Consider the following 60,948-nt stretch of genomic DNA (forward strand, 5'->3'; position numbering starts at 1 on the left):
CTAGAATATTGTGCATGTAAAGCAGATGTTATTGAAGTGCCAATACAAGACTTTCAAATCTTGCTATTGGAGGTGGATTGGTTAAATCTGAGTTTTTGTTGTGGATTCACTGCTCTTCAGTATCACCCGTATAATCACTGTTACAAATGTGATTTCTTAAGCATCTAATTAGCAAAGTCTGTTGTTATATTTAAATTGGACTTCAATGACGTTAATTATTTGACATTGAATATGGTAGATGGAACTACTTTTAATTTAAATTTAATGTAATTTTTAAAAAATTATCAGCACCTCTTGAATTCATCTTAGTTGCTGACACCAACATACTTTCTTTACAAAAATGTCATTTGGCTTCTCTAGATAACAGATTAAACTACTGAGAATTCCAGATGCTGCTGCAGCATAAATTGAAGCTTTGTAATCATTTTTCAAAGAGGCATCTTATGTATAACACAGCATAATAATACGTCCTAGTCTGTCTAGTTCACTTCTGCACAATTAGGCACAGGCTCTAATTGTGCAAATGTTTACCACCAGATTGTAAAATAGTAATTTAACATAAAATTATCACTAGCAAACCTTACATATCCAGTACTAGACAATCACAGTAACAGGTACATGGCTGGATTTAGACTTGGTGAGACCCTCAAATATGAGAAGTGGTAGAGACTCCATTTGTTAAAGGCTAATGTGGAATAGGAGACCTTACTTTATGGAGACATTCATATATGACATTATAATAACACTATAACAAGTTTTTTAAAAACTATAAAATGTTGAAAGCCTTCTTCAAATTGGAAGGCTCTAAACTGAAGTTATTTAGTTTATGTCTAACTGTGGCTCTAAGCAACCATCTGTTCTGGAGGTCATATCAGAGATAGGCGCTTATGTGGCAGAGTAGATTATTTTCCTTTTGACAAATAATGAAGTAAATATCACTGCACTATCCATTGTATTTTTTTTTCTTTTTTGTAATAGTACAACTGAAGATAATTTAAATGTCTCTCCCTCATTCTTTGCCATCCTTTTTCAACTCCTTCTTGCCCAAAGCAAAGACAATTGTTTAGCAATTAACTACTAAGACAAAAGCAACACAACATATTTGTGTATAATCTTGCCAATCTTGTACTTATCTTATGCATCAAACTGACTGCTTTTTGTAAAAGATGCACTGTACATATAGTCATTATATATTCTTTCTTTGACTTTCAATTAAAAAAAGTAAGCACTGATAACACAGTTGTAAAACTCACTTAGGGATTTACACATATGTGTATTGGTGATACACAAGTGCTAGCCAATAGGTGCTTTCCCTTGCTGAATTTACTTTCCCATTCCAGCTGAACTATTGTGAAAATCCACATAACTAATTTTGACAGAATTCTTCCCATGAGAGAAAAACATATGTTTGTCTATAGAACACCAGAAGCACAATCAAATCAACTCCATTCCTTTTAACATTTTACGATTGTCTTTATCCTTGGACAGGCATAAGGAATAGGAAGGCTTTTTAAAATTCCTTTTTTTAAAAAAATGGTAAGTTGCTTTTTCTTCCTTTCTGTGCTAACAAGAATGGGATCTGCGCTGCTTTGCTCAGTAAGATAGGCTGCTGTACACAGTGCTGGTCCCAGTGGAAAAGAAAACTTCACCTGCTCGGAAGCAATTAAATTACCAATTAAGAGCCTTCCATTTGGTTGAGACCTGCCAAGGAACATGCACTATACTCTAATTGCATTCCTGATAACAATTTCACACAATTAGTTGCCCAAACCCAACATAGCACAATGGGTTTGGGGTCCCACTGCAATCTGGCCATCTGGGTATTCAATTAAGTGTTCTACTCCTATCTTATTTCCCCCCACCCTCTATATGGGTGAGTGAAAGGTTCTTTCTTTCTTTCTTTCTTTCTTTCTTTCTTTCTTTCTTTCTTTCTTTCTTTCTTTCTTTCTTTCTTTCTTTCTTTCTTTCTTTCTTTCTTTCCTCTCCCTCCCTCCCTCCCCCTCTCTCTTTCTCAATTTTGTTTACAATACTTAGTACCTTCTGGTTGCATCCTTTCAAGATTATCAGCAAAGAGAACCTCAAGGTTTTTTAAAAGGTATAATTTTTACATGGAATTTATGAGCATGCTAGCTGCTAAATTAGACGACGTCCCAATCTGATTACATTTCAAAATGAGGAAATGTGCTTGTTATTTCAGGTTCCTTTGACATACTTGATTCTGATACCAGAACTACTAGTTAACCTGATTGTGTTGCACTGGCTTTATGACATGTCCATCCCCCAAATAGTCTTCTGCAGTCCTGTTTGTACAATAAAAATAACTAATTATTCCTCTTAATTTGATATTGCACTATGGCGTGCAAATTTTATTAGACTTCCCACTCCACTTTGCTTTACAAATAACAGTATTCATGGGACCAAACCAGTTTAGTTCATCATTCTTAGATTCTTGAGAGTTGCAGGGGAGTGGATTACTTATTATTTACTAATAATATTTGAAATCTTACCCTAACTATGGAAGATCACATATTTTAGGATGATATATAAAGTCAGGATGGCATATTACTCCTATCTTGTCATAGTAAGGGATGAGTTATTCAAAGAATCCCTAATTAGAAATCCCACATTTCTCTTATGATTTTTCCAATACTCAGACTGTGAAATCAAATTGGTTTGTACAGTCCTGTAAATTCTAAACTTTTTTTAAAAAAATGTAGTTTTCCACAAGAAAAAGTTCTCATTCCTAAGTGAATGAGCTTTTGAATAAAACATTTTACTTATGAATACAGAACTTATAGAAAGTAATATATACCAATATAAAATAATGGCACAGGTAGTCCTCGACTTCCAACAGTTCATTTAGTGACATTTGAAAAAGTGAAAAGCCACTGAAAAAGTGATCTATGACCATTTTTCACACTTACAACCATTACAGCATCCCCATGGTCACATGATTAAAATTCAGATGTCTGACAACTGTTACAGTGTCCAAGGGTCATGTGATCACCTTTTGCAACCTTCTGACAAACAAGGTCAATGGGGAATCCAGATTCACTTAACAACCATGTTTCTAATTTAACAAATGCTGTGATTCATTTAACAATTGTGGCAAGAAATATCATACAATTGTGGCAAATCTCATGTAACAAATGTCTCACTTAGCAACAGAAATTGTGATCGTAAGTTGAAGAATAACTGTATTTATCTCCACATATCCAATTAAATATATTTATAAGATACCAGTAGTTTCTGCCATGTCTATAACAGGCAAAGAGCATAGTTTGGATTAGTTTGCCACAGTTCCCAATATTAGCTACTTCCTAGATAGTCACCTGTTAGGTTTTATATTCCCAACTATAGTACTAAATATATATGTATATTATTCAGGAAATATCACACACACACACACACACACAGAGAGAGAGAGAGAGAGAGAGACACAGACACACACACAGACACACAAACACATATTTGTAGGCTACAGTTTTGATGGAAGAGAAAGGGAAGAAAAAAAAATGTGGCAACTGTAAAATCAGATAAATAGAAATTAAAAAAAATAAAAGTATTCCCAATATTGAACAACTGCCAATTGTATGTATTTATAGTTTGCTCATATTAAAAGTTGTTCATATTTGAGAAAAAAAATAAGGCTCACAGAAATGCCTCTATTGCTACAGTGCTTCTGGAATTACAGGAGTCAAATCTCATCACTGTCTCTTCCACCTCCTTCTCCTCATGGTTTATTTCCATTGCCTCTCATCTTGCCCCCCTGGTAACATTTACTTTGTCTTTGCTTTCTTAAGCATATACAGTGCAGCTGCTTAAAGATCTCTAAATCTCTCTGTTAAACAATACTTAACTGCTCAACAGATGCCCCAGTGCACCTTGGGACAGCTGCATTGCAAAATACAGTCACAGCCATAAAATCAATTGAAGTCAACATTACTTTGAAAAGTTTATCGTAATACATATATTCAGCACTTACCTCCCAAGTATTTTTAATTAGATAGGTAAGGACAATTATAACTTATACATCCTTATAAGATATAAAATTAAAATTGTGTTTAACAAACATTTACAGTTAAGGAGGCATGAATATGCTTCAACTCCTATACTTATGTCATAAAAAAAGTATTTTATGCACTCCTCAATGGCTACGTAGATCTACAAAGTACTGAATACCATATGCACTGAATTCAACTTTGTTTAAAACTATAATAATGAAGTTTCTTCTTCTATCTTATAGAATTTGATTTGGACTGTTTTGGATAACCTTCATACAATTTTGCCACGAGAACTGAGATACCTTAAGTGGACAGATCCATTAATTCTTTTACTTTGTATTTAAGAACTCAAGGTTCATATCCTTAGCCAGAAGTACCAAAATGCAGTCTGGGGATTGAATGGGATGAGAAAGCTGTCCAATGCGGCCTATGATGTCCACACTGCTGAATCCTCCACTCAGTCCATGTAATGATAGTATTTAGTCATGGCTACATCTTTTTAAGAAAGAACAAGTATGAAAGAATATATAGATAGTCCTCAACTTACAACAATTTGTTTGATGACTGTGCAAAGTTACAGTGGCACTGAAAAATGTGACTTCTGACTGTTTTTCAAAGTTATGACCTTTGCAGCATTTCAGAATTCCGGTTCATATTTATGACTCTTGCTGTGTCCCAAGGTCATGTGATCACCTTTTGTAACTTTCTGACAAGCAAAGTCAATGGAGAAGCCAGATTCACTTAACAGTGATGAGTTAGTAACTTATCATCTGCAGTGATTCACTTAACAACTTTGGCAAGAAAGGTCGTAAAATAGGGCAAAACTCACTTAACATGTTTCACTTAACAGCCAAAACTTTACATACAAATAATATGCATATAAAAAGTCAAGGTTTCCCCTTTCCAGTTGGGCCTGATTCTAGGGGCGGTGTTCATCTTCATTTTTCTAGCCAAGGGACCCAGCATTCCCTGGGTATATGGTCAAGCACATTATATGCCAAGGTGCATGGAATGCTGTTACCTTCTCACCAAAGTCGTACCTATTTATTTATTTGAGCTTACATGCTTCCACATTGTTAGGTTGGCAGGAGCTAGGATAAAAATGAGAGTTCATCCCTTTGTATTATGCTTGGGTCTCAAACTGCCAACCTTTCAGTCAACAAATAAGTTTTGCATTACATTGTAAGGAAAGAAAACTATTTAAAATGATAACTAAAAAATAAGCATGATACTACCTATTTTGGGACTTAGCTGAATCTGCTTTTAAACTTTGATATGCCTCCAAGCCAATGGAAATAGGGCACTCCGATTGTATACTTAATCCACATTGAAATATTTCAGTGGGAAATAAAAGAGCACATTGAAACCATCTCAGTTGGCTCTGCTTTCCAGCTCTGTTCTCCTGTGCAGGGCAACTAAAGAAAACCCAGCTGATCAGCTGGGACTTGGGAGGCTGATAATAGATGGGGGTGGGGCCAGTCAGAGATGGTATTTGCTGGTTCTCTGAACTACTCAAAATGTCTGCTACCAATTCTCCAGAACTGGTCTAGAACCTGCTAAATACCACTTCTGACCTTGACCCTTGTTGAAACTGTGCCAAACTCCAAAGCACATTGCTTTTAAAAGTTTATTTTAGTAAAGAGAATTACTTCTAGTGAAACTTATTACACTATTATTTTTAAAAACATATATATTTTGTAAGTATGTATAGTTTTCTGGTGATTAAAATCTTAATTATATGTGTTCACTTTCTGAAGCATATATCAGTAAATTAAATTGGAATGTTTCCAAATCATCTATGTTTTGCAATTCATGTTGATATTTGTGGAATGTGTACTACATGGAATATCTATTTTTTACAGTTGTAAACATTACAGATAATATTTTGTTTTCTCTGCACAATAGGCTACAGAGAATCCCAATTAATCAGTATCTACTTTGGCTTCATCAAAGCTGGTCAGTACCTAAGGATTCTATGAGCCAGCATACAATACACTACACTAAATACAGTACACTCAGTTATGAATGAACAAAAATCCCTTTAATCATGTCTCCACAGCAAGAAAATATCTTGATCGTATGCATCCCATCTCCCGAGCCATGCTTTACCTAAATATATGAGGTTTGCAAGAAAAAGAAAGATGAATGCATAGTAATGGCAGGTGAAGGTTAATTGCAAAAAATACACAGTAATATGCAGATAAAATAAAGTTAAGCAAATGTTGCATGTCCCAACATAATAGTAAACTTGAATGCAAAAGCTGTTGCAAATGGTCTAAATCATAGAAGTATGGTAGGCATTGCATGCCAAAACAACTAGACACAAAGACAGTTTTTAACCCTCATGTCATCACTCTGCTGAATTAACAGTAAGTCCTAAGGATATTTACCTATGTAGTATGGCTGTATTACCATTATCCATCTCATCTTTTCTATTACCATATCCTATTGGTACCTTATGATTATATTACTTTATTGTTTGTATATACACTGAGACATAGCAACAGAATAACAGAGTCGGAAGAACTCTTGGAGGTCTTCTTATCCAATCCGTTGGCCAAGCAGGAAACCCTATACCATTCCAGACAATGGCTGTCCAGTCTCTTCTTAAAAGTCTCCATTGATGGAGCACCCACAATTTCTGAAGGCAAGCCATTCAACTGGTTAATTATTCTCCGTTAGGAAATTTTTCCTTAGTCCTAGGTTGCTTCTTTTCTTGATAGTTGTCATCCATTGTTTCTATTCTTGCTTTCTGTTGTTTTGGAAAGTAGGTTGACCCCCTTTTCTTTGTAGCAGCCCTCAAATATTAGAATACTGCTATGATGTCACCCCATGTCTTCTTTTCACTAGACAAACAAAACTGTTCTTCATATTTTTTAGCCCCCCCATCCCTCTAATAATCTTTGTTGCTCTTTTCTGCACTCTTTCCATCTTTTTATAATATGGAAATAGTCTGGATTTTTTAATGATATGGTGAGCAAAACTTGATAAAGTATTCTAAGTCTGGTCTTATTAACTTTATAAAGCAGTATTAATATTTCATGTGATCTTGATTCTATCCCTCTGTTAATGCAAGGATAGCATTGGCTTTTTTGGCTGCTTCAACACACTGCTGGGTCATATTTAAGTGATTGTCCACTAGGACTCCAAGACCCCATTCATAGATATTGCTATTGAATCAGTTTTCACCTAATCTGAATTCCTTTTTCCCTAAGTCTAAAACCTTACTTTTCTCTACATTTAACTTCATTTCAGTAGTTAAGGCCCAGTGTTTAAGCCTGTCGAGATCTATCTAGATCTTGAGCCTATCTTCTGGAGTTTTGGCTATTCCTGCCAGTTTAGTGTCAACTGTAAATTTGACACGTTCCCCTTCTATTCCCTCATCTAAATCTTTTATGAAGATGTTGAAGACACTGGGCCTAAAATAGAACCTTGGGATACTCCACTGCTTCCTTCCTTCTATGTAGATGTAGTTTTTAATGAGGGCTACACGTTGAGTTGAATTTGTCAGCCAATTACAAATCCATATGGTGGTGATGCTGCCTATCCCACATTTTTAGCTTAGCAAGAAGTAGGTTGTGGCCTATTTTGTTGATTGCCTCATTGAAATCCAAGTACACTATGTTTACTTACATGTGTATAATCCAGAGCTTATGCACTGGAGGCAATTTCCTTGTGTGTTCAATCAGACTTGGCCAATAAAGCTATTCTGTTCTGTTCTGTCTTGTTCTAACCTGTCCTATCTTATCCTATCCTATATCTGCATTTCAAAGATTTAAGTGGAGCAAGTATCTATGTGGGAAGGATAAGATGAAAAATATAGGTATATCATCTGTAAAAATGCTTATCAAAACCAGTGATATTTTTAGCTCTATGAGCTACATACTGGAGAAGAAGATCAACTGCAACTTTACGTATACTAATATTAAATAAAAAGACAATGAAAACATTGTGCTCAATTTTGGATAAGAAATCCTTTCCATTAAAAATAAACTACCCTTATGAGTTGCAGCAATATTACAGAGCAACCGCAAGTAGAGAAATTTAATCAACATCATATATTTAAAAGGAAAATACACTTTTCTTGTTAGGGAGAAAGAGATGATGAAATGTTGATTTAAAAACAAGACTACTTTGATATTATCAAATTGGCCAGTAGATGGGATATTCTGTTAGCTGATTTAAAAAAATATCCAGAATTATGAGGGTAATGTGTCATATTTTGAATTACTACATATTTCAAAGTGGGAATTAAAGAGTTTGATTCATTCTCTGTCATCCTGATCTCAATAACACATAGCAAACATTAGAAATTGACTTTTCCTGGGACAGCCTGTTTTTCTTTCCCTACCTCAGAGCTGCTCAGGTAAGCAGCAAGTAGAGATAGCCCTGCTAAACAATAATTGTGCTTTAATTGCTTCTCCTTTCTGCTCAGCCACCATGCTCAATAATAATTTCTCTATCTCCACCCCATCCCCCTCAGATGCACAGAAGCCTGGCTGAAGATGCTCTGGATAAAGCAACCGGTCCCTTGCCATCCAATTGTTGTCTCAACTATCAATCAAGTGTGGCAGCTCAAAGAAACGTGCAGGGGTGAGATGGGAAGAATAGGGTTCTGCTTGCATAAACAGCTCCAATGCTTTCCAACCCTCTCTAGTGCATGTTTTCTCCCCCCCTCTTCACTAGCCAAAAATATATGGCAAGATGGAGCCTGGCCCATTAATCAAGGCAGCTGGTTGAACAGCCTTTCCCAGTGTTAATAAATACATTTCCCTCCCCTTTATTGGATGCTTGTCCTAATTTGTTTCTCCTCTGGATTCTCTCCCCCCCACCATCCTCTCCTCTTTCCAAAAGTGAAATCCTTGCCCATTTCTCCCTTGTCACCCCCCAACTCCCAGCAGCCCTTGAGAAAGCAGATGTTAGGCAGCCCAAACAGAGCCAGGCTGACGCTGGAGCAGCCCAGTAGGCCTTGGTTGCCATGGCGACTGAGGAGACCGCCTGCTGGCTGCCTTGTGCCTTGTCTTGCTGGCTCAGTGATTATCTCCATCTCAGCAGCCCTTGCCATACGGCCTGGGCTATAATCAAATCCCCTCTGTTCATCCCCTCCAGAGAGCCACACACCAATTTCACCGTTTTCTCTGTGCCCCCGCGATCAGAATGCAGATACATGAGCAAGCCTTTTATTAGGAGCCCTTATTACTCTAGAGCAGGGGTAGGGAAACTTGGCTCTTTTATCACTTATGGACTTCAACTCCCAGAATTCCTGAGTGATCCATAAAAGGTTTCCCATCCCTGGCCTACTGGTTTTTCAGTTGTGGAGGAAATCAATTTGTATATTAAACAGTCCCATTCAAGTCAAAAATTGATTTCCCCCACAACTGAAAAACCAGTAGGCTAGGGATGGGGAACCTTTTATGGCTCACTCAGGAATTCTGGGAGTTGAAGTCCATAGTAATAAAAGAGCCAATTTCCCTACACCTGCTCTAGAGTTTCCATTTGAGTTGGACAGGAAAGGGCAGGAGCAGACAGGGACAAGCTGTAGAAGAGCAGGCCCATGTGCTTGACTGTGCATAATTTGTTTTCATGGCATCCAGTGTGGACCTGCCTGAGGAAAAGAAGGGTGAAGAATCAAGACCTTTCTAGAGATGGAAAGTCAAGTGAGGATCAGCTGTTCTCTGTTAAGTTTTTCCAGCCTGATCGCCTTCCGCCATATCTGACCTGAAATCCATCATCCACAACCTCAATTCTTTTCTCATGGAGAAAATCTGTCTAGGTGCTAAGAGTCAAAAATGATTTGATGGCACATAATCAAAACAATCAATGCATCATGGTATGAGATTGGGAGAGAAAGTCCAACACATCTGGAGGGAGACTCTGGATAAAGGCTGACATAGAAGTTTGATTAGATTTTCTTGGAAAAAAGCAATTGTTTCTAGAGTTGGAAAGGTAAAGTTGTTAAAGTTCATCAAAAGGAACCCCATGCTGAATGCAAGATGCTCCCTGTTATAGCATCCACACCAAGTGTCCATTCAGCTTCTGCTAAAATGCCTCTGAGAGTCCACCACTTAGGGCCATCTGGTTCTCAAGTCACACAATTGAAAAATTATTTCTAATTTTCTGGCAAAATTCTGTTTCTTAGAATTTGAATATGGTAGTTCAAGTTCTATTCTCTGGAGTAACAGAAAATAAATTTACTCTATCTTCTACATAATAGCCCTTCAAGTACTTGAAGATGGCTGATATATTGTCTTTTAATTATCTTTTCTTCACATTAAGCATCCTCGTGTCTTTTAGCAACTCCATGGAAGAGTTGGTTCACATAAAAGCTCGACTTGTTTCCTGTTTAGCGTTAAACCCTCCAAGAAATGAAAAACGTTTTATTGTATATTGTTTTCAACCAGATACCATAGTTAATACCAACCTGCCACAATCTGGTATCCAATATTGATTGATTGCTTTACAGTACATATCTGTCTTATTTCTCCATGCTGATTTTATGGAAAGAAAAAGTTCCTGTCTTTGTTACTATAACAGAGTTGGCTTTTATTGGTTCAGTTTATAAACTACAGCAGGAGTCAGAATGTTGGATGCTCTGTTTTGTTCATTAAATAGTCACTAAATAATAACCTATACAGACATACACACTCACACACGTATATGTATTTGTGCGTATACACAATTCCTTTTTTATACAGTATATAAAAACTGCAAAACACATTTGAATCAAGCTCAGTTCTTATTAATCATATTGACCCAAACATGCAATGAATGTCCTTTAAGCAAACAATCAAACCTCTAATAGTGGATCAGCAGTGTAATCCCAATGTATTGGTGTACTAATTAAATATTAAGGCTATACAAAAACAGTTCTAAATTTGATTACTTTTCACCAACAACTCAAAAATTGCTGCCAATTAGCAGACCCCATTCTTTGGATCTAAATATAAAATGTGTGTGTGTGTATGTTTGTGTGTGTGTGTGTGTGTGTTTGCATTTTTGACATGTTCCAGTAACATTATTCTATGTTGTTGTGTATCAGTAGCCCTCATAAAATAGCTACTGCTTGATGACAATTTAATCTGTATTTTGTGGTTAGAAGACTGTTTTAGATGGTGAGTTTAGACATGCATCTACCTAGATCAAATTCATCAAACAATATTTTCCCTTTTGCATTGTAAACAAGTAAAACAAAATGTTTTGTGATTACATAAATGCAAATTAGCAAGTCTCCAGCTAACAGAAATGTAATTTCAAGCAGTGACTGCGTGGCAATTCTTTTATGATGAGCAGGCTTTAACTCATTTATTATGGGTTCTTGTCATTAACATTCTCAGAATGTTTGAATGCCTGAGGAAGAAAATCCTCTAGAGCTTTCATTAATCCATTGAAACAACTGACTGGGATCTTTTGCTGAAATGAATAAGAATTTTGCCCTGCACGTTTCAGAAGATCCCAAGCAAAAGACACTGGATTTGATTTTGTTTTATTGGGCCCAAAATGAATACACATGAAAGCAAGTGGATTCTGCAACTGCATTCTGAATAGTAATAAAAAGCCAGCTAGCCTTTATAGAGCCTCCTCTTCTGTTATAAACACAGCAGATTTTATGCTATAATGTTTATAAAATATCAGTTAGATTCATATGTGGAATTCATATTTATCTGCTATAAATTCTACCCAATGATTGATTTTTATTGATTCGGGCCAGAAATTTGAAATATTCGTTTGAATATTGTCAGTGTTTCTATTATATTTCTCAAATTACAAGACACCCACCTTTTTTGGAAATACTTGGGGTCCCCAGGGTAGAATGTGGGATGAAAAGGAAACTACTGTCAACATGATACCCCCATCTATGACAGAAAGGCTACTCCACCAAAAAACCCTTTGGATTCACATGTACTTGATGGGCCTTTTGTACATCTCTTTCTTGAGTCTATTGACTGTAGCTTTGTCTTTGTCATCCTGTCAGGCAGAGGTTGAAAAAAGGATGGGGGAGTGGCTCTTAGGGCATGGGAGGATGAGGCCTCAAGGAGAACACTCACATATTAGGTTACGGTAGCAAAGAAAGAAAGAAAACATTCAGTAATATATAGATTGCCTTGGGGTTATTGCCCTCGGTTCCTCTTCAGTCTTTGTTCTTTACATGCTTTTTATATAGTGAGTCTCATAAGTGATGCCGACAGATGTTTTATTGAAATCTCAGAGTAGAACAGTTTTTTCTATAATCCACATAAGGATTTTTTCCCAAATGGGAACAGTTGTAAGTTTTCTCCATTGATCCAGATGGTTCTTTCACTGTATTTTCTGGAGAAAGCCGCCATACTCTGCTTTGAAGATATATACTAGTACAGAAGAACTGATTTGCACAAATGTAGTGCAAGATGTCCCAGAATTGTCTCTATTACACAATCTATTGTTGCCATATTTGTCTTTTTACAGATTTTATATATTTTTCTTCGAATAATACTGATAGCATTAGGATATGAAAACTGATATGAAAACTGTCAATCTATTGCTCTCTGAATAAGTCTGCCCATATAAATATTATGTTAACAATCATCAATATATCTGATATTTCATACCTTTTATACCCAAGGAAAGTGCTTATATCACTAATAGTCTCACTTTATTTGATACATTGATCAAAGTATGCAAGGCAGATCAGACTTTAAAACAGAGTTCAGGCAATATGCATGCCAGCCAGATCCTTCTCACTGATTCCAGAGCTCCTTTAGCTTGGCTGTTGGACGACAATGGCATCATCAATGTAAATAAGGATTGTGATGGTTCTATGCTATTTTGATGCAAAAAACATAGTATACTGCAGCGTGGAAACTATAAAATTGTCTTAATACAATTTAAAAAATATTCTCCCCAGACAAAAAAAGTAAGTGATTTGTGTGTAGGAACACTTTTATTTTCAACATTACTGATTATCAGCCTAGTTACAGTAGATGGCAGCACCCAGCCACTCCTGGCTGAAATAGCAGCAAGGTCAAACTTGATTAATACAGGAAATACAATAGTATAGACTGGGAAATAAATAAAATGGCAAAGGTCTTTCCATATTATTGTCAATAAAACTACATGGATCACTATACGAAGTTAATAGGAGTCAAGCTCAACTTAATGAATCTAGATTTACATTTTATCATGGTGTATCATAATTTTTCAATGGCATTTAATCTTATCAAAAACTGCTTGCTTTGTTATCTATCTATACATTCTGATAAAGGAACATGTAAAAAGATGAAATTATTTTGATCAGACAAATGGGCAAAAAGTTGGTTAGACTCAGTTTTAAGAGTAAGCAAAATTTAGGAACAATATAGACTAGATATGATTAACTTAAGCCTTATTAATTTCATTAAGTCTTCTTTAAATATTGTTAATTATTACGCAAATCACTGTACATTCTATTCTGTGCTATTTTTATGCAATTGGCTGGTTAAAGTCTTGCCTGCTATACTATCTTTTATACTTGTTTATTTTGTCTTTTTTAAAATTGTGTTAACCATTCAGAGGTGCTTTGTGAAGTGGACAAACTTTAAATAGATATAGTAAGTAAGTAATAAAAAATAGCCTCAAAATATTTATTTTATTTTCATAATTTTCTAAAAACGTTCATCATTTGTTTCTCTAGTTAGATGGCCAGTATAAGCAAATGTATTTCTTATTTTATAATTGGATACACATAGCATGATAAACCATGATCCATTTTTTACCAAACATAACTCCTATGTTCACATAACATGTTACATCCAAAGAAATGAATCATATTATGGATTGATGTGATGGCCCACTTCACAAAGCATTGTCAAAACAAGGATGCACTGAACCATCAATTGTCAAAATCATTGTAGCCTACTTTAATGTATTCTGCAAACCCAGCTATCAAATAACTGTCTTTTTCTTAGCTTAAGTTAGTGTTAACAACTAAATAATGTTTCAGCTTAAGTATTTGATTTACAGAATTTTATCTCTTTTTAATATTTTAATATTTGTATTTCTGAAAGTTTGTATGCAAATCCTGTTGGTTGAATTTTATGTGATTTTTTTAAAAAAATGCATAGGCTTTGTAAATGTGCGTAAACGAAGTGTGATTATGCCAGATGAAAAATTGTTATGGAAGCATTCAAATTTGTCTCTATTCTGCAAACAGATTCTGAGTTGAGATATTGTAGAAGAGAAACAGTCTCAAGGAAGTGAGAATTCAGTAATTCACCAGTATCCATTGCAAATTGTAACAGTGATTTTTAATAAACAAGCAGCAATCAACTGGGAATTCCAGAATATATTTACTTTTTTTTTAACTTATACTGTTTCCCAGAGGTTTGAATATCTGAATATATATGACAATGGAAGAGGAGGTCCTGCCAAAAATCTTGTGCCAAATTGTGAAATAGTACTGAAACGCTATGTATAATTAATCAGATTAACAATTCAGTGAAGAAATAATCTCTTCTCCATTTGATAGAATTTAATATAACCCAGAGATCATTTTAGTGCTCATTCAATTTTACTATTCACAGTTTATTAAACAGTTTGTTTCTTTACCCTTACTTTCAATTTATCTAATTATAGTCTATTTTTATGTTTCTGAATATTTATTAATACTATACTTTTAATAAGGCCATTGACAGTTCTTGCACTTATGAGCTAACTTCTGTTAAACATACAGCAATATGCTAGTTAAAGGTATCTCTTCCCTTGCTACATCCAGAATCAATTATGTTTATAATAATTTGTAATTAATACTGCAACATTGTAATTATGCCTTTCAATTTCTATTTTTAATTAATGGGACTCCTGGTCTGGAAGTTTTATTTTGGAGAACATGCATTTCTTTTTGCCATATTTTTGTGTTTCTTTACTACTTTTGTGCTTCTTCACTACTACTATTTGCTTGGTAGTGGCTCAAGAGTCAGTGAAACATAATACTGTGTATACCGATAAAGAAGAATATTGTGCGTGTGTGCATGCCTGTCTGTGTGTGTGTCTGTCTGTCTGTCTGTGTGTCTCTGTGTGTGTGTGTCTGTATCTGTGTGTCTGTATACACCTTTTGGATCATGAATCTAGATGCTGTTCACTCAGCCTCTTGCTTTCTTTTATCAGCCAATAGTCTTTGGATGCCCTCTGTTGGTATTAGCCATCATGCACCAGGAAACTCCAGTGAACAGGTTTTCAAGAATAAGAGCCCTTCCCTTTCTGATATTGTAACCCTAAATATTATTTTATTAATAACTCAGTTTTGTCATGTATAAATTAGAAGATAACTAAGCACATCCAAATAAGTAGACCATGTTACTTTAAAAAAATAAATGTCATTTTATTCTTAGAATTTTACTGGCAGATCTTAAATTAACTCCTCCTTGTTAAGATAATGTTTTACTTCTTTACTTTCTACAAAGCAAGATGCAGAAATAAGAAAAAGAATTGCAATAATCTATGCTGAAGATGATTTGAAAGGATTGCTGTAGGAGGAATATCTATATATTTTTCTAGCTTCTTTGCTAAACAAAAATGTATTAACTGAAAAACATCTCAGATATACTTGGAACAGAATATATGAGTTATACATGAGAATGCATGAATGTAGACATAATCATATATATGGTATATCTAGCTAATAAACTTTTAATTAGCTAAGCTAATGGATTTATTCTAAATATGGCTCTACAGCAAGAACCCAAATCAATTATCATGGGCTGACATTCTTTCATAATCTTTACAAGAGTTGTCACATTAGATAGAGATAGCATTTCCCTTGAAATATACTTGTTTCTGTTATCTCATTATTCCTTTTGATTAAACATACTACTTCCTTCTTCCCTGAGCCAAATTAATGCAAAATTAGGCAAATCATTTTTGTTCTGATTTTAATTTTTTATTTTCTGTTATTTGCAAAAGATGAAGCCATATATATTATAAGCAGAGACTACTTCACCAAATTTTTAAAGTTTCTTTTTTATTTCTCTCATTATTTATTAATCTGTTTTTTACAGTCTTTTATTTTTACATCTTTCCAATTATAGTTAGTAAAGGTCAATTCTGTATAAAAGAGTAAATGTCAAGCGCCAGGGAAATCAGAAGACTCAAGCAGTTCAAATGAATGTAAAAATTTATTGCAAGCCTAATCTGTATACAAGAATCTGACCAACTAATGGTCAAGGGAAATAAGCGAGAGATAAGTCAGGCATTCAAGGTAGGTTGGACTTAGATCTCTTGCAGGCCTGCAGGAACTTGTGACTTATGATGCATTTGACTCCTTCTTGGGCTCAGCCTGATCATCTCCTACAGTAAGTCATCTCCTACTCCGTAAGTCCCTATTTCCCATTTAACAACCCTCCAACTCCCACGTCAGTGCATGTAATAAGCATAATGTCCTATGTGATAAATAAATCACTTATAATTATTATTTTTGCATTAAATTCAGAAGGAGGAAGGAAGGAAGGAAGGAAGGAAGGAAGGAAGGAAGGAAGGAAGGAAGGAAGGAAGGAAGGAAGGAAGGAAGGAAGGGGAAGGGAGGAGGAAGAGGGAGGGACGGAGGGAGGAAGGAAGGAAGTCCAGGTAGCATTACAGAAGTATTTTTTCTCCCTCTTTTGTTTATGAGCTGAGAACTGTGAAAGTTTCTTTCAAGAGACCAACAACTGGGCATTAGTTCCTAATTTTCAGCAAATAAAAGAATAATATTTGCATTTCTAAATATAGTCTAAATCTTCCCATGACCTTCACTTTTAAAAAGATCTTTAAAATTGAATTTTATTTTCCTCCCTCTCCAAAACCTAAATAATTACTAAGTATTTTATGTACTCTGTGTGATAAAACAATAGCTTTTAGCAAAAATTACTGGTCAGGAGAGCTCTTCAGTAGAAATTATTCTTGTCATGGCCTTTTGGTGTAGATTGGTAGTTAATTGAATAAGATTTGAAAGAGTGAAAAATTGCATTTAATTCTATATACATTCAAATATGAACTTAAATACTGTGATGTCTCCAAAACTGAAATGTTTCCTTTCATTTCCCTTCTCACAAAAGAAATGAGAAATAAGACCACATGTATTGCTAGATAGTGCTAAGCTTGTTAAAGAAAATAGATCTAAGCATGAATTGTTGTTTTAATGCCAACATCTCTTTAAAGACTGTGATTTACCACTTGAGCTGCCTATTTTAATATGGAATTATAAAATGTTTGTCTGTACGTGTAACCACAGTTTTGGCTGGGCTTTGTCATGATGCAATCGACTCTAATACTTCTCACTTCCACCATGGAACAAGATTGGGCCATGGCATCAGTCCCTAGATTTTATAAATTCATTTTATAGTTGTTAGTTGTGTATTTATTCTGTTTATATTCCATTTTAAATATCAGCCACTCAGAGTCATGTATATGAGATGGGTGGCCATTAATGTGTAAAATAAATAAACCTGTCTATAGAAATCAGTTCTTACTTATATTGATTTTATTTACTAATCTGGAGGGTACATTGCACCGGTGCTGAGAAGAAGAAAAGTCTGGTTCAACAATGGGAAAACTACATCAAGAAAAACCACACGGGATATGAATTGGCAAAGGCTAATAATGTTTCACATGGAGGCTGAAGACAGAATAGAGCATGGGGTCATTGGTCTCACCTTGATCCTTTGAAGAACTCCATCCATTGATTTGGAACCTTGTCTTCGGAACATGCGTCAGAAATGTGTGAGGGGAGTAAGTGAGGGATACGTGAATAATGCTACTGATTTTCTCAAGGGGCCGTAAATTGCTTAATTAATTATCAGGCTTTTTTGGTAGGCATAGCCCAGCTGTAATGTTAGCCAGTCATTAAGATGGCTATCCATCACAGCTTTACCAAGGACCAATCCATGAAAAGAAATCTTTCAAACAGTTTGCCAATAGTTAAAATCTAAATTGAAGGTAGAAAGTACAAAATAAAAGAGTCTAGTAGTACACAAAATTATCTGCTACAATGTCCTACCAGTCAATGACTACTTCAGCTTCAAGTTCAACAATACAAGAGTGCACAACAGATACAAACTCAATGTAAACTGCTCCAAACTTGATTACAGAATGTATGACTTCAGCAACAGAATGGTCAATGCCTGGAATGCACTACCTGACTCTATTGTTACATCCTCTAACCCCCACTCTTTTACCCTTAAACTATCCACTGTTGATCTCAGCTCATTCCTAAGAGGTCTGTAAGGGGTGTGCATAAGTGCACAATCATGCCTACTGTCCCTGTCCTATTGTCCCTGTTTATTTATCCTTACTTCCTGTATTCTTACTCATGTCTGTACCTATACCCATTATCTTGTAAGAGATTGACAACTCAAGTAAAATAAAATAAAAATAAAAAATAAGAAACAATGTATTTGTTGATTGAAAAGAAAGACTACCTTTTTTAACTTCCAAAGAATAAGGAAATTCTTATTCCGTTTTCAGAACCCATGCCAATTCAACTAATTTACAGAATTCAATTGTTTGGAAATGAGAATTTTATAAAATCTGAAATTAAATTGCATTTAGTTATTTATTTTGTGCCATTGTGCATACTATCTGTCTCGGGAACTATCTGAATTAAAATCTATAGACATACATACACACAAATATATAACGTGCTAAAATATTTTAACTGTGAAATCCTATATTAATGTACATGTGACTAAACCCATTTTATCTCAAAGGAACTCATTTATGAGCAAAGATGCATTATGCCTTGTTGGAAAAGTTACAGTTCAAATGTCAGTAACAATATAATACTGTAAGGCAGGGGTGTCAAACTCTATTTAATTGATAGCCACATCAGGCTTGTGTTTGAACTCGGGGGGCGGGGGTGGGTGTGGCCAGAATGGGCATGGCCAGCTCGATGTCACTCATGTCAGGGGCACTTGTGGCAGTCCAAGTACTCTGCCAGCAAAAACAGGCTCCATTTCTGGCAGCAATGGCCTCCTGCAACCCTCTGCCAGCAAAAATGGAGGTTGAGAGCCCATTTTCTCTGGCAGAGGCATGGCGGGCCGGTCCGTCAGTTTCCAGGGTGGCCCCATGGGCCAGATTCAGCCCCAAAGCCTTAAGTTTGACACCTCTGCACTAAGGAATTACTCTAAAAGGCAATTTTAGATTTTTAAGAAAAAATATTTGGGAGGGGATAGTTCTAAAATAAAACCTCCAAATTTTTTTCTTCAAATTTAGACAAGGATAATTTACATTTTGCCTAAACTCAAACAATATGTTTTGATAGCAATACAAAATTCATTTAGAAGATTTTTTAAAAATAATACTTGTTTGGATACAAAATAATCTTAAGAAGAAATTTTAAAATATCCTTACGGCTTTTGTGAATACCATGGAATAATTTAATACACTCTCATGGCTACTTGGCAAATTATATGAACTCCAAAATATGTTTCTGGAAAATTTTGGGCGAGAAAGTTGAAGCATGGATTTTAAATACAACATTCAGTAGTTTTCAGAAATGCACCTCTCAGAAATGAAAAAAGAGTTGCATCTCCAAATTTCTTTCTTTTATATGAGATGTGGCCAAAGAATTAAAAGTATGATACCAATAAAGGAGAATATTTGTAGTTCAAGGTTGAAATGAGAGATCCTTTGGGCACTCTGAGCAAGCTAGAGAGCACCAAGGAGGACCCCTAAATGTGTAATATTTTGTCATACTTTTGTAATAAGGTATAATTATTTTGGATTGAAGGGCAATATCCTAATTAAAATTGTCCTTGAAACACTGTAATACAGTTTTTTGCACAATGTATTTTAGTGAATACATGCCATGCTGTACAGGGAGAAGATTGGCAAATGAATTAAATAGTAAGCGTTGTAAGCTTGTATTAGTAAGAACGTGCATGTAGCAAATCATACTGTAAATGTCAGAAATTGGAGACTGTCAGCATTCCCCAGCAAATGCAGTCAATCCTACCTCCAGGAATTGTCAACATTCACCCAGTAATTGTTTTTTCAGCAAATGCTGACAGTGCCAATAATATCATGTTTTTGATGTTTGCTGTTAATATAGTGCTTGACACCTAATTATTTTATATGACATGTTGCATTTCTATACCACCTAAGAGCAAAAGCTCTTTGACCTTTACATAAGTAAAGGTAAGCAATGTACAGCACTCAAATATAACATCACAATGTAATGTCTGAAAAGAATAATTATAGAGTAATTCAAATAAAGTCAACAGTAAAAAATAATATAAGTGTCTGGTTTTGATGCCATTTGCAGATTTCAAAAAAGCAAACACGTTGATTCTTCTGTGCTTTTTGAGATTGTATTTGAAGTCAGATGCAGCAGACACATTCTCCAAATATTTTTCATAGTATGAGCTGCAATTGATTCTTCTTCAGTCAGCTGTCTTCTACTTGCATTCCAAGGAAAACAGATTAACTGTATACTTTGTTGCTTGAGTTTATCTATTAACTCAGGTTATACAGAATAATTGCTACAACCTGTTTTGGAGCTCACAATTACAACTAGTTATTTTGTCTCCATCACCCTTTGTATGGTTTTTTTCTGGCAAATGCTATAGGATGTCTGTGGAGAGAGCAATATGTGCTTTTTAAAGAAGAGGACAGAAGAATATGATGCATATATCACATATATGCAGTCATAAATATTGTACAATCAGTCCACAATTAAGAACCATCTTTTGAATATTGGTTGATTTTCATGATAAGGCACAAATATGGGGGTCAAAATTGGGGAGAGGAATGCCCTCCAGGCATTAATTTGTGGCATTGTCAAGATGATCCCCTCATCTTCTGATAGCTCTGGTTGATTTCCTTTTCTTCCTCATCAACAGAAGTATGTAAATCACTCTACTGACAGTCAAAAATAAATAAATAAATGTGGTTTGGGTCACAGTGCTTGGAGAGGAGATTGCCTGGGAAACAGATATGCTAGAAGGAAGTGCAGGTTACTTTTTGAGGATGAAACCAGGACTAGTTGCAGTGGGTGGAAAAATTGATCATAATTCAAAAGCCAGCAGAGGTCATACTGGTATAGAGATCCAGTCATCACCATTAAAACCTAAGCTTGAGGAAATCTCCTTTCCCGTTGGTTTCTAAACTAATATAAACAATATACTAGCTGGATTTGATACTGACTTTAGAGTAGTTAGAGGTTGTTATATGGTTTGTGCTTACTTATAATCAATCTTTTTTTCTTTCCTGATATTAATTTTGAAGAAATACTACTGTTCTTCATAAATATTTGCTGCTAATGACAACCCAGAAAATGCTTCACTATTATGTGTTAGGCATTTGACTTATGAATAGTTTTGACATAGTGGATATTTAAGTCTTACATATAGGAAGTCAGAGATTTGATGAAAATTATATCAAGCTTTCTCCATAACTGGCTATGAGATTTAGTTCAGAGCAGAAGCACAATCCAAAGACTTTGAATGGTGGCCTATTTTAGCAGCACATAGTTCTGTTCCAAATAATGAAACTTCTATCCTGACTAACCTATCCTCAATGCTTTCCATGGAACGCAATTGCAAATAATTTAATTCACATCAAATCCATTATGGGTAGATATCAGAACAGACCATTCATGCTTCATTTCCAACCGTGTGTCTGAAAAGAATGCCCATATGTGAGAGAGAGGGAGAGAGATTTTAAAGCATGAAATTCAATACTGATAGAGAGAAGACACAAGTGAAAGTTATTTTCTTGTTATATGTTATGTGCTGAAGATTTACTTTTGCCTGGCATTATGCTGTGTTTGCATATTTATAAATGATCAAATATTACAATACTCACCCCAAAAATGTTTGGTATCAAATAGTTCTGTTCTTGGTGGAAAACACGTAAAAGCACATGCTAAAAATGGTTTGTCTACAGAGGAAGAGAAAACTGTGCAGGGAAATGAGACTTTTGGAAGTAGAATATGACCTGTATCATAGAAGGAAGAAAGTTATTTGCAAATGCATTTAGTAATCCAAATGTGCAATAATATATCAGACTTCCACAGCCTTGTGTCCCTCAGACATATTGGATGTAATCCCCATATGTTTCAACTACTACACCAAAAATAATTCCACAAAAAAGAGGGGATTATAGTGCTGCTGAGCAATTCTATAGGAAAGCCTTCTTTCTGGAACAATTATATCGAAAGGAGCTTGGAACACTTTTTTTTGGTCTTCATTAATTTAGCCCTCTCCTCAAAAGTATGCTTTGGTTTAAGACAATGTAGGTGATCTTCCCTGGCTGTGAATTTTCAGTTGTCCCTTAAATACAGAAATGCAGAAGCCATACAGGTGAAACTCAAAAAATTAGAATATTGTGCAAAAGTTCATTTATTTCAGTAATGCAACTTAAAAGGTGAAACTAATATATGAGATAGACTCATTACATGCAAAACAAAATAGTTCAAGCCGTGATGTGTCATAATTGCAATGATTATGGCTTACAGCCCATGAAAACCCAAAATCCACAATCTCAGAAAATTAGAATATTACATGCAATCAATAAAACAAGGATGTACATTGAACAATATTGGACCTCTGAAAAGTATAAACATGCATATGTACTCAGTACTTGGTTTGGGCTCCTTTTGCAGCAATTACTGCCTCAATGCGGCGTGGCATGGAAGCTATCAGCCTGTGGCACTGTTGAGGTATTATGGGAGACCAGGATGCTTCAATAGTGGCCTTCAGTTCTTCTGCATTGTTTGGTCTCATGTCTCTCATCTTTCTCTTGGCAATGCCCCATAGATTCTCTATGGGGTACAGGTCAGGAGAGTTTGCTGGCCAATCAAGCACAGTAATCCCACGGTCATTGAACCAGGTTTTGGTGCTTTTGGCAGTGTGGGCAGGTGCCAAGTCCTGCTGGAAAATGAAGTCAGCATCCCCATAAAGCTCATCTGCGGAAGGAAGCATGAAGTGCTCCAAAATCTCCTGGTGGACGGCTGCATTGACCCTGGACTTAATGAAGCACAGTGGACCAACACCAGCAGATGACATGGCTCCCCAAATCAACACAGACTGTGGAAACTTCACAACGGAATTCAAGCATCTTGCAGTGTGTGCCTCTCCATTCTTCCTCCAGTCTCTGGGTCCTTGGTTTCCAGATGAGATGCAAAAGTTGCTCTCATCAGAAAAGAGGACTTTGGACCACTGAGCAACAGGCCAGTTCTGTTTTTCTTTAGCCCAGATAAGACGCTTCTGACATTTGTTGTTCAGGAGCGGCTTGACAAGAGCAATACGACATTTGAAGCCCATGTCCAGGATCCGTCTGTGTGTGGTGGCTCTTGATGCACTGACTCCAGTCTCAGTCCACTCCTTGTGAAAGTCCCCAACACTTTTAAATGGCCTTTTCCTGACAATCCTCTCCAGACTGCGGTCATCCCTGCTGCTTGTGCAGCTTTTTTTCCACACTTTTCCCTTCCACATAACTTTCTATTAATGTGCTTTGATACAGCACTTTGGGAACATCCAACTTCTTTTGCAATTACCTTTTGAGGCTTTCCCTCCTTATGGAGAGTGTCAAGGATGGTTTTCTGCACAACTGTCAGGTCAGCAGTCTTTCCCATGATTGTGATTCCTACCGAACCAGACTGAGAGACCATTTAAAGGCTCAGGAACCCTTTGCAGGTGTTATGGCTTAATTATCTGATTAGAGTGGGACACTTTTGAGCCTAGAATATCGAACCTTTTCACAATATTCTAATTTTCTGAGATTGTGGATTTGGGGTTTTCATGAGCTGTAAGCCATAATCATCACAATTATGACACATCACGGCTTGAATTATCTTGCTTTGCATATAATGAGTCTCTCCCATGTATTAGTTTCACCTTTTAAGTTGCATTACTGAAAGAGATGAACTTTTGCACGATATTCTAATTTTTCAAGTTTCACCTGTATATGGTAGCTCACAGTGAAAAGAAAATATTGTGTGTCTATTCAGAATCATTGTTTTTTAAATGTTCCAAGAGATAATGCTTAGCCACTAGTAACTTCTGTAACTTTGATATTTGACATACAGAATACCATGGACTCTCGATCTTAGAAGAGGCTCTAAAAATTTCTGAAACTTCGAAGAGTCTCTGGTAATCACTGCTGAAAATTTTTAAGAGATTTCAACAAAGTGTTATCAGCTATTGCCAGTAGGTGGGGATGTAAGATCACAAATTATTCTCAATGCCTCCCAAACTAACTACAATTTTGATGAATAATTTAAAGGAAAAAGGAACTGGGGGAGGGAAGAGAGAGAAAAAAGGTGAGCAATACTAATCAATAAAGATAATAAAAATGCTTATTATTTTTACATTGAGAGGAAATGTAATATTATAACAAATTTCTCTGTAAGATAAGGGCAATTGAGAAAAGGGTATGAAATTATGGCACTTAAATAAAAGTAAGGTGCTTCCAGTTTGTTCCACTTCAGTGTTATCATTCACAGTGATCTTTTCAACAACAAATCTTTATTTTAATCACAGACCAGCATAAAATGCAGACAAGGAAAATTACATCCACTTTAATAATATCACCTAAAACTTAAAAGCAATCAAAGATAATTAAAAGTTAGGCTTATTAAAACAACACTGTACGATTTAAAACACTAAAATATCTCTATAAAATGCTTAATAATAACACTAAGATTAGAGACTAAAGTTATAAAAAACAATAAAGATTAGGGAGGAAATCAATATAAAATAATTGTTAGTAAGTTGACCCATGCCCAGTACGCTTAATTATTTCTTTATTAATGTCAATTACTGCCAGGCAAAATGTAGCAATTTTGTGTGTAATATTGTTCCTTATCTGAGAAGAGAAATAGTACTCATAATGATCTGTGTCAATATGGAAAGAAAGTTTCTTGACTACACTGGTAATAACAGCAGTTCCAGAAAATGTGCGATGGTTTAAATAATGTTTGTGTTAGTAAAATAAGGAGCATATTGATGGGGGGCAATATGTATATAATACTTACATCATAAACTGCCCAGAGAATACTATAAAGCACTATGGAGTGGTATGTAAATCTAAATGCTTTGCTATTGCTGCTACATGAGTGGTTGTCGTATTCTTGTGGACTTTGGTAAATCTCCCATTAAGAACTGAAGATGGAAAAATGCCCTAAGCAGGGCATGTTGCTGTGCAGAAAAGTTAAGGACATTCCTGGTTCCCATCTTATACAAGCTGTAATATGGTAAATCTGGAATATAGCTGACTTTGTTCTAGAATTCCATATCTAAGGCCCTTTGTCAAATGCTTTTTTTAGCTTGAGTCTATTCCAAAAAAAGCAATGCTCAAATGGCAGGCCATAACGTGTATGTTTCTCCCATTGTTGCTGTGATAGTTGAAATTACTGTTTTAGGACTTGATGGGAAAACTGGCATTTGAACCAATATGTGACTATGAGGAGCCATACTCTCATCTCCACTTTTTGTGGTCATACTTCCCTTCAGTAGGTTTTCCAGGCCAATTATCTCCATCCTAGGATTTCCCATAGATTTTTCTGCTCTTATTTATTTTGTGAAATAAAAAAAATCCTCCCCATATTTTAATCTGCTGATTTAATGAAGTAGCAAGTGAACTGATGCTGATAATCATGTCTTTTTAAAAACACTCCAAGTTCCCTAACAAAAATGAGTAAAGAGCTACTGGACATCTCAGCAGTTGAAGACTGATATCTGCTGCAGATGTCCTCTTGGGCTGTGGCAGAAAATATTGCCAGTATTTTCCTGCATTAAGAGGTTAAAAAGTGGCACATTGGGTTTTGTTTAAGATGGTTAATCCCCCAAGACTGAAAAAATGCACCTAAAAGAATAAAGAGGGGGGAATTGTTTTGGGGGGAATAAAATCATCTGCCTTGGGGGGAATAAATCTGTTTACATTTGTTTTAATAACCCAGTGATTTTTGAAAAGAGAAAGTATTTTCTTTAGTCTGTTCCTCATACTTGATCCTGCCATAAACACACTCTTAATATTTATTTTCCCCTCACCACCTCCTCATGGCTGGGTCTTCATCTCAAGCCTGGCCCATGAGTAAGAAAAGATATTCTTGGCTGGGCTGATGTTAAAGTAGTAGTTTTGCCTTATTCAACTACTATCTAAGGTGACTGTCAAGATTTGTCTTTGTCACACATTATCTTAGAGGGAAGTTAAGTGATTCAGTGACTTCAAACACAGGCACTGCCGAGGATAGAGTTCTGATAGCAAATTTCATGCCAGTGTAATTGTCTGCCAATTCAAGGATGGCTGGATAGCAGTTTCATTCGGCAATGGAGAAAGGCCCTTTGTGTGCTTCCAGATGGATAGCTCTTCATGCTGCTAATCAAAATATATTGTGCAGCTAGTCTGTCTTTTCCTACTTAATCAATTTTTCCAGAGCAAGATGTGCTTGGCTCTAGCAAGCATGTATCTTTGGAGAGCACCATTTACATGCCACATGTCATCAAAATTAAATTCCAGTGTGCTTTACTGCAGGCACAGAAGAGATATTCCATCCTGGGTAGAGAAGAAACTAATCTACATTTTAAACAATAATATTAAAAAATAATCAGATCAACAGGCGGGTCAATCATACTTTCTACAGCAGATTATTCAATCATATAAGAAAGAAAAATGTTCCCTCAGAGCATCCTTCTCCAACTTGAGTGCCCTTCAGATGTGTATATTAACTTCTAGAATTTTCCAGCTACCATAGTCAGTGTTAACAAATCTTGAATTTGAAGTCCATTCATCTGGAGGGTGTCCAAAAAAAGAAAGGCTGCTGTTGAGGCTGGAAAGAAGGCATCTGAGATTGCCCTCTCTTACTGAGTTTTCCTCATCATTGGAAGGCAAAATCTGAGGGACCTATTCTGAGGTCCCCAAGATATTCTCACAAGTACCATAGGATTGTGGTAAAAATAATATAGTTTTAATTATGAATATACTCCATGAGTGGATAGATAAATCAATGTTTCCCAATCTAAAGTTCTCAAATGTACTGGTATCACTGTTCCCATAAATCCCAGCCAGCATAATCACTGGGAATTCTATATAACTTTTCCAGTGTAAATGCAGGAGGCCAGGTTGGTAAAATTTTATATATGACATACAGTATTGTTTTTTTTTAAATGCAGGCTCAACTGGAATTGACTGACAAAAACTTGACTGACAAAATCTAGCATTTTGCACATTCTGCTTCAAGAAAGATTTTTCCCCAACAGCTGTTTTGCTGTAAATTAGACCCCAAATAATAGAAAAGCACATTCAGTTGTAGACTCTATATCAAGGGTCTTCAAACTTGGCAAGTTTAAGACTTGTGGACATCTTCCTCCTAAGCTAACATGACTGGAGGAGGAATTCTAGGAGTTGAAGTCCACAAGTCTTAAAGCTGTCAAGTTTGAAGACTTCTGCTCTATATCATAAATATCTAAAGAGTGAGTGAGACAGGAAAACTGATGTGTCACAACAAAATAAAACAGATAATGGTCTATTTCTGCTTCTAGATCAATAAGCAGGTTGTTTCAGTCTTGCCACTATTAGCATTTTCTCAAAGAGAAAGACATCCCAGCAGTGTTGGTCACTTCCCTTGGCCTCACCAAAGATATGGAGCTCTTGTAATTCGTTTCCCCATCCCAAATGATATAAGGTTGATGGCATGCTTAGGAAAATGTAAGGGCCCATACACATAATTTGATTGATTTTCATAAAAATGTTAGCAAATAGTTCTTTCTACTCTGCAAATCTAACCAGTATAACCATTACAGGCTAGGTTTAAACAGTTTCCCTCTACAGGATTAGACCAGGTGATTGTTGCGATCGTTTCCAACTTTATAATCCTATGATGTTAAGATCTGAAATCCATCTAGAAACTGATGGGATTGGGCAAATCTGGCATGCACTAACTTATGAAGGCATGGGCCGTTTATGAAAGCAAAATCTCACTGTTATATAAACAAATTGGAAATAACGAGGAATAGATGTTATGGTACTTTGGTGTAATTTCATCCCAGAAGAAGTCAGGCTAAGAAAATAGAGCTGACAATTTATAGCAGTTTTAGAGGTGGTAGTGCAAAAATATTAAAAAAACAGTAAAATGCAAAGGGTTCTTCCAGAATGTGTGCTTAGCATGAAATTGAACTAAGTCCCATGCTGGTCGCTTGATGCCATCACTGTATGCTCCCCATCGTGCTCTATCCAATTCTCTTCATGTTGTAATTGTAAAGTTTTGGTAAACTCTTATTTTGAATCAGCAAGTGTCTGGACAGAGGAGGAACAATTTGAAATGTCTGTCTGGTGCAGGATACTCTACAGAACCATTCCAGGGTATAGTTTGCTCACCTCACTTCCCAGCCTCTGATACCTGCCCAGAGAAAGAAGTCTAAATATTGATTGGTCTTAACAGGGAGTATGCTGGTGAACCAACAAGAGGTTACAATAGAAGAGAATACATGTAACTTGAAACTGAACTGTAGAGTCCTTGGTGCTGTCTGACCTTGGTTGTTTGCTGGCAGACATTTCTAGACAACATGTTCAGTTTATTTAGATAAAATGTTCAGTTTACAGTTGTATTTTGTTTTCCTTTTGAAGAATTTTCAGTTTGGTGGGAAACAAAAAGTAAAAATGACAAATTCCTCATTGGCCAGCAAGGATTAAATCAGCTGAAATTTTTTTGAGCCAGGAGCGAAAATTTTGACTGGCTGATGTCTATACAGATGAAACTTGAAAAGTTAGAATATTGTGCAAAAGTTCATTTATTTCAGTAATGCAACTTAAAAGATGAAACTAATATATGAGATAGACTCATTACATGCAAAGCAAAATAGTTCAAGCCGTGATGTGTCATAATTGCAATGATTATGGCTTACAGCCCATGAAAACCCCAAATCCACAATCTCAGAAAATTAGAATATTACATGCAATCAGTAAAACAAGGATTGTACATAGAACAATATCAGACCTCTGAAAAGTATAAACATGCATGTGTACTCAGTACTTGGTTTGGGCTCCTTTTGCAGCAATTATTGCCTCAATGCGGCGTGGCATGGAAGCTATCAGCCTGTGGCACTGTTGAGGTATTATGGAAGACCAGGATGCTTCAATAGTGGCCTTCAGCTCTTCTGCATTGTTTGGTCTCATGTCTCTCATCTTTCTCTTGGCAATGCCCCATAGATTCTCTATGGGGTTCAGGTCAGGTGAGTTTGCTGACCAATCAAGCACAGTAATCCCACGGTCATTGAACCAGGTTTTGGTGCTTTTGGCAGTGTGGGCAGGTGCCAAGTCCTGCTGGAAAATGAAGTCAGCATCCCCATAAAGCTCGTCTGTGGAAGGAAGCATGAAGTGCTCCAAAATCTCCTGGTAGATGGCTGCATTGACCCTGGACTTAATGAAGCACAGTGGGCCAACACCAGCAGATGACATGGCTCCCCAAATCAACACAGACTGTGGAAACTTCACAACGGAATTCAAGCATCTTGCAGTGTGTGCCTCTCCATTCTTTCTCCAGTCTCTGGGTCCTTGGTTTCCAGATGAGATGCAAAAGTTGCTCTCATCAGAAAAGAGGACTTTGGACCACTGAGCAACAGGCCAGTTCTATTTTTCTTTAGCCCAGGTAAGACGCTTCTGATGTTGTTTGTTGTTCAGGAGCGGCTTGACAAGAGCAATACGACATTTGAAGCCCATGTCCAGGATCCGTCTATGTGTGGTGGCTCTTGATGCACTGACTCCAGCCTCAGTCCACTCCTTGTGAAAGTCCCCAACACTTTTAAATGGTCTTTTCCTGACAATCCTCTCCAGGCTGTGGTCATCCCTGCTGCTTGTGCAGCTTTTTTTCCACACTCTTCCCTTCCACATAACTTTCTATTAATGTGCTTTGATACAGCACTTTGGGAACATCCAACTTCTTTTGCAATTACCTATTGAGGCTTTCCCTCCTTATGGAGAGTGTCAAGGATGGTTTTCTGCACAACTGTCAGGTCAGCAGTCTTTCCCATGATTGTGATTCCTACTGAACCAGACTGAGAGACCATTTAAAGGCTCAGGAACCCTTTGCAGTTGTTATGGTTTAATTAGCTGATTGGAGTGGGACACTTTTGAGCCTAGAATATTGAACCTTTTCACAATATTCTAATTTTCTGAGATTGTGGATTTGGGGTTTTCATGAGCTGTAAGCCATAATCATCATAATTATGACAAATCACGGCTGGAACTATCTTGTTTGCATGTAATGAATCTATCTCATATATTAGTTTCACCTTTTAAGTTGCATTACTGAAAGAGATGAACTTTTGCACGATATTCTAATTTTCTGAGTTTCACCTGTAGGTTTATCAACTTTCTATAAGCCCAGCCTACCCCACAGTATTTTTTATGGAAATAAATGGAACAAGTGGTTTAAATGCTATCTTGAGCTTCTAAACACAAGACAGATATAACCCTAATAAATAAATGAATAGGTTTTGTCCTATGACATATAAATAGTCTTAAGTAGTGAGAATGGATTATTTATCCTGTTTGGTTTTATTTTTTGTATTCAGAAGACCCGGGTGACAGAAATAAAAGGTGTGTTTTCTGAAAGGGCTTTTAAATGTTTTTATGTTTCACATTTAACCTACTGCTACATTTAGTCTAAACATCAGTTTTGTCAGTTCTGTAAGACATCATGAAGAAATACAGAATCATGCCAAATTGCAAATTGCTTCAAACATCATTTTGTAATTGGAGGTTGAGCCCCAGGCATTTTGGAATACTATTCCAACAATTCTAGATTCTTCTTGACCAGAGTTTTCCTTTGCATTTTTCCCTTGCCCTCAGAGAGTCTTAAACAGATTTCCAGTTTGTTCGTTGTCCCTCTGGTTCATGCATAATCTCCATCTATGGCCACATTTCTAATAAATAATATGATGTGATCAACTTTGAAAAAAATTAAAGAGGTAACCTTTAATAAATTGGGCTTCTCCTAACTGATCTGAGTAGCCATCACACAGCATTGCAAGGTTTTCATTCTTTGGGAGAACAAAGTAATGTGAGAAACTGAAAATGTTCCAAGACAATATTTGGGATATTTTATTTCAATAAGGACCACTTAATTTGCTCTTTGGCAGATTGCAGCACCTACGAAGAAGCAAAAGGAGAAAGATATGAGAACCATTCTTTTTATCTGACATTCTGCCCAAAGAACAGGCATAATTTTTCTACTTCTTTTGCAGAAAATCTCCCACCAAATTTGTTGATCTATCTCTTATGCACAAGAGTGCTCAACCATGCTAAAATTCATCTGGAGGGTTCACCTGAGTGTTTCTTCATTTACTGTGACTGCATCAAGACATGTGTGTCACTATGACAGATTAGGACTCCAGCTCTGCTCTCTTGTAACGATGAGAGCTCTATTTTAGTGTATCTGAAGAGCATCAGGTTGGAAAAGTCTGATGTAGATCAACATCAGGCAAGGACTGTCAATGTTCTATAGGTGAGGCCAGTTATGCTTTGCTCAGCATTCAGTTGATTAAGGAAAATGGGATTACTCATTTCAGCACTACATTATTTGCTGCAATTGCTTTTCCTTTAAAAAAAAATCTATTGATGAAATTCGTTCTTAAATGTTTGATTTTATATTGTCCTCAGGCCATTATTTGAAAGGCATTATAAAAATAGTTCAATAAACCAGCCAGCCATTCAGCATGCTCACTTTTATGAACTCTGCAGACAACAGGGTTAAATCGTTGACTAAGATTGGCAAATTGCCAGCTAGAGAACCAAGTTGCTACCAAAAACATTCCTGTCTGGCACCTGATGACATTGTCCAGCAAGACCCTCTCTCCTCCCAAAACCTAGCCTTCCTCAATACATAACTTAATCATGGTGAACCTTGGTGCAAATTAAGTTTTTGAGGTTTTTTTTTTAATCAAGCCTGTGAAAAGGGAAAACATTTTAGAAATGTTGAAAGAATTTCTTAGATTATCTGACCCTAGTCTTCCTATTCTGAACACTAGATGGCAGACATCTCTTTTAAATGAAGAAACAACACTGATCAGAAAGAAAGTTCATTAAATGAAAAAGTAGGTTGGAGGGTATTGCAGTATTTTGTGGATAAAAAGAAGTTTTGACACACTGCCTACACTTGTGCTATTCTTTTTACTTGTTCATTTATAGTCTATTAAATATTGATAATAAAATTAAGTCTTGATCCAAAAACTGATGACTTAAATGATTTATTTTACAGGGACCCAAGCAGCTCCAAGAAAAAGTTCTTAATGCAAGCCTACAGCAGTGTTTTCTGACCTAAAGGAAGAGAAAGAGCTCTGGAACTTGCATTGAACTCAAGAAAATCAGGACACAATTAATCCATGTGCCAAGTGCAATGCTCCATTCATTTACCTTTTTTGATCTTTTACTCATGATAGCCCAAACTTATAGGAGATTATTTTAAGACAGGTAACAAATCTAGTCTGCTCGTATCAAACAGCTTTGAAGAAACCACTACACATCTAAACATAACACTGGAGGAATTCATAAACAGGATGTAATTCAAATTAATTTTAAATCATTTCATAATCCCTTGATTTCTGCAAAACTGAACACATTTTCAGGGAAAGTAAACACTTTCCAAGAGCTTGTTTTGTTTCTTTGTTTGTTTGGGCTAATTTTAATTGGTAATTAAAACCAATTTTAATTGGTTTAAAATTAAAACCAATTTTAATTGGTTTAATATTTCACGCCATCTTCCTGATGAATTCTGGGAAATGTAGTTCTTTGAATAAAGCTCTGATTATTAAACAGAAAATTTTACTATTCTACCAAACTATATTTTAAAGGTAATGCCTGGATTTTAAGTGTTTCTTTAGCAAATGTTCAAAGTTAAACGATAAGCGCACCCTAGTGTTTACAAACAAGTCTCAAAATTACAAATGTTGTAGCACTATGGCAGTTGTTCGCTCTTATGAGCTACTGCAGAAGCTCTGCAACATTAGCCCTGCCTATTCCCCTCCCTGGCCAACTCTTTACAGGCACTTCCCCTGTGGGGGACTCACTTACCTTACAAAGATCTCCTCTCATGGTTTCTTTTCCTGCTTCATTGCTTCAGTTTTTCAGTACATTCGCAAAGAACAGAGATCTAACATACCACAAGATCATGTGAGATCACTACCATGAAATCTTGTGCTATTGATCTCGTGTGATCTCGTACTTTAGGACACTATTCTCTGCGAACTGAGACCTGGACTTAGGTCCTTAGGGAGATTCCGTTCCTGTAGACTTTGGCAGCCCTTTGCAAAAAGCCTTTGTTGATACCAGTGGTGCCTGGGCAGGTGGGCACATCCCTCCAAAGCTCTGTTCCTACTGGCAAAGGTTTTTTTTTTTGCAAAGGGCTGCAGAACCCTAAAGGGATGCAATCCTCAAATGCTTTGTCAAAGAGAAAGGAGACCTGGACGGGCATGCGTCCCTTTGGGCCTCCTATTTCATCACTAAAGGCCAACTCAAGTGGTTTGGTGGCAAGAAAGGAGGCCCGGAAGGGCTTGCGTGGCCCTCTGAGCCTCTTTTTTTTTGTTGCCAAAAGCTTCTTCAAGCTCTTTGCTGATGAGAAAGGAGGGAGCTGGCAAAGAAACAGGTTGGAGAGGAGACAGATCTTCATAAGGTAAGTCACCTGCCATGGCAGGATGGCGGGGGAGCAATTGTGGGGATCCCAGGGGAGCGAGAACGAGGTATCTGTGGGTCGGGTGAGGCCTTGGGTAGTCTGAACCAGGTGGCCTGTTCCATCACTAGGTGCCCCCACCCTGAGATACCTAATGTGCACTTAACAAGTCATACATTCAGTTAGTAAATGCATGGGCAAAAGTAGGGAATTATCTTGTTCAAGATATGAGATTCACTCTTACGAATCCTCAGGTTATGAATGGAATGGCAGGCTCCATTACATTTGTAACTCAAGGACTATCTGTAATTATGATTAATGGATACAAAATCCATTTCAAAGTGTTATCTGCAGCTCAGCTGACGTGATTGGACATACTGCATAAAAATGGCTTGTCCTTGGAAATATATTTGCCTTCCTATATCTTGGTATTTATTCAGAAGAGTCTATAAAGCAGAAAAAAATACTATCTCAGTCATTGATGGCAGGAAACATTGACTTAGTTTTGATTTGGCTTTCTGATATCATAGGTTGCAAAGCCTGATTAGTTACATAGATTGTTAACCTGGGCATTCAGAGGATCACAAAAGAGCCAGTGAAAATAATATATTACAACATTCTGACTTAAGTAATTTGCAATATAAGAATACAAGACAAAAGTCACACAATTTCCATTCCACTATGATATACCTATTGTTTTTTACCTGTTGCTATGTGTCCTAAATGCATATGATTACTAGAGAGCCTATTCAAAGCAACAATACTTCCTGCTATGTTTTTATTAGGTTTCATAATGTTTTCAAATGTACTTCCTCTATAATAACTAGATAAGCATTATCCTGGTTGCATAATCCCTGGCTATTTTGCTCCAATGCTGCAGAACAGAGAAACAAGCAACTACAAAGAAATGATGAATAATATGCCTATGAAATTAGTGCAAGGAAATATAAGAAACTTAAACTGTCCTGAACCAGGTTTTATTTTACTATGAAAAATATCACAGATTATTTAAACAGATAAGCAGGATCAGGCCTGATTAACATCTCTATAGGAGACCATCAGGACATTTCTAGGCTATTGGACAGATTGGGAAGTACAAAAGCATCCCAAAAGAAAGCATCTAATGACATTTGTGTCATTGTCAAGAAAGCAACCTGGATTGTCTGTGTCACCTCCAGGAGCTGGGTTCAGCTTGACCTCACAGTACAGGACTCCTCAACTTACAATCATTCATTTAGCATTCATTCAAATTTACAATATTGAAAAAAATGACTTATGACTGGTCCTCGCACTATTGACCACCACAGCATTCCTATGGTGACAAGATCAAAATTTGGACCCTTTGATATCTTGCACATAATTACAACAATTGCAGCCTCCTGGGGTCACATGGTCACTTTTTGCAACCTTCCAGCAGGCTTCCGACAGGCAAAGTCAAAAGCGGAAGCTGGATTCACTTAATGACCACTTATGGTCATTATGATTCACTTAACCATGCAGTGATTTGCCTAGCAATCAAAAAAGCTGGTAAAAGTGGGTGTGACTCACTTAACCAATGCCTTGTTTAGCAATGGAAGTTCTGATAGCAATTGTGGTCATAACCATCTATATTGAGCATCACTCGCTCTTTCTAACCTAATGTTGTTTTAGATGTCACATGTGCCTGATTATTTTCTAGTTTTTTTCACTTGAAAATTTTCACATTTATGTTACAAAGGCAAGCAATATTTGTAACACAGTTCATACAAAAATGGCAAAAGGTATATATCCTAATAAATGATTTGGTTATTCAAATGCTGCTTTATTCTTTACTAAACTAAGTCAGCATCGTTCATGCACAACATGAAGTATTAACAGGTTTATGGATGTCTTAGGTTTGGCAAAACTACAGATAGTCCTCGAATTATGACCACAATTGAGCCCAAAATTTCTCTTGCTGAGTGAGACAGCTATTAAGTAAGTTTTGCCCCATTTTACGACCTTTCTTGACAAGTTGTTAAGTGAACGACAGCAGTTGATAAATTAGTAACACAGCTGTTAAGTAAACCTGGCTTCCTCGTTAACTTTGCTTATCAGAAGTTTGCCAAAGGTGATCAGATGACTCCAGGACACTGGGCAACCATAATAAGTATGAGTCAGTTGCCAAACGCCTCAATTTTGATCACATGATCATAGAGATGCTGCAATGATCATAGAGATGCTGAAAGACAATTATAAATCACTTTTTTCAATTCCATTGTAACTTTGAACTGTCACCAAATGAACTGTTGTAAGTCTAGGACTACCTGTACCTTTTTTTTTTTTTAAGAAAATGGACACAGAGGATAGAATATTTAAATGAAAATGGAACACAACACCGTTATCTTTTAAAAAGGCATTTCCTGGCTGAGCTCCAGAGAACATATTTCATGTAGTGACATTTTGCCACAAATTTCACTTATCTGGCTAAGCCATCCAATGCTACCACATTTGAGAAAGCAACGTCTCTCTGCAAATATCAGATGATCCAAGTAGTCTTACCTGAGTGACACTGTGCTCTGCTAAAGAGCTGTCATCCACCTAAAATAGGAAAAGAGATTCAGATAGTTCAGGAAGATAAAGATTAGCCAGGAGAGAGATAAATAGAATGCTGATAGCTAAGTCAAGAAATCCATAAAAATAAATAAGGCTTATTTAAAAAGGAGAGAGTCTTGACTAAATGGATTTGAAGGGGGGAGAGACACAAAGCCAATATATATTGACAATTCAGCAAACAAATAATGAATTTGAGAAGCAAATTGCTAATGACGCAAAGACAAAGAGATGGTTCTCGATTTAGTCATAGAATTTTTTTCCATTTAGAGTTAGTCATACTTCGAGTATATCCATTAAAATCAATGATTTCTGAATTATTAATGATTAACTTATATCCTACTGAGTCCAATGTGTCTAGTCTAAATATGCCTAAATCTGGAGCCAATGTCATAAAATTGTCTTGCAGTATGCAACATAATATCCAACTAGATAGCAATGTCTAGCCAACTTTGGTTGATTTTGAAAAGCTAAGCAGGTGGGATCTGATTAATACTTGTACGGAAGTCCATCAGGAAATGCCACCAGGAAAGATTCAAGAGTGCCTGCCTTCATGAAATGTGCCTCAGAGACCATTTGTAAGCTACAGAGATGGACGACGGGATTTCTCTTTTTCAAATGAAAACAAAAAAAGAACCCTATATCTATTACTTGTTGCTGAAGCTGAAGCCACATCAGCAAGCATGCAAATGTTTGAGAGATTCAAATAACAAAAGCCTCTGGGGCAAATTCTAGGAAGGTTGTGCTCATCTATGAGAAGAAATAAAGAAGATTGTGAAATAGTATGGACAAAGATGGGACATCTGAAGCAATGATCAATTAAATCAGATGGAATATAACTATAAGTTATACTAATTATCAATTTGCAAATTAATTATCGGGGAAAGAGTATCCTCACAAATATTTTTATAATTCTCAGATGAAACAGTTGGGTCATCTAAAACTAATATGCAAAATTAAAGTCAAATCTCTTTCAAGTCAAGTTCGACTCCTGATGACTTCCTATGCACCCTCGACAACTAGAAGCAATGGTTTATTATTATTTTCAAATTTCCCTGTAAATTATCAAGAACAAAGTGATCCTACTATTGCCATAGTAATAATGAAATCATCCTTGGAAAAAGTTTCAACTTACCAGACAGAAAATGAAGCATACTAAACTGAATATCCTACAAATAAATGAATACATAATCCAGGATGGATAATTTTAAATCAGATAATAACTCAGATGATTACATGATACATGGTATATTTGATCAACGTTAGAAAAAGATGTTTGTTATTTCTGGCAAGATTTTCTGTTAACACAGAATTGAAAACATAATACTTTGTGGATTTGTTTATAGGTAGGATAGGGAATAGAAAAACAAATGTTTGTAACGTTAGAGGGCTGAAGAATCACTAAATTTGTTTATACTTGCGATGAAAATTGAAAATCTGTTCTTTATGGGCTATATATTACATTATTCAGGTTATGAGATATATGGCAATAAGAATGTACAACAACTAAATATAGTTTTTGTGAAGAAGGAAAGGATAAGGAAAGAAAATCAATCATGATGGTCAACACATAAAAAAAAATAAAAAGAAAAGAAAAACCACAAAAGTTTTTTTTAAAGATCAGAGCAATCAGGACATTTTCCATATAATGGGAAACAAGAATAATCCTCAACAAGATCTAGCAGAGGCAAAAGAAGTTAAGGAAGATGGGAATAATAATATTAATCCCTCGATTCCATAAATACTATTATGAATGGGATTACACAATGAACCATAAACTATTTCAGGAAATAACTCTACTAGAAACAGAGGTCTTAAGGAAAAAAGACCAATAATCAGATAGAAAGACAATACATTACTGAAATAATTGTTTTAAGGTGCCACAGAAAAGGCTAAAGAGCTACTAATTATCTAAACAAATGCAGAACAAGATTGTATGGAAGTCCTTGTGCTCTATGACCTTGGTTGCTTTCTTCAAACGTTTCATTACTCAAATTAGGTACCCTCCTAGTTTAAATAATGAGCTATCTGCAAGAAAACATTCAAGCTCAAATAACATCAAGAGCCCCTCATTTAACCCTGAACTACAAATGTTCTTTTTTACAAGATTGTGAGGTTTGGAGACTGAAAAGTGCAATATATGTATATCTATTGATTCATTAAGTGCAAAAAGTATTCATGTTATCAGATCAAACAAACAAAGTTTGATTTCTTAATATTTCATATGAACCAAGAGTTTTTCACTTCAGATTTTTATTTTCTTAATGAGGGATTCTAAGTATGTGCTTCTTCTAACAAAGTTGTACCATTTGACCACTTAAAATAGTGTTGTAACCTCTAATTTTAATTCTGGCTGTCAGTTCTTCAAATTCTGATATTTTTATAATATATTTGTTTTTCAAGTGATGCAAATATAGAGAAAATATTCTTGTCCACTTTCCCTATTCTTAACTATATTATCTCTCTTGTCTGAGGCTGGAATGGGACAACTTGCTGCAGCCATCTCACCACCTCTAGCTTGCTATCACCAAATGCCTCTGGGCAGAATACAGAGCAGTGGAGGTAGCCATGGGCTTCCCATTGACACACACACACACACCGCCGCCATTGCCACTGCTGCTGCTGTGCCAAGATTCAGGCCAAAGAGGCCAGGCACACAGATGATGGTGGAGTGTGTGACAATGGGATGCCCCCAGCACCACTCCTTGCTTCCTGCCCGACCCACCACTGCCACTGTTGCCATTTTATTGGGCTGGAGCTCAATGTGGTGATGGCAAGGAGTATGAAAATGGGAAGCCCCTGGTTCCCATCACCACTCTGAGTTCTGCCCACCCACACACTATCCTGTCTGTCTGGCTCTCCCTCCTGCCTGGGCATGTGGAGTTGTACTGTGGTGATTTGGGTGGCAGTGAGGTGGCAGAGGCGACTTGACAGTGGCGAGCTTACATCAGTGAACTGGCTGTGCCGAGCTGGCCACAGGGAGTTGTCCTAGACATGTTCCAGGCACTCTGGTTCTTCTTGAAGTAGATCTAAGTTCCTAATCACTGCAAAATTTCTTCAGAGAAATCATCAGATGTTTTCATATAGCTTTATTTTATTTTTTTGTACGCGTAAAAAAAAACCACTTGAGTAAGTGGTGACTCCTGTTGACTGCCTGGATTAGTCCTTGAAGTTTTTTTGGCAGCAATTTGTAAATGGTTTGGCCTTGCCTTTTTCTGAGGGCTAAGAGAGAATCACCAAGGTTACCAGCTGGCCTTATGTCTAAAGAGGAATTAGAATTAATTGTCTCCATTTCTAGCTGGTTACTTTAACAACGACAGCATATTGGCACTCCACATGCCCATTATCTGTAATATATTCCATATTCTGGCCTTATATTAAGTCTTTCTGTAGAAAATAAAATAAAGGTAAACTTATGTAAATTCTTCTGTTTTCTGTTTTAACTTTCTATCTCATATATTTCTACCTTTTCTTACATTTGTGTTTTTATTTGACATTTCCACATACAAGTCACTAAGCCTATCAAACAGATTCCCATAATATATAATAGACTATCTGAAGTATGCTTTCAATTGGGTTGGAATTTTAAAAAGAACATAGAATATAATCAGAATTGGAAGGGACCTTGGAAATCCTCTAGTCCAACCCCCTGCTCAAGCAGGAGACCCTATACCATTTCAGACAAATAGCTATCCAGTCTCTTTTTAAAAGCCTCCAGTGATAGAGCACCAACAATTTCTGAAGACAAGCCTGGTTGATTGTTCTCACTGTCAGGAAATTTCTCCTTAGTTTTAGTTTCCTTAGTTTTAGTTTCCTTCTCTTCTTGGTTAGTTTCCATCCCTTGCTTCTTGCCTTGCCTTCTGGTGCTTTGGAAAATATGTTCATCCCCTCGTTTGTAGTAGCCTCTCAAATATTGGAACATTGCTATGATATCACCCCAATCCTTCTTTTTTCTAGACCAGACATACCCAGTTCAAGCTTTCTTCATATGTTTTAGCCTCCGTCCCCCTAATCATCTTTGTTACTCTTCTTTGCATTCCATAGTTTCAATATCTTTTTTATATCATGGTGACCAAAACTGGATGTAGTATTCCAAGTGCGGTCTTACCAAAGTCTGATAAAGTATAATATGTGATCTTGATTCAATCCCTCTTAATGCAGCCTAAGATTACACTGGCTTTTTTGGCAGCTGCAGCACCCTGCCGGCTCAAATGTTAGTATTTGCCTACTAGGACTCTAAGATCCCTCTCACAGTTACTGCTATTGAGCCATGTTTCACCTAATATGTATTTGATCCCAGAGCACCTCTGAGACTTATTCTGAGATCTCCCCAAGATCAACTTTTTAAAAAAATTATTTGCTGGACATATTTCAAATTCTCTCAAATAACAAGAAAATGTTAGCAATCAGCAGCTTTTACAGAGGAGAACTGCACCAGGGCCCATAAGTTGGAAACCTACTCTGGGTAGTTTAGTTTGCACCCAACAGTCAATCCCCAGTCAATCCTTATATCTAGATCAGTGTGAACACACATATAACCCAGTTTAGCCAGCAAAAGTGTAGGTTGATGGGTATTAAATATCAGCAAGCATCAACAGGAATTAAATGGCAAAATAGGGCAAAAAGCAGGTAAAAGCAGGGATATTGACAAAAGCAAGAGTTTACATGATCTAAGAAATTACAACAAAAAGCATCAAACTTTTTCAGAGCCACTGGAAACAATATGATAAGTACTTAGCAGAGATAGTCCAAAGGAAGCCACTTTTGGTATTTACGATTTTAACCCTTTTATAGACAGTTTCTGCTTTATCTGCAATTCTTATACATCCCATGTTGCCCTTGGGTTGGGATTAGTTCTTTTCTCTTAAAATTTAGGAACAGTTTGGGCAGACTTTAAAGTTAACCGCATGTTTGTCTACAGCACATATTTAGTCTCTATAGATAACAAGGCTATTTCTGATTAACATCAAATCAAAACATAAAAGATTGTAGAGAATTTATTTTCCTCACACATTAAGCTTGTTTTTAACCCTTATATATTCACCACTGCTAAACAGAGATAAAAGAGGGACACCAGGTGATCCTTCCTCTATTCTGCATTTAAACAGACAGTTTGGTAGACAGTGATGGTACATTTAAAATCCCACGGAGAAAAGATCCCATTTAGTATGTCTTGTAATATCTGAAATGATCACAAAGACCCACACTTCTCTTTCAAGGCAATAATGCTAATCACTTACAGTAACAAACTGAGCAGTTATTTCATATTTTGGGCATGTGAAGGGCTATATCTCTGGAGGGCTATATCTCTGGACAATCATAAATGAGGTCCAAGGTGAATATCAGCCAGTCAACATGCCACACTTAACATGCTTCAAGGGTACCAATGTCTTACTTCTGCTTCCCACTTTGGAAGATGTTTCAATATTTGTACAACTTTTCCGATATAATTTCACTTTGATCCGAATTGCTGGTGATATAATCAAAGAGAATGAAGCCATAAGCTGCAGGCTCTGGATTTGTCTGAGATGGAAAGAGTTTTATGAGTAAAGTAAGTTGGAATAAAAGCAAGGATGATACAAGAATCAATAAAGAGTAAGAAATACACAAGAAAATTAGAAAAGTGCAATAGACTCACTCTAAAATTCAGCTTCTGGATGACTTGCTGGGAATCACTTTCCATAATCACGCTAGAATTTTAAAAAAGAAAGAAATTAAACATCTTAGGAAGAAGAATTTTCAGTCTTGTTAATAATGCTAAAAAATCATGTGAATGATAGTAAGAGTTACCAGGCAACCTGACATGTGTACTCATTAACAGTGATCATCTTGCATAGAGTCATTGTTCCATTGAAGCAACATTTTCTTCTAATGCAATATTTTGTGTAGGTTTTTAATGTTAAAATGCCATAAGAAACAATTAGTTAGTGCTGATGCCTGTTTTGAGATTTCCTGGTCAGCTTTTAGATTTTTACTTTGTGGTTTTTCAATTTTTATTCTAAATTTTATTCTGACCTTTCTATCTGTTTTGCAGAAGTGTGAGCATAGCCATTGCTTCCTGCATGAGATATTCTTCAGTCTTTATTTCTCCCCCTTTCTTTTCTGATTTCAGTTCAGCAGTCCTGTCTCCTACTGAAGTGAATTTTCCTTTACTTATAAATCTCAGTCTGAGCAAATTATCCCAGAGTAAGCAACTATCATCCATAGGCCACATTCAGCCTTCAATCTAATTGCATGCAACTTCTTTTACATTCTGTTTGAAATGTCCTCTTTTGCAGAAGCACACACACAATTGGGAAGAACGGAAATATAGTAAAAGGCTTATCACATCCGCTTCTACCCCGGTCTTGATCTTACTAGCTACAGCTCTGCCCATCACCAGCATCTTCCACGTTACATTAATGCTATGGGCCTGAAACCCTTGTCAACGAATACTTTGACCTAGAACATAGACTGCTGAACTCAAGAGAGATTTACTTCTGATTGCACATGTAAATAATCACTCTCTGTCTCAAGAAAGTGGGGACAAGCACAATTCAGAAGTAAATAAAGACAAATTTTGAAATGTGAATTTAATTTATCCCTTATTTTTACTATTCAGCTGGCTTTCTTAATGTGACATGTATACCATTTTAAATCAGTACGACTTATTTATTTATTGAATTTATATACCTTTTTTATATACTTTTTTCTCATGGTTTGAGGTGCTTCTGAGCAGTTTATTATGAATCGTGGCAACTATTTTTACAGATTAAAATATGATTAGCTAGTTTGCCAAGATATTCCAAATATATTTTATAGTAGAAAGAGATTTTAATAATATTGTATTTAAACTGTACAATATTGTGCACTATACATAGAGTACATTGTACTATACATATGGTACTTAAATCCAATATTGTATTAAAGCATACCAGGTAATGTTGTTATGAAATGTATTTTACTGTGGTTTTCCCTGTGATTCTTTGAATATAATGTTTTCCCTTCCACAGAAATCTCACCCTCCATCAACAATCTCATCCACTACAAGGAATACCCCATCCATGTTTTCTACCAGAATTCGCTTCTCCACATTCTTTCTAGATAAAAGAGAAAACGACAGCAATGTTAATTCCAGGATGCATTATCTACATTTGCTTTCCATGGTTTCCTGCCCTCTACATTCCCCAGGATTTCTAATGTTATGCCCTCTTACAGTGGTTTAAGAGTTAATGCTTTTTTCCCCAAGAATCTCTAGGAATTATAATTTCATAAAGGCTCAGCTTGGACAAAAGAGCTTCAAAATAAAGAATTCTCAGCACCTTGTCAAATTACAATTTCCAGAATTCACTGATGGAAACCAGGAGAAAAAATATGTGATAGAATTAAATGGATTGGTAAAATAGATGCTTCCCAAAGGAAAGTGGAACTTTAAAAAAAAAACTTATGAAAATGAAAGATGTTTCTGGAAATGGGCACTTCTTTCCACAAATAATATTGGTTATAAATAACTGTTTAATTCAGGAGTTAAGTATGGGAATTACATGGTCTAAGTGACTGCTTAGTTGGGGATATTCTTTTTTATAATACCTAGTTTCGGTTTGTTTGTTGCCAGTGATTTGGACCATGTGGTCTAAATTTTGAGAAATTACAGTACCAAATAGAGCTTTGATCCCAGTAGATCCCAGTTGAAGTATCTAGGGAGTAGAGGTCAAAGACTGGATTCTATTCCCTGGATTTTGACACAGTACTCTGGTAGAATGCAATCTTTTTTTGCATTTCAATACTCAGGTGATCCACTATTCAATCTCTTCTGAAATGTGTATTGTACATTTCTCCATGATGAACTCTTGCCTTCCAGAAATAGCTTCCCAAGAGAATTCAAAACAGCAAAGAATGACTTTTTTTAAAAAAAAAAAGTCAGTTAAATTAACTTGTTAAAAGCACTTGTTAAAAGGCTTTGGAAGCAAATACAAAGGCCTTTATTTAGGTATAGATAAATCTCTACAGTTGAGATATTCCAAAATTGGGATATCAGTGCCAAAGATACCAACTCTCTGATTGCTACTTATTGTACTTTTGTAAAAGTTCCTGAAAAAGAACCTCAGATATTGTTCTCTATGTAGACACCAATCAGACAGTGATTACATATTTAGTTCTATGCAATGGGAGGCCAATAATGGATAGCATAATTCAGGGGACATGTTGAACTTGCTTACCAGGAACTCCTTTGGGGAAAGTATACGTAATGTAAATTCAACACAGCCAAGGTTAGGTTAGAAGTGATCATTTTCAATAAGCCACCCAGAATTACTTAAGATGGATGGCCACATAAATCTTTTAAACGAACAAAAATAACATTAGCTTTTAAAATACCACAGTAACGGAAGAAAACATAGATGTTTCTTGGGAGATTTGATTTTCTTAAGAGCTTGTAACTTGACATGCATGCTTAGACTAACTATAATCCTTCCTTCTAAAATGTTTCTTGCCATGTATCAGGTCACTATAGGGAGCAGTGTGCAACTGGGATTATCCATATATATTCAGACACAAGAAGGTTATGGGTAGGTTAATAAGTTCTGATAATTTCTGCTCCCCAGTCTATAATTTTGGCGCTTGACAAAATGATCATTAATTCCCAATAGAAGCATCAAAGGTAACTCACCGCAACATATGACTGAGGGATTCAAAGAGACAGGAAAGAACCGACATCAGCATTAACTGAAAAAAAAAATGGAATTCAGAAAAGAAACTTTATCAATAACAGTCCATATCTGGTCTAAGCATATATGTTTGCCTAAGTACCGCTCTTCAGAAATCAATTGGATCAAATTGGCATTTCTACAAGGCACTTTCACCTAGCAACATACTAGCTTTCTGCACAAAAATGATTTGTGTAATTCATTATTTGGTGTCCTGCCCAATCAAGATGAATCTTAGAATCTCAATCAGAAGCTTCCTCACTGTAGTTTATTTTTTTCTTTGCTTCCTATTTAGCCTTGTCTTGCCAAAGAAATAAATTTTGGGAAAAGGAAGCATGCACCAAATAGAAAATAAATACAAATACGAAATCTAGAATATTATTTTGCCTTCTCTTTTGCCACACTTTTTGCTCATTTGCCTATGGTTTAAAAATTATTTTTAAAGGACACATTACCTCATTTTCATGGGAACTCCCCACCACATAAAAGAAAAGATCAATGCTGCTTTTATAGACTATAGTTAAGCCTTCTAAGAAAGCAATCTCACCTGTGGGAGAAAAAGAGAAAGAGAATCATATCAACATTGTATTCAAAGTATTCAAAAACTGAGAGGCTTATTTTAGCTGTATCCATCTAACATCTACATAATTAAGAACTGTGGCTCAACAGGAAGCCTTCTATTGACCCCAGTCATTATTGATATGGTTTTTTTAAAAAATAAAACCTTTCAAATTTGCAGATTTGAGTTACTGGCAACCAGACCTACAATTAGTTTGGTAGCAATAGAATTGTTCCTATTATGAAAATAATTCAGAATTCTGTGCTTTGGAAATTGTCCAACCATGAAGCCTCTTTCTGCTACTGCAGTCCTTTTTTGTTAATGCAGCCCTTTATTTCTAGCTTCAAGTCCTACCTGAAAAAAAATGCCTGCTTTAACAGTTGGGTTAACTTTAATAAATCAGCTCCTTCAAGCAATTCCCTTTCTTAGGTTTGCACAGAAGTCTGACAAAAGATTGGCTGATTTAGTGAACCGCAGAAACATAGTGTTCATGTCTGTATAAGGTCCAAAATAGTGGTCCCCAACTTTTTCAACTTGGTGGCCTGGCCAGGGGAGGGGGGTTCCATGTGAATGGTAATCATGGGCGTGAGCGCGAATGCCCACCATTCACACAAGTGGAACTGTGCATGTGCTTGCCTGCCACTTATGCAGCCTGGTTCTGAATGGGCAGTGGGGTTTGGGGATCCTGCTCCAAAGCACTGAATTCTGTTCATTCTCAAAGCATGCTCAATCCTGAGCTTGGGTGGAAAATATGTTTGCCCTTATGATCACAATAAAATGTTGCCCCTGAGGATTTTTCCTGTAAGGTGTAACACCCTGGGCATATTAGTTTATGGAAGAAGTCTTTAAACCCATTTCCCCCACTGCTTGCCTCTTTGTTTCTGCTAGACTGAGTTCATATGAGAGGCTTAACTTCAAACTCAGATTAACAAAATGTAATTGCTACAATTGCATTTTTGCCATGCCCTCAAATGAACCATGTTATGGTTTAACATGAAAATGTGGTTCATACAATAGGCCAAGGATTTCTCATAAACTCTGACCACAAACTGTACAACTTCATTTTAGCCTACTCAAGTGTGTTGCATAAATCTACTCTATATGCTCTTTGTTACTCCTAGCTGCTTGAAATACATTTTGTGAGACAGGAAGGAGATCAGAAGTGCTAAATAAATGGTTTCTGTTCAGCAAGCCAAATGGTCAAGTTGCTGAGTTTTGAGATGAATTTTTACTCACTTTCTGTCTTATGAGTTTTATTGAAGACATTTCTTTCAAAGTTCTTCTGTTCTTTTGTTGTTGAAAATGTGTTGTCATAATACTGTGGACAGCCAGAAGAGGAGATTTAAAATAGGGTTGAAACAACAGAGGGATGGGAAATGATTTGCAAACTAGAGTTATCTTTATCCAAGACCACCATACTTCTTAAATCAGTGGAGAGAACTTTGACCCAACAAATGCTGTTGACTATAGTTTCCATCATTCCTCCTCATTGGCTGTGTTGGTTATGAAAAATGGGGTACCATATCCTTCCAAAAACATTTAGGTGAAAATAAATGTAAAAAATACAGAATTTCCCCATATATAATTTCTCCTTCTTATATCCTTTAATAATGCAAAATGTTTATCCCCTATGTTCTTTTTTCCTAATGTTCTCTTATTTGTTCTCTTCCCGTCCTTGGCTTAAATTGTATTTTAACTGCCATCTCATTCCTTTCTAAGTTCATCTCTGTGATTCTCTCTAATTTGTAAAGCTGCTAAATTGAGTTTTGTGTGTGTGTGTGTGTGTGTGTGTGTGATAATGTACACAATAAAGTGGACATATACAGTATTTTGAAGATCTCCTTAATAGGGTCCTGATTTTTGTCACCTAAATTCTGGCCTCAAAAGCACCACTACACACACACATAGGCTTCTCTCCAGGTTGACACAAATCATGATCAATAAGGATTTCCACACTCAGAGACAACATCCCAGTGTCTGGAATAGTCTATAGTTGTTGACAACACCTCATTGGCTTTGGCTGATTTTGTCAAGCTAAATAGTGTTGGTAGTGGTTAATACTTGATAGGAGTTCATCAGGAAATTAAGAACTACAAATAGTCCTCGAATTACAAGTACAAGTGGGAGCAGAATTTTCACTATAAATCAGGTCAGATCCAATTTTATACAATTTTTACAGTGGTCACAACTTTTACAGTGGCAAATTGCTGTGCACAATAAAGTAATCAAGCTTTCCCAATGGGTTTATTTTGGATAGAAATTGGTAAAAATGACAGTTCTGCAAGATGCTACAACCAATTGTAAAAGCAAACTGGTTATCAAATGCCCAAATTGCAATCATGTTAAAATTGTTAAACAATGCCTCAAACAAATGGCCACTAACAAATGGTTGAGGACTATACTGGGAAGTAAAAAAAAATCAAAGAGGAAGACATTAAGAAACTATTTCCCTATTGGTACCAAAGAGAGTATATTGACCTGTCCATCTCACCTATATTGATCTCACCAATAGTTGTGTCTAATTTGAAGGAGTTCTTAACCTTTATTCTAGACTCATGATGATCTCATTCCAGATGGGGCCAGTAGCACCAATAACAGATAGCAACTGGCATAGACTATTATGGGTACTGAACAATGAGTAAAATCCATAATCTGACTTCTTATAAAACAATTGCCTATATTCTGTTCCCTACCTAATAAATTTAGCAAGCCCACCTTATCATAATTATTTAAAGTAAGGATCACTGATTCAATTGGTTTATTTACCTGTACTTTCAGTGGGAGTTAGTCAATAATTGCTTTAGATAATTCTTTTATATTTTAATTATTGGTATTTTATCCTTGATGGTAACATCATTCTATATAAAAGATAGTGGATTGATATTAATAATAACAATTATAATAATAATAATGGAGATTTCAGTTTTAAATTGTGATACTTGTTCAAATACGTGAAACTGATTTCAAAGTAAAATCTTTCATATATATATATATATATATATTCTATAGGATGGCTAGAATTTAAGAACAATATATCCCCCAAAACCTTATTGTTTATATGTGATCTGGCAGCAATTCTGTTCCCTTGGTCTCCAAAACTATGTAGCAGAAAATGTAGAATAAGAGTGACTAGTAGATGACTTTTATTCTAAAGAACTGCTTGAACAATTGGGCTTTTTATTATAGAAAGTAGACAGCTGAGGCAGCTGGGGCGCTTAATGGAGCTTTATAAAAACAGCATTGAGGAGGAAATGAATTGAATGAGACATAAGTGATAAATTGAGAGTGAAAATGTTTTCCCTGTCAGAATACTACAATGTAGGAACACTGACCAAAGCTATAAGAGAATCCCCCCCACCAATTTAAGGAGCAATTGATAGAAATCATAGGATGTTTTGCAGCAAAAAATGGTTTAAAAAGAGTAGATGGCGAATAATTCTCTCGGATAATTTCAGAGGCCCCCAGAATGAAACTCAGATGCCTCAAATGTATTTGTTGTAAAAACAATATTATATTGATATCTGGAAATAGAAGGGGGAAATTATAAACTATGTTTGTGCAAAAGGGGTAATCCTATGCAGTAAACAGCCACTTTGGTCTAGCAGTTAACTACTAGTCTTGCCTTAATTATGAAGGCATCTCTCTTAACCTAATTTATCTCAAAGGGTTGTTGTGGAGAAAATAGGAGAAGGAAGGAATAGAAGTCAAAAGAAAGGAATCATATTCTCCACCTTAAACAGTTTTCTTAATTCTCCCTGCCTTAAGTTTATCAGACCTTCAATAAATAACTAAAATATCAAACAAAATTTCTGTAAGTATCCTACCTTAGCCAAAAGTCGTTGCCCAAAGCTGTCCAAAATGAAAATTGCTTTAATGGTATACAGAGATGGTTCCTAAGATCAACATTAATTGGTTTTATTTTACTGCATGATTCAGAATATTAGACAACAAAATAATTAAACAAATAAATTGGAAAGAGAGGCACTAATAAATGAGAATGTTTATATCTCTGGGTTGAAATAAAGGGTCCATAGTGCTCTCTGAAAATGGTTGTTTTCTTGCAGATGTTTCATTTGCCACAGTAGGCAACATCACCAATGCTGCTAGGAAATGGAATTGGCTCTTAATTTATACTCTAGTGGCTTGTTCTGTCAGTGTTCATGAGAGTGGTCTTATGGTGGTTTTTGTGGTATATGTATGGGGTGAGCTATTTACTGTTGGGTTTGTCTGGCAATTCCTTGATTGGAATATTGTCCACTTCTTGATTGTTGGTCTGATGTCAATCTTGGTATTAATCTACACACATCTGCGTGTTGATTGCTGATGAAGAGGTATTTTGGCCTTTTTGCCATCTTTTTGACTTGTTGATTGTTTTTGGTTTTTTGCATAGTATTTCTGTGAGTCTGTTGATGGCTGATTTGTCAGAGTGTCAGGATTCCAGGAGTTCTCTAGCATAGTTTATTTGGCTCGATTTAAGATGATTAGGATTTCCCAGTTAAAATTATGGTTAAATCTGTTCATTTTGTGTGAAAATTAATGAGTTTTCATCATGTTTTGTACTAGTTTGTTTTCATGGATGTGTTCTCCTAGTCTTCTGGCTGTTTGCCCTTTGTAATGGCTGTCACAATCATTACATTGAATATTGCAGATGATTCTTGTTTTGTCTTCTGGGACTATTTGGTCTTGGCTTACTTAGGATGTTTTGGAGGGCTTTACTTAGTTTGTGTCCTATATCAATGCCATGTAGTTGTAATAATGTGTTGGTGGTTTCTGAAATGGTTTTGATGTGCAGCAGTGTTATGCTTGGGTTGTTTGTGGTATATTGGGTTGTTTGTGGTATATTAGGTTGAGTGGGTGAAAATGAGGTCCCTGATGTTCAGCATCTATTCGGCTTTTCTGAATCTTTTCTTTGCATTAATTCAACTAGTATTTGTACATGCTTATGTTAACATACAATTCTCACCACAACTTATTTTTTTCCCTGTACTAATGTTCTGGATTCTACTACATTTCTAGTCAAACCAATACCATAATAGGAAACTATCATTAGGCTGGAAAAAGAGGTTTCCTTCTTTAGCAAGGCAGTAAATACCAAAACCAGCTTTGCAAGGACAGAAGATACAGGCTGTGTTGGTGATGGAGATAGAAATCAAGTACAGGATTAAAAGCAATTCTGAATAGTATTATCCATATAGAAACATTTTTGCTACTGTTATTAATTTGTTTAAGTATATGCCAATATGTAGCAAATTTTAAATTACAAGGATTCTGTCTTGATAGCATAATAAACAAACATCAAATCAGAATTTCTCAAACTAGTTAACAGTGCAAGTTGCATATACATTATTTCAATATTTATTTTTCCTTTTGGGTGTTCTTCCTTTCCCTTCACAATTCTATCCATCCCTATTCTGGATAATGCTTTAAGTCAGATTGGTGTTTTCCTCAGCTTCCCCCCACTCCCCTCACTCCACCTGTAGCCCTAAGGGTGACGCCTAAAGAAACTTAACCCAATGAAAATCAGGCCACTATTAAGACCACTTCACTGTTTCTATCCTTCTCAGGAAGATTTTTCTTTCCAGTATCCCAGCACTCTTTTATCTCTGCCTGGCCGAATGTGTGCCAAAACTTTAGAGACCCAAGTTCTTACGTAGGCATTTGTTGTGATGCCTTCCCCTCACCCGTGGCGGCCGCCTTCCTTGCAGCCGCTTCCCCCACCCTCTTACCAGTATCAGACTAGAGGGGATTTCCATGGCTCCAGACGGCACTCCGCCGGCGCGATCCGCACCTCCACCACCTTCTCCACCGGATCCCCTAGCAGCGGTCCCGAGGTGGTCGTGCTGACGTGGCCGGGCCTCTGCTTTTCTCATCTCGGGTCGCTCAACGCCAGAGCTCAGTTCAGACCAAGTGAACTGCTCCGCCCCATTTGGGCATTGGGTGGGCTGCAACACTCTCCCCCTCATTGCCGCCCGCCTTCCCGGCCTCTAAATATAGAACGAAGGACCACTTCTTAAAATGTCCACGCAGGGAAGAAGCGGCGGAAGAGAGGGGCGGGGTGTGTGGGAAGCGAAGTTCTGCCAATCTATAGGGAGGGGAAAAAAAGCACCCAAGGGTTTGATAGAAACATAGAAAACTGACAACAGAAAAAGATTCAATGGTCCATCGAATCTGTGCTTTGAGGTTTTGTTTGTTTCTTTTTGTTTTCATTTTTTGTATTTATTAATTTTATTTATTATCTTTATTTATTTTTTATTTTTTCAGATGATGGACATTTGTTATCCCAAGGGTTTAAATTAAGTTATTAAGGATTGACCCACTACTTCCATTGAAAGTTGTTTCCAAGTTTCCACTGTGAAGTAATACTTTTTAACATTACTTTTTAAGGTTTCGTCTTGTCAGTTTGAGGTTACGCTCTTGTGTTTTTGATATTTGCTTAATATTGAAAGTACTGCCTTCTAGAACCCTATTCATACCCTTAATATATTTAAAGGGTTTAATCCAGTCACCCCTTTTTCCTTCTGTACTCCAGGCTGTACATATTCAGTTCCTCCAATCTCTCTTATTATGTTTTGTCCCTCAGACACTGCACCAGTTTTGTTGCCCATCTTTGGACTTATCAATATCAGTCTTATCAATATCTTTTAAGTGGGGTCTCCAGAACTGGAGACAGTATTCTAAATGCCATCTGATTAAAGTCCTATAGTGCAATTAGGACCTCCTTTTTACTGCTGGTGATCCCTCTAGTGATTCATCCTTGAATTTTGTTTGCCTTCACAATTGGCCATAGAGTTTATTGACTTTGCAGTCATCTTCTAACAGCAGATCATGTTTGTTTTTCAGGAGATGGAAATTCCTTCCTTCCTTCCTTCCTTCCCTTCCCTTCCCTTCTTCCCTCCCTCCCTTCTTTCCTTCCTTCCTTCCCAGGATCTGGAAAATGAAAATGGGAAAATATTTCTCATGATCTTTGCCATTATTCAAAATATTTCATGTAGAAAACCAAAGCCTCATATATTGGCACTGTGGAAGGATTGGACAGCCGTCTGATGATTCCTGGATTATCAGCCCATTTCTATTTTTCTCTGCTCTTGTCCCAGCCCTGATATCTGTAGTTGTTGAGCTTGTAGGCATTATTAGGAGTAAATTTAAATCCAGTGCAACTTAATAGCAAATATTTTGAAATATTTTGAAAGCAAACACTTTATTTCCATAACTTTGTAGGATGCATCTGGTAGTAGTTTCACATTGTAGATGGCTAGAAATTGAATAAAATCAGTATATTTCAGACCGGGGTATAAATTTATGGCAGACGACAGATTTTATAAGAGGAGTTTAGTGTTTAATGTTGCTTTTCATAGTTTTGTGTTCATTTGGTGAGAAATAAACCATAGAATTTCAATAGAGACTGCAGCATATATTTGCAACCATGTACAGGTAGTCCTCGACTTATAATCACAACTGAGCCCAAAATTTATGTTGCTAAGTGAGAAATTTGCTAAGTGACTTTTGCCCATTTTATGACTTTTCCTGCCACATCTGTTAAGTGAATCACTGCAGTTGTTAAATTAATAACACAGTTAAGTTAATCTGCTTCCCCATTGATTTTGCTCGTCAGAAGGTCACAAAAGCTCATTCATGACCTCAGGACACTGCAACCATTGTAAATATGAATCAGTTGTCAAGCATCCGAATGTAAGTTACATGACAATGAGGATGCTACAACGGTCATAAGTGTGAAAAATTGTCATCTCACTTTTTTCAGAGTTGTTCCAACTTCGAACAGTCACTAAATGAACTGTTGTAAGTCCCTTAGCCACTAGAGAAAAGCCAAATAAAAGAAGGATTTTTCATCCTTCTAACTGTGATGTGGTGGATTGTTAGTAAAATAAATTCGTTTTTCTCTTTCTTGTCACTTTTAAAATGTGTTGTTGTACTACAATTTAAATAGCAATAAGGCTTTCCTATCTCATATATTTCTTATTAAATCTAGATTTTACTTGAAACGTAGCAAATGTATTGATAATTGAGCTAAGCCCATACTCTTCATAGAAGACAGCTATGCTATAGCTTTTTTTTTAGTATTCATATTTTTATGTTTAAGAACACATCTTCTAAAAATTGCACCTGATGAACTAAAATTTCCATTTCAATCATCATTTCGTTGTGGTAGTATGGCAAAAATGTTTTCTGGGCACTGTTGAGGTTCTTGCTTTCTTTTCCTTTTTTTTACAACTGATGGTATACTGTGCTAAAATTCTAAATTTAAACAGCCATGAGACTACATAGTTCTTTTCATCATTCTAAATTTTACATTGTCCACAGCAAAATTCTCTTGATGAGATTTGGGGTGCCCAAATTAAGAGATTAATCTTAATACTGAGGGTGAAGTTTCGTTCTCTGAGCTCTGAGTGGATTGATTTCCGAGCCTTTTGTTACCAGGCTAGGTAACATCTTCAGCAGAATTTAGAGTTTAAGATATTACCTAGCCTGGTAACAAAATGTTCGGAAACCAAACCAACCCAAGTGCGGAAAATGAACCTTCACCCTCATCCTAACCCGAGCTACAGATATTTGCCACTATTGAAAATTATAAAACCCATGTGGTTTTCATAGCAACATGAGTTTCTTACTGACTTCTATCTGAGATGGCTTTGTCTTCTCAGTCTAGTCCAGGCTTGTCCAACCCGCGGCCCACGGGCCACATGCGGCCCAGGTCGCCTCATAATGCGGCCCAGTGCCCACCCCAACCTTCATGCCAGAGCCAGCGAGGAGGAGGAGAGGCAGGCGCGAGGCGGGGCGAGGCGAGTGCCACGCCAAGCAGCAACAGAAAAGGCGGGCGCCCTCAGAGCGCCACCTCCTGCTGTTGCTGCCGCCGCTGCTGCTGCTTCTGCCGCCGCCATCGCTGCTGCTTCTGCCCCCGCCGCTGCTGCCCCCGCTGCCGCTTCTGCCCCCGCCGCCACTGCCGCTTCTGCCCTCCAGGCCTGCCTCATCCAGCCTGGCCATTTGCAGGAGGAGAGGTAGGCATGAGGCGGGCGAGCTTTCTTCCCCCCCTCCCCCCCACCCCCGCAAAATTTGGCCAGAAAATAAACCATGATAAACCGTGATAAAAAAACCGTGACAAAAAATAAATATTTTTAATAAATAATTAATAATAAATAATAAAAACATCTCACTAACTTCATTTCCAAATAAATTTAATATGTTAACTATGTTTTCTATGGTTTTTTTGGATGATCAGGTATCGTTACTGTTATTTTATTTTATGTGCGGCCCAAACCAAATTTTCATCTTCTAATGTGGCCCAGGGAAGGTGAAAGGTTGGACACCCCTGGTCTAGTCTATAATAATAAGCAGGTTCAAAGTCAGTCAAAATTCATGAGTGTTATCTAATTGGGAAAAATTCTTATCATGTACTAATAAATTCTTATTAGTATTAGAGAATAAAATATCCAAGCCTGATGGCATTCTTAATGCGGAGCTCCTAGTTATGAAAGGGATAGAATGTAACTCTTCCTATGGAAACTGAATGTTATATTGTTGTCTCATGGTGCCCTTAATGTTGGGATAATTGGTACAGACCTGTTCTCCACAGATCAGATTTTGAAATTTGCTTCTTAATACACAGTATTTAGAAAACAGAGGTGCTGTGTTGTTCCTTGGTACAACATAGGTGGGATAGGATAGGAAAAGAATAGAAAGAAGGAACTGGAATGAAACTGAGGAGAAAGGGATGGGAAGAAAGGCTGGAGCACACTGTAATTAAGGGAGGCATCTAATTTAGTATTACTTCATCCTTAGCAGTACTGCTTCTATCTGGTACCGAAAAGGCCCAGAGCCACCACTTCATCCTCTGCTGTCCCTTTTCCCTTCTATCTTGCCCCAAATCAACATCTTTTCCAATGAGTCCTCTCTTCTGAATAAATGGCCAACCATTTGCATTTCAGCTTCAGTATCTGTCCTTCCAAAAAACACAAAAGACAAACATGACACAACCTAATAACAGAAAAGCCAAGGTGTGCAATTAAATAGGTTTGTGAGCACAGCCAAATCATAACAAATACATTTAATTGCCTTAGTTTCTTTGGATGGCTATGTCTAAGTAGTGCTGGATTATAATTCTAGACATTTTTTGAATTTTGTTCATCTTCAGGTAAAGCTGTGTTCTAGTTCATCCATAAGATGTGCATCTTTGATACTGTTCCAAATGTACAGCACCTTATTGTTTGGGACAATATCTAATCAACATGTTAATGATGACTAGTTCATCTGAAAAAGATCCAGATGCTTTGCTACTAATTGCTTCCATGGAAGAGAATACTAAGTACCTACGAGAAGTTGTTGAAGATAAACAGGCTACTGGAAAAGCTTCAATTAGTGAATAAATTAATTAACTTGGATTCTTCACCAAAGTCCTGTGGAAGTTAAGAAAAGGGGAGCTTTGAAAGGACTATAGTTAATTCTGACGGGCTTTGTACATCTAGACAGCTCTCTCTATTTCAGCATTATAGCCTGTCTTGAATTTGTAATAGCATTTCATACTGCCACTTTGTACATTTGAAAAAAAATGTTGTATATCCGTATATCCATTATATCTTCCATCAGTATGATGATTATCTCACTCTTGAACATAATGCACAAGTTCTTTCTACTAATGGTATTTTTTTTTCAAAAATATATTTTAATCACTTTTATGATAAATGTTTTGAACTATTGTGACATTTGTCTCCAGCAAGTTCAACACATTTCATATTGTATTAATACTTTCATTCTTATTTCTGTATATTGAAACTGTATATTGTTTATGGAATAATAAGCTAAATCCATATTGGAACTTAGCTTATTACTCCATAAACTGGACTATATCATGAACATAACTGCATGATTACAATATGACACTGACTAGAATATGGAAGGGCAATCTGGAAGGAGGCTTTGGTAGCCAAAGTGGGCTAATGTGGCAAAGTAGGTGGGATGAACTTTGATGGCAATTCTTAGCTTTATAATTATGTTGATATTGTTATTAGTCCTAGATTACTTTTTTATTTCTTTCATGTTCAAAATAGAGAACTGTTCCTGATTTCTGCTGCCCCAAGGGATTTAGAGTAGGAAAACATTAAATGATGGAACCAATGCATAAATCTCTTCATATTTAAAGAATAAAATTGCACTAAAAAACCAAAACCAAAATATAGCAGCAGTTAGAATTCACAAATTATGGTACACTAGATTCACCAACCAGGATTTTTCTAGCAATACCTCACCAGATTTTCTTCTAAACCAACTTTGCAGAATTACCAACAATGACCTTAGCAGCTGGGAATTCTGGGAACTGAAGTTCAAAAATCTCAGAGGCACTCAGGATGAAAAAGGCTGTTATTAAAATACTGGCTATTGTGCTGCAGTATTTGTACATGCTTGCTGAGCAGAAATGTGATGCTCAGTAAACTTGGTTACTTGGGACACATTGACAGGGATGCAACAGTAGCATGTAGTAATAACATTAAATTCCTAATTTTAACTAGGTGACTCTTATTTCAGATGCAGATATCTATATCCAGATGCGGACAGATTTTTTGTTATACATTTCAGTGCTCAGAACAGGATAGTTTCATTGCTTTTCATTTGATGCTGCCTAGTTACACTGGAATGGAAGCAATGACAACAGACGTGGTATTCAGCAGGCTCTGACCAGTTCTGGAGAACTGGTAGCGGAAATTTTGAATAGTTAGGAGAACTGACAAATCCCACCTCTTACTGGAGATTTTACAGTATCCTTCCCTGCCACGCCCCCAAGCCACACCCACAGAACCGGTAGTAAAAAAAATTTGAATCCCACCACTGAATGACAGGTTTTATTTTCTTGGGCTCCAAGATCACTACAGGTGGCAACTGCAGCCGTGAAATTAAAAGATGTTTGCTCCTTGGGAGAAAAGTTACGACAAACCTAGATAGCATATTAAAAAGCAGAGCATCACCTTGCTGACAAATATCTGTGTAATCAAAGCTATGGTTTTCCAAGTAGTAATGTATGGCCGTGAGAACTGATCCATGAGGAAGGCTGCGGGCTAAAGAATTGATGTGTTTGAGTTGTGGTGTTAGAGAAGATTCTTGTGAGTCCCTTGGACTGCAAATCAGTCAATCCTAAAGGAAATCAACCCTGACTTTAAAAGGACAGATAGTGAAGCTGAAAGCTCCTAAATGAGAAGACATGTTGGAAAAGACCTTGATGTTGGGAAAAATTAAAGACAGGGAGGAGAAGAGGACAGTGTATCATACCGAATGCAGTAGGGATGAGTTTGGCAGACTTAGGGAGATAGTGGAGGACAGGGGGCCCTGGTGCGTTATGGTCCATGAAGTTATAAACAGTCAAATACAACTTAGTGATTGGAAAAAAGTCAAACTGAGAGAGTAGCCCAATGCATTCAGTTTAACTAAAATCTTCATACTTTGTCAATAATCACCAAGGCATTTTGCCTTATAATAATCAATAATATACTTTTATTTGGCAGAGACATAGAGAAAAACTATAGTATAGCTCAATAAAAATCTGAAGACACCAAGCTCCAGAGGTAGAGCTGAAAAGGCCCTTCCTGAAAACTTGGAGATTTGTTGTGAGTCACTATTGATAATGAAATAGATGAAATGGACCAAGAGCCCCTGATTTTTAAAATGGATATTTCAGATATAATTAAAATTTTAATTGTCCTTCAATTGTTTCTTTTTAAAAAATGACCTTGGAATAGCAGCAGAAGCTTATAACATTTGGTACTACTGAAACTTTTATGAAATGTGATGAATAAACTTTCCTTGAGCTTTTCAGCACATAAAGTAGAAGTACACTAATGACAAACTGAGCCAATAGTATATAGGTTAATGAGTTGGCTAGCCGATCAATTAGGATTAAGACAACTAACTAACAAATGAATCTCATTTATATATGTTTTCCAAAAATGATAGGAACATGATTAGGGAATATGGGCAGACAAAATTCCTTTTTGTGTTTTATGTTAATAAGCCAAAGAAGGACGTGCCATTAAGGGTGTTTCTTTTACTCACTAAGCATTTTTGCCTGATTTTTCTAGTGTTTCAATGGTACTTTTTCTTCAGTGGTGCATATGCTAATATTTGCAAACTATAAATTTAAACAATATTTAACCACATTCTATACATTTTTATCTATATTTTAATACATAAATAATTTAGATCTTTTCAAGAACCCACTGAAAGGTTTTTTTAAAATTTCATTCTGGTCTTAACTGAATATATTATTATTATCTGAAGAATATGACAAAGAATATCTAGGCAAAACAAGATCTCACAAATGTTTTCTGAGTTAACTAGAATGTATAGAATGAATGTGATTTGTGTTAGTCCAGGATATAGCCAGTCTGCAATGATACAATAACACTTGTGCAGCTGGCTACATATAGACCTATCAATAAAAAACTTTTGTTTAAAACATCACATTTAATTAATTCAAATATTTGTCCAGTTTTAAAATATATAACCTCCAATAGGCATCTATAAAGTATTTTTGAAAGTGGGGAATCACTGTCATGAACTACCAAAGAATTAAAATCAAAATCATGGCCTTCCAAAAGCTGCTGTCTTCTGATTTACAAAGGAACAGATACAATGTACATTGACACTGATTTCCTAGTTTTTTTTAAAAAAGAAAGCTAATTTCTAATAACATTTCACCTAGATTTTTTCCTATCTGCAAGACATGGGGAGAGTATACAAATTCTTATCACCTCCAATGTCATATGTTACTGCCGCTTCCTTCCCTCCTGCCGAAAACTTTTCTGGAAGGTCAGGTTATTCTTGTAAGTAAAACTGGAAGATAGTGAAAGAGATGCAGAAAATATTTGGTTTTGGCGTTCTTGGTGCTCTCTGAGCTTGGTTGTTTGCTTGAAGACATTTCATTATCTGACTAGGTAATATCATTAATGCGAGCAACTGCATTATTGCTACCCTTCAAAAAGACCTCGACTATGTATCAGAATGGTCAAACAAATAGCAACTTCAAATCTCAACAAATAAATGCTCTGTCTTACATATTGGCAAAAAAAATCAGAAAATAAAATACAAGCTGAATAGCTAAGACCTTGTTGATGATCCAAACTCTGTCAAGGACCTTGGAGTACTCATCTCTAATGATCTAAGTGCTAGAGCCCACTGTAACTACATAATCAAAAAGGCATTAAGAGTTGTTAACCTAATCCTGCGTAGCTTTTTCTCCGGTAATATAACACTACTAACTAGAGCATACAAAATATTTGCTAGACCAATACTTGAATACAGCTCATCAGTCTGGAACCCATATTACGTATCTGATATTAATACAGTTGAAAAAGTCCAGAAATATTTCACAAGAAGAGTTCTACACTCCTCGACTTGTTGCAGAATACCTTATGCCGCCAGACTTGAAATTTAGACCTAGAAAACCTAGAATATGCCACCTTTGTTCCGATCTAAGTATAGTATATAAAATCATACATTGCAATGTCCTACCTGTCAATGAATACTTCAGCTTCAACCATAACAATACAAGAGCACACAATAGATACAAACTCAAGGTTAACCGCACCAAACTTGATTGCAGGAAATACAACTTCAGCAACAGAGTGGTCAATGTCTGGAATACTCTACCTGACTTTGTGGTTTCTTCCCCAAACCCCAAAAACTTTAACTTTAGACTGTCTACTATTGACCTCACCCCTTTCCTAAGAGGGGGCATGCATAAGCGCACCAACATGCCTACCATCCCTGTCCTTTTTGTTCTTATATGTATCCATTTCATGTATTCACAACTATGTTTATACTTATACCTGTTATCTTATAATTGCTTGACAAAATAAATAAAATATTAAATGAATAAATAAATAAATAAATCCCGTTCCCTCCCCACCCCACTGACCTGCTTTCCAGCTCCGTTCTCCTGTGCAGGGCAACTAAAGAAGACCCTGCCAATCAGCTGGGACTTGGGAGGCAGAGAATAGATGGGGATGGGGGCCAGTCAGAGATGGTATTTGCTGGTTGTCCAAAATACTCAAAATTTCCACTACCGGTTCTCTAGAACTGGTCAGAACCTGCTGAATACCACCTCTGTTCTTGACCCTTCTTAAAATAAGAACCCAGGCCATAGGCAATTTCTTTCCCCTTTCCTTCTCCTAGCAGCACATTCACATTTCATTCCACATTTTCTAAAAAGTACCTGAAATGGAACTTTGGTAATAGCACAGTATTATATTCTCTATCACAATGAGAAATCCAAAGAGCAGCACTAACAAGTTGCAGAAAACAGTGAGTTACATCAATGGGAAACCTGCAGGAAGCAGAATTTTTGCTAGTATGGAACTGTCACCATCATATCCAAAATGTAAAGGCAAGACGTCATAATTAAAAGGAGTGAAAATATAAAAACCATAATTTTGGGGTAGCATTGCAAGGGAAGGTGACTACACTAAGGTACCTATATGTTAGCCTAACATAACTCTGATGTCTGAAAGAGTACAGTCTGAGAGGCCTAGAAAAATTGACTAT

At 36.4% G+C, this 60,948-nt stretch overlaps 1 protein-coding gene across 3 annotated transcripts; it reads right to left on the reverse strand.

The window, feature by feature from the left end:
* Positions 1 to 31,004: 31,004 nt before the first annotated feature.
* On the reverse strand, positions 31,005 to 51,540 carry COPZ2 (coat protein complex I subunit zeta 2). Of its 3 annotated transcripts, none has more exons than XR_003375044.2 (10): positions 51,132 to 51,454; positions 49,230 to 49,298; positions 46,642 to 46,723; positions 45,302 to 45,393; positions 44,810 to 44,865; positions 43,164 to 43,241; positions 41,801 to 41,852; positions 41,558 to 41,685; positions 36,112 to 36,150; positions 31,005 to 31,076 (listed from the first exon to the last, which is right to left on the reverse strand). XR_003375044.2 is itself a non-coding variant. In XM_087916290.1 (10 exons), the coding sequence occupies exons 1-9, from the start codon at positions 51,366 to 51,368 to the stop codon at positions 36,143 to 36,145; spliced, it is 708 nt and encodes a 235-aa protein (XP_087772416.1). In that variant the 5' UTR covers positions 51,369 to 51,454; the 3' UTR covers positions 31,005 to 31,076; positions 36,112 to 36,142. The 3 variants fall into 3 exon arrangements, 2 of the variants coding, with proteins under 2 accessions (XP_087772416.1, XP_026566588.1); XM_087916290.1 differs by lacking the exon at positions 41,558 to 41,685 and adding an exon at positions 37,298 to 37,331; XM_026710803.2 differs by lacking the exon at positions 41,558 to 41,685 and having other exon boundaries at positions 51,132 to 51,540.
* Positions 51,541 to 60,948: the final 9,408 nt, after the last annotated feature.

This window comes from Pseudonaja textilis, chromosome Z (assembly GCF_049901715.1).
Source record: "Pseudonaja textilis isolate UNSWEBS1 chromosome Z, rPseTex1.2, whole genome shotgun sequence".
Taxonomy (NCBI): domain Eukaryota; kingdom Metazoa; phylum Chordata; class Lepidosauria; order Squamata; family Elapidae; genus Pseudonaja; species Pseudonaja textilis.

What these genes read in the sequence shown, in the direction of transcription:
- COPZ2 (XM_026710803.2), bottom strand. Translation starts at nt 51,368, where the DNA reads ATGAGGGGGAGAGTGTTGCAGCCCACCCAATGCCCAAATGGGGCGGAG. An exon ending in TCCAGAAGCTGAATTTTAGA is followed by an intron (nt 36,151 to 41,800) that starts GTGAGTCTATTG and finishes TTCCTATTTTAG; the next exon opens with GTGGATGACAGCTCTTTAGC. An exon ending in CAGAGCACAGTGTCACTCAG is followed by an intron (nt 31,077 to 36,111) that starts GTAAGACTACTT and finishes GCTTCTTCGTAG; the next exon opens with GTGCTGCAATCTGCCAAAGA.